This window comes from Amphiura filiformis, chromosome 9 (assembly GCF_039555335.1).
Source record: "Amphiura filiformis chromosome 9, Afil_fr2py, whole genome shotgun sequence".
Taxonomy (NCBI): domain Eukaryota; kingdom Metazoa; phylum Echinodermata; class Ophiuroidea; order Amphilepidida; family Amphiuridae; genus Amphiura; species Amphiura filiformis.
The window spans coordinates 42,329,761-42,401,849 of record NC_092636.1 but is presented as its reverse complement, the minus strand read 5'-3'; the positions used below and the strand labels follow the sequence as shown (position 1 = coordinate 42,401,849).

The 72,089-nt window shown below is 38.2% G+C and overlaps 1 protein-coding gene across 1 annotated transcript; it reads left to right on the top strand.

Moving 5' to 3' along the window:
- The first annotated feature begins 12,217 nt into the window (after positions 1–12,217).
- On the top strand, positions 12,218–56,753 carry LOC140160334 (uncharacterized). Its single transcript, XM_072183586.1, has 4 exons — positions 12,218–12,346; positions 30,155–30,194; positions 52,639–53,367; positions 54,346–56,753. The coding sequence occupies exons 1-4, from the start codon at positions 12,332–12,334 to the stop codon at positions 54,978–54,980; spliced, it is 1,419 nt and encodes a 472-aa protein (XP_072039687.1). The 5' UTR covers positions 12,218–12,331; the 3' UTR covers positions 54,981–56,753.
- The last annotated feature ends 15,336 nt before the right edge of the window (positions 56,754–72,089 follow it).

Genomic DNA, 72,089 nt, shown 5'->3' with positions numbered 1-72,089 from the left:
CACTTTGAATATGGCATAAAAAGGTTTGACATGCCAAATATAGTGGAAAACGACACATTGTTTGTCAGTATAGCCTATCCACTTCATAAAATATAGATTTTCATGTTTTTGTCAATATGGCGCTGGTGGCCATCTTGGATTTAGCAGTCAAGGTGACCCAAACTCTTTGAATATGATCTTAAATGGTTTTGCATGCCACACTTAGTCGAAAACGACACATTGTTTGTTATTATAGCCTATCAACTTCATGATATATAGATTTTCATGTTTTTGTCAATATGGTGCTGGCGGCCATCTTGGATTTAACAAGAATATAACAAAAAAGATTTGGCATGCCAAAAATAGTTGAAAACGACACATTGTTTGTTATTATAGCCTACCCACTTCATGATAATCGATTTTCATGTTTTTCAATATGGAGCTGGAGGCCATCTTGGATTTAGGGGTCAAGGTGACCTCTAAACACTTTGAATAGTTAGAAACGGTACATTATTTGTCGTTATAGCCTGTCCAGGTCATAGATTTTCATGTTTTTCAATATGTCACCGGCGGCCATTTTGAAAAATATAAATAGATTTTCCCGACATTTTTGGAAGGGACATAGGAGCCATTTTTTTTATATGCCCATCTAGTCAAATCCACAGAGAAACAAAGGTATGCTATGAATGGTCACGGATCGTAAGAAAATGATTCTACTATAATAGAGATGTTTTGCACACATGCACAACATGCTCTACCTTGTGTGGAGGTTAAAATCGGCATTAGGGGCGCACCACTTGATATCAAGGTGGGCTGGTTAGTTTCTGAAGAAAAAGATTTGCCTTGTCATCTGAGCAAAATAAAAAAGCTCCACCTCAGACCAATAAAAAAAATTGCTCCACCTCGGACTAGGCCCAACAGATTTGGTGTCAAGGGTAACGCTTTCAGCTTTCAAATTGCAATTTGTCTTGCGCTTCGCACGAATTTGTTCATCATATTTAATATTTTAGCTTCAAACTGGGTAAATATTTGGTGTTTGTGCGCATTTGTTTGTGAAAAGTTATTCTGTGAGCCAAAACACTTTATTTTTCACCAAAGTCCACCCCAATATCAAAAAGAAATCTACAAGTCACACGGATGCAGTGGCGTAGCTGCCGGGGGGGCAGAAATTGCCAATTTGGGCCACCTACCATAGTGTAAGGAAAGATGAGGGATAATGAGGGAGCGAGGGAGGAAAAATAGAGGAGAAGAGGAGAGGAGGGGGGTGGGGGAGAATCCATACTACAGTATATGCAGTTCCATACAATTATTATCAATAAGCTTCAATATACATGTAGCGGCCTGTATCCCAGGATCGTTTTTACCTCTCGAAGGCAAAGCAATAGGCGCTGAAACAGTGGCGCAGCTTCAAGGAGGAGGGGACAGGGAGGGCGCAATTACCCCCAGGTAAAAATTGCCTATTTGGGCCCGCCCCCTAGTGCAAGGAAAAAAGAGAAAGGAAGGAGAGAGAGGGGAAGGGGAGAGGGATAGAGAGCGTGAATCCATACGATACAATTTTATTGTTAATAATACCCGCAGATCCCAGGATTGTTTTTGACTTCTCGAAGGCAAAGAAATAGAAAGCTGTTAAAATGCTAATTACACAAAAAACACATGATTATAGGAGCCTTAAATTAACTAGTAAAAATAAAACAATAAAAGGGCCAACCTAAAAGAAAAGTCGAGAAAGGTGGGCAAGCCGGGTGGGAAAAAAGGCTGTGTATGTGTGTGACACGTTTCTTCTATTGCTTGCCCAAACGAAAATTGACAGTATCAACACACAATTGGCCGATTTAGTCATTTACCATTGAGCTACAAACGCAGGGCTGGATTGACCATTTGGCCAGAGGGGCCTGGGCCCAGGGCCCCAAAATTGACTAATGTATGTTCCTTTTTATCCCGAAAACACCATGCTTTGCGCGCACTTTAACCATGAAATAGTAAAAATTCATTTCAATTCAGGGTGGGGTATGAACGTTTAGACAGTATTTATTGTGGTACATTAGAGCACATCAGACATATATCAAATTGCATTCTGAATACGAAGAATGTCCTTCTGATATCAAATAATTTAGATTTTTTGAAATTCGCAATGAAATACACATTTTATGGCAAATCATTAAAATTGATATTTTTGATATTTAACAGTACTCAAGTAAACTTTATAAATCTGATGATTTATAATTGAAGTGGATGTAGGTGGGATGAAAAGCCGACGATCAATTGAAAATCTTAACCTTTCATATTGAAGATCTGGATTTTTTCCCCAAAACACCAAAAAAAATAAGGTCTTTTTGGGAAAAAAATCCATATTAATAATTTGTCATAAAATTTGTATTATATCGTGAATTTCAAAAAATGAAAATTATTTGATATCAGAAAGACATTCTGCGTATTCAGAATGCAATTCGATATGTCTCATGTGCTCTCATGTCCCACAAAAAATACTATCGAAACGCCTAAAACGCTCATTCCAGATCCCAAATTCGTAATAAAAAAAGCAAATTTTTCGCGGAGCGCGCAAAAGTAATAACTCAGTCTACCATTTTTGGTAGTCTACCACTCTTGAGCGACTGTATTGCAAAATCTAAACTTATTTCCTTTGATATTTTTACTCTGAAAGTATAATTTTTTCGATGGGGGTGCACCCACACCTATACCGCCATTTTTGTTTGATGGATTTGGGCCAACATCCCATACAGGCTTGCAAAATCCCAGCTACGGATGGCAGCCATGTGGATATGTCATCATGCAGTTGTTATTGTTAACTACATGTATGCACACAACACAGGGGCACTCACAATAGGCAATCGAACCCTACTGGTAGCGCTGTATCGTAGCTATTGGGGATGAACTAGTTAGTACCATATATCAAAAAGTATAAAAGCTATGATTTTAGTACTTTCTCTCTGTTTCAATTACTTATTCTTTTCCAAATATCTGAATCTTCAACCCGGTACAAGCTTTAATAACGGGGGAACATACATTTTTATTAAAAAGAAATCCTACCATCTATCCAAACTCCCCGTGTTATTCCAATGCACATTTTACTTCACCGGGCAGCCATTTTTTGATCGTATTTTGAAGATTGGCGTCATAAAACCGTCATAGGTACAAATTTAGTATTTTCTGTCAATCAATTATGGCTTATTCTCTACATGTCAATCTTTAAATAATTGGCATAGTCCTTATAATAACGGTACTCCGCCTTGATGAGTAAATGACAGCAAACAGCTGCAAACCAGTGAAAAATATCCCAAAACTCGGTCAGTGGGGCTCCGTTCGTACATGTCAATAGAGTCATTATCGATTGGATTAATCGTCCGTAGCGGACAATTCGGTCGCTCATTGGATCAATATTATCAGGTGGTAATAAATTTGCATTGGACAATAGATTACTATATAATGGTTTAGTACTGCATCGGTTTGATCTTCAATAAGCGGGTTTATGGCTGGAAAGGTCACGGTGAATTCGCCGTGGACGTAAGTGCACTATGTTTCTTCCGTGAGAAATCCTTACACGAGTCTATGTTTTTAATAAAACAATCCCAAGACATGAATCTCCTTCGAAAAATTTTCACGCGCGAAACGGTTATAGACCATCAAAATTTTGTTTTAGCAACACAACAAATTTAGAAATGTTTGTGAAGATTTCATGATTACGTGTTCAACCAATGGCGACGTCAAGAATGGCGATATAGCGTCCAATTCCATCGGGCATCAGAACAGGTGTTGGCGGATGCGATATCGCCATTTTGTGACGTCGCCATTGGATTAACACATAATCGTGAAATCTTCACAAACAATTCTAAATTTGTTATGTGGTGTCAACGCAAAATTATCGTACTCTAAAACCATTGGGGTACGACAATGTACTCCACTCTATGTTCTTTTTCAATTTATAACTGCTAACCGTCTGTTTTGAATGGGGCTGTCAGCCTTGTATAGGGTGCACAACTTATAAGTTCCCCCCTACATATTTTTTTAAATAAATCCAAAACTATTTGACAAAATGCAAACCTGTAAAATGATATGGGTAGCCTTATTTGTTTTACACATGTGGACCAAATTTTAGCGTCACATGTCATTGCGTTCAGTCACAATGGTTCATTATGTAAAAAAGGAGACCGTTTTAAACAGTGTTAAAGTTGCATCTGAGTCCATAGGACTCAATTCTCAAACAATACAGTAGGCCAGGGATATTCATGTGTTTGTAAAAGAAAACGTAATCTTTGGTATTCTTCTTCTTCTTCTTAAAAAGTAAAGCAGATGTTTTATTCTTTTCTTTTTAATGATAAATGTCTGAGATGGAAGGGAAATGTACTGCAGTGAGAATAGACCACATCGCCAGTAGTTCATCACATGTGAAAAGTCACATTTTAATAATGCCGCGTTTGCCCGAATTTCTGCTGGATGAAAATGTACCGGTGAAAGAAATTGCTCGTCGTATGGGCCAGCAAAATCTCCTGACATGAACCCCATTGAGCATCTTTGGGACCATGTTAAAAATGAGGTTGACCACCTTATCAATGAAAACACAACACTGCAAGAGCTAACCCGAGCAATCCAACATGTATGGAACAACATGGACCAGCATCGGGTCCGGAATTTAATAAACAGCATGCGGCGATGTTGCAATGCACTTGTCAACAGTGCAGGATGACACATCCCCTACTAAACATCTAGACTTTAAGTTTTATTTCCATTACAAACACATGGACAGGCCTAACATACTGTATTGTTTGACCATTGACTCCTATGGACTCAGGTGCAACTTTTAAAACTTGCTCTTTTTTTACCTAATGAACCATTGTGGCCAAACGCAATGATGTGTGACACTACAAATTGGCCCAGATTTGTAAAACAAATAAGGTTACTCATAACTTTTTACAATTTTACATTTCGTTAAATAATTATCGATTTATTTTAAAAAGCATTAGGGGGAACTTATAAGTTGTGCACTGTATATTTACGCCAGCCTCGAACGTCACATGTCGCGTGTCCTATACCGCCTGCATCAGAAAGAGAATGTAAATACTGCCACCAACGAACCCTAGTTGACATGATTTTAAAATAGATGAGGTTTCTATATTCTCTCAATACTCACAAAAATATATTGCATGATTTGGGGAATTTATGCTGCCACGTAGGTCTGTGCAATTTGTTCGCCTAAACTCGAGACGATAGATCATATGTTACAATAACTAAACAATTGCCGATTTCTTTACAATTTGACAGCTTTAACATCAGAGCATACCGTTCAGAAACGTTTGTAGCCTAATCATGGCATCTGCAGCGGTAAGTATTAAACAATATGTCACTCTTTTCAGGTATTTACTACAAATATTATGACGTCTAATTTTTTATGGAGAATGGATTGATGGTCCGATTTCATTACATATTTAGTCATTGGTTTATTGACCTTTGAAGGAGCCCAAAAGGGTTTATTAGTTTTGGTTGGGTAAGGTGTCCCACGGAATCCCTTTTAGATTCCTTTTTTGATATGCGAGTCATAAAAATGCATTTAAAAGCCACCGATAATTCTGTGTAAATCCCGTAGTGCGACAGCTACTGCACCAGAGATTCATCCGGCTTGTTGAGAGTCAATATATTTTTGTATCCAGACTTCACATTTTATATATGTGTAGCTCAGTGGTTAAAGGGTTCGCCCGACAAGCAAATTTTAAAGTCTGGGGTTCAAGTCCCCATACAGGCAGGTATGACCTGAATTTTTTTTTTAAATCTCTGGTCATGGTTTATATGCCTATGCATGTTATGTTTGTTTCCAGGGGCGTAGCCAGCTTTCCATTATCATAATCTATATATCATTGAAAACTAACACTTTGATGTTTTCCATAAGTTCATTCTACAAATCATATACTTTGAAAACTTACTTGATTTATTTTTAATGAAGAAGGAGGCGGCCTATATGCTTCACCCTAGCAGGGCGTAAGACAATGCGAAACACAAATTAATATATGCGAGGATCGGAAATAAACGATGCAAGCTCGAGAAATTATAATTTAAATGGCGTGATTGGGGCTCGAGCAAACTGGCATATGAAAATATTGAGAGAGAATATTTTCATATGCCAGTTTGCTCGAGCCCCAATCACGCCATTTGATTTATTTTGTTAATGAGTTATGTACGTTTTACAAAAGGTTTGTTGTTTCAGGCCTCTCAAAAGCTCGAAGACGTGTACACGTACAGTCTCTTTAAAAACAAAACTGGTATATGTATTGTATGCTACAACTCCATTTTTTCGTCTGTGACCCCGAAAGTTTATTTTGCCCCCCCCACCCTCAAGAATGCTGGCTACGCCTCTGCTCGTGGTCACTACAAAAGTGTGTGGCGCTAATGTGCAGACTCGTCTATTTGGGACCATCCTCCCAATAGCCAACACTGACCAAACCGTCGCAATCGCTGATCATACAACGTTAACTTTGATCATGCAACCAACACATTCAGGGACCCCCCAAATCGTTGTTATCGCTGTTTTTTCTCTCATTCTACACCTGATGAAAATAACATGGGTGACTTGTCCTTTTGTCTGTGTCATTGTTGTTTTGTGGTGTTTGTGTTCATTTTGTTTTGTTCCACAAACCGCGACGCCTCTCGAATAGCGAGCGGAGCGAGCACCGAGCGTAGCCCCGTTCCACAAACCGCGACGCCTCTCGAATAGCGAGCGGAGCGAGCACAACTATCGGCTACTATCCTACAGTTGGAAAATCATCATACAAGTATCAGAGTACAGCACAGAGGCCAGTGCTAGTTTTGTCCTTTTTGCTGTTAAGAAAAATATATAATAAAATCAGCTATCTTTTATCTTGTGAAATTTGTTAATAAATCATAGACAGATGTCGAAAGATTTTTTCGAAATTCAAACCGCCGAGTATGGGTGAATATACTAAACAAGTTGCCAGGCTAGTTTTACCAACATTAAAGTATTAGTGAGAATCATTTTCTTACGATCCGTGACCATTCATAGCATACCTTTGTTTCTCTGTGGATTTGACTAGATGGACATATTTTAAGCAATTTATTGCTCATTTTCAAAATGGCCGCCGGCGACATATTGAAAAACATGAAAATCTATATACCATGACCTGTATCTGATTTCCAAGCCAAAGGCTATTTGGCTGTCTGGGATTGACGTTATTAACGTATATAACCGCTCTCTTGTATCCTCATCTGCAATGCAGATAGTGTGTGCGTTGAACTTTTTCCATGCATCTTGTGTCGAAAGCAACAAAAGTGTTTTTTGTCCCGGTTACCAGACTTTTGTGGACCTTTCATGCACCATACTCACAATGCCTTATCATGCAGAACACCTATACTTGAACGAAGTTTCTTGGGAGGAGGTCTTGAGAAAGATGATTACTGACCTGGCATCCCTGCCTTTTTTCTGGTTTCTCAGATTTGTGCTTACGTTTTGTGGCTTGGGAGTGAGCGCATGTGTTAGACATCGTGGTACTACAAGTAGCATGCATATAATCACCCTTTATGTCATTTATCCCATTCCACTGTTGTATTGACATGTTGAAATTTATCAAGGCCCCTCCATTGTAAAGATTTGTCCTTGATGTTCTCCCATTTCTCTGCGGATACTTTACCTAAACTGTCTTTTACAGGGCAATGATCTTTACTCAGCATGCATTCTAGTTTATCAGTCTCTTGGTTGCTCTGTAGCTCTTCAGTGTCTGTTCTGTTCTCCATCACGTGCTCTTAACATGCAAATTTCCTGAAAGAATAAAAGTAAAACTTTCAGAATCCATAGTATACGTAATTGAGTAAAAATAAATATTGGCCTCATGTGTGGCACATCTTAAATATCGATATTCATGTTTTTCAACATGGCTCCGGCAGCCATCTTGGATTTAGGGGTCATGATGACCCCCAAACACTTTGAATATGGCATAAAAAGGTTTGACATGCCAAATATAGTGGAAAACGACACATTGTTTGTCAGTATAGCCTATCCACTTCATAAAATATAGATTTTCATGTTTTTGTCAATATGGCGCTGGTGGCCATCTTGGATTTAGCAGTCAAGGTGACCCAAACTCTTTGAATATGATCTTAAATGGTTTTGCATGCCACACTTAGTCGAAAACGACACATTGTTTGTTATTATAGCCTATCAACTTCATGATATATAGATTTTCATGTTTTTGTCAATATGGTGCTGGCGGCCATCTTGGATTTAACAAGAATATAACAAAAAAAGATTTGGCATGCCAAAATAGTTGAAAACGACACATTGTTTGTTATTATAGCCTACCCACTTCATGATAATCGATTTTCATGTTTTTCAATATGGAGCTGGAGGCCATCTTGGATTTAGGGGTCAAGGTGACCTCTAAACACTTTGAATAGTTAGAAACGGTACATTATTTGTCGTTATAGCCTGTCCAGGTCATGGTATATAGATTTTCATGTTTTTCAATATGTCACCGGCGGCCATTTTGAAAAATATAAATAGATTTTCCCGACATTTTTGGAAGGGACATAGGAGCCATTTTTTTTATATGCCCATCTAGTCAAATCCACAGAGAAACAAAGGTATGCTATGAATGGTCACGGATCGTAAGAAAATGATTCTACTATAATAGAGATGTTTTGCACACATGCACAACATGCTCTACCTTGTGTGGAGGGCAAAATCGGCATTAGGGGCGCACCACTTGATATCAAGGTGGGCTGGTTAGTTTCTGAAGAAAAAGATTTGCCTTGTCATCTGAGCAAAAATAAAAAAGCTCCACCTCAGACCAATAAAAAAAATTGCTCCACCTCGGACTAGGCCCAACAGATTTGGTGTCAAGGGTAACGCTTTCAGCTTTCAAATTGCAATTTGTCTTGCGCTTCGCATGAATTTGTTCATCATATTTAATATTTTAGCTTCAAACTGGTAAATATTTGGTGTTTGTGCGCATTTGTTTGTGAAAAGTTATTCTGTGAGCCAAAACACTTTATTTTTCACCAAAGTCCACCCCAATATCAAAAAGAAATCTACAAGTCACACGGATGCAGTGGCGTAGCTGCCGGGGGGGGGGGCAGAAATTGCCAATTTGGGCCCCCTACCATAGTGTAAGGAAAGATGAGGGATAATGAGGGAGAGAGGGAGGAAAAATAGAGGAGAGGAGGGGGGTGGGGGAGAATCCATACTACAGTATATGCAGTTCCATACAATTATTATCAATAAGCTTCAATATACATGAAGCGGCCCGTATCCCAGGATCGTTTTTACCTCTCGAAGGCAAAGCAATAGGCGCTGAAACAGTGGCGCAGCTTCAAGGAGGAGGGGACAGGGAGGGCGCAATTACCCCCAGGTAAAAATTGCCTATTTGGGCCCGCCCCCTAGTGCAAGGAAAAAAAGAGAAAGGAAGGAGAGGGGAAGGGGAGAGGGATAGAGAGCGTGAATCCATACGATACAATTTTATTGTTAATAATACCCGCAGATCCCAGGATTGTTTTTGACTTCTCGAAGGCAAAGAAATAGAAAAGCTGTTAAAATGCTAATTACACAAAAAACACATGATTATAGGAGCCTTAAATTAACTAGTAAAAATAAAACAATAAAAGGGCCAACCTAAAAGAAAAGTCGAGAAAGGTGGGCAAGCCGGGTGAGAAAAAAGGCTGTGTATGTGTGTGACACGTTTCTTCTATTGCTTGCCCAAACGAAAATTGACAGTATCAACACACAATTGGCCGATTTAGTCATTTACCATTGAGCTACAAACGCAGGGCTGGATTGACCATTTGGCCAGAGGGGCCTGGGCCCAGGGCCCCAAAATTGACTAATGTATGTTCCTTTTTATCCCGAAAACACCATGCTTTGCGCGCACTTTAACCATGAAATAGTAAAAATTCATTTCAATTCAGGGTGGGGTATGAACGTTTAGACAGTATTTATTGTGGTACATTAGAGCACATCAGACATATATCAAATTGCATTCTGAATACGAAGAATGTCCTTCTGATATCAAATAATTTAGATTTTTTGAAATTCGCAATGAAATACACATTTTATGGCAAATCATTAAAAATTGATATTTTTGATATTTAACAGTACTCGAAGTAAACTTTATAAATCTGATGATTTATAATTGAAGTGGATGTAGGTGGGATGAAAAGCCGACGATCAATTGAAAATCTTAACCTTTCATATTGAAGATCTGGATTTTTTCCCCAAAACACCAAAAAAAATAAGGTCTTTTTGGGAAAAAATATATATCTTAAATATGAAAGGTCAACATTTTCAATTGATCTTCGGCTTTTCCTCCCAGCTACATACACTTTAAGAATATATCATTAGATGTATAAAATTTACTTCGAGGACTGTTATATATCAAAAATGTGAAAAATATCAAATTTTAATAATTTGTCATAAAATTTGTATTATATCGTGAATTTCAAAAATGAAAATTATTTGATATCAGAAAGACATTCTGCGTATTCAGAATGCAATTCGATATGTCTGATGTGCTCTCATGTCCCACAAAAAATACTATCGAAACGCCTAAAACGCTCATTCCAGATCCCAAATTCGTAATAAAAAAAAGCAAATTTTTCTCGCGGAGCGCGCAAAAAGTAATAACTCAGTCTACCATTTTTGGTAGTCTACCACTCTTGAGCGACTGTATTGCAAAATCTAAACTTATTTCCTTTGATATTTAAGTATAATTTTTTCGATGGGGGTGCACCCACACCTATACCGCCATTTTTGTTTGATGGATTTGGGCCAACATCCCATACAGGCTTGCAAAATCCCAGCTACGGATGGCAGCCATGTGGATATGTCATCATGCAGTTGTTATTGTTAACTACATGTATGCACACAACACAGGGGCACTCACAATAGGCAATTGAACCCTACTGGTAGCGCTGTATCGTAGCTATTGGGGATGAACTAGTTAGTACCATATATCAAAAAGTATAAAAGCTATGATTTTAGTACTTTCTCTCTGTTTCAATTACTTATTCTTTTCCAAATATCTGAATCTTCAACCCGGTACAAGCTTTAATAACGGGGGAACATACATTTTTATTAAAAAGAAATCCTACCATCTATCCAAACTCGCCGTGTTATTCCAATGCACATTTTACTTCACCGGGCAGCCATTTTTGATCGTATTTTGAAGATTGGCGTCATAAAACCGTCATAGGTACAAATTTAGTACTTTCTGTCAATCAATTATGGCTTATTCTCTACATGTCAATCTTTAAATAATTGGCATAGTCCTTATAATAACGGTACTCCGCCTTGATGAGTAAATGACAGCAACAGCTGCAAACCAGTGAAAAATATCCCAAAACTCGGTCAGTGGGGCTCCGTTCGTACATGTCAATAGAGTCATTATCGATTGGATTAGTCGTCCGTAGCGGACAATTCGGTCGCTCATTGGATCAATATTATCAGGTGGTAATACATTTGCATTGGACAATAGATTACTATATAATGGTTTAGTACTGCATCGGTTTAATCTTCAATAAGCGGGTTTATGGCTGGAAAGGTCACGGTGAATTCGCCGTGGACGTAAGTGCACTATGTTTCTTCCGTGAGAAATCCTTACACGAGTCTATGTTTTTAATAAAACAATCCCAAGACATGAATCTCCTTCGAAACATTTTCACGCGCGAAACGGTTATAGACCATCAAAATTTAGTTTTAGCAACACAACAAATTTAGAAATGTTTGTGAAGATTTCATGATTACGTGTTCAACCAATGGCGACGTCAAGAATGGCGATATAGCGTCCAATTCCATCGGGCATCAGAACAGGTGGTGGCGGATGCGATATCGCCATTTTGTGACGTCGCCATTGGATTAACACATAATCGTGAAATCTTCACAAACAATTCTAAATTTGTTATGTGGTGTCAACGCAAAATTATCGTACTCTAAAACCATTGGGGTACGACAATGTACTCCACTCTATGTTCTTTTTCAATTTATAACTGCTAACCGTCTGTTTTGAATGGGGCTGTCAGCCTTGTATTTACGCCAGCCTCGAACGTCACATGTCGCGTGTCCTATACCGCCTGCATCAGAAAGAGAATGTAAATACTGCCACCAACGAACCCTAGTTGACATGATTTTAAAATAGATGAGGTTTCTATATTCTCTCAATACTCACAAAAATATATTGCATGATTTGGGGAATTTATGCTGCCACGTAGGTCTGTGCAATTTGTTCGCCTAAACTCGAGACGATAGATCATATGTTACGATAACTAAACAATTGCCGATTTCTTTACAATTTGAAAGCTTTAACATCAGAGCATACCGTTTAGAAACGTTTGTAGCCTAATCATGGCATCTGCAGCGGTAAGTATTAAACAATATGTCACTCTTTTCAGGTATTTACTACAAATATTATGACGTCTAATTTTTTATGGAGAATGGATTGGATGGTCCGATTTCATTACATATTTAGTCATTGGTTTATTGACCTTTGAAGGAGCCCAAAAGGGTTTATTAGTTTTGGTTGGGTAAGGTGTCCCACGGAATCCCTTTTAGATTCCTTTTTGATATGCGAGTCATAAAAATGCATTTAAAAGCCACCGATAATTCTGTGTAAATCCCGTAGTGCGACAGCTACTGCACCAGAGATTCATCCGGCTTGTTGAGAGTCAATATATTTTTGTATCCAGACTTCACATTTTATATATGTGTAGCTCAGTGGTTAAAGGGTTCGCCCGACAAGCAAATTTTAAAGTCTGGGGTTCAAGTCCCCATACAGGCAGGTATGACCTGATTTTTTTTTTAAATCTCTGGTCATGGTTTATATGCCTATGCATGTTATGTTTGTTTCCAGGGGCGTAGCCAGCTTTCTTGGTGTGGGAGGGGGAATAAAGTTTTAGGGGCAAACACGAAGAAAAATTGCATTTGCGTCATACATACATATACCAGTTTTGTTTTTTAAAGAGACTTTACATGTCTTCGAGCTTCAACAAAAGGCTTTATTAGGAGGATGTGCGCGCATAGCGCGGAAAATTTTTGTATTTTACACTTTTTTGCCCATGATTTGGATGAAAATGGCTTTCTTGTGACAATGTGCATTTTGTACAATACAATTTGTTTTTTACAATAATTTGGCCCATGATCGGGGTGAATTTTGGTGAAAAAGGGGTTCCTTGCCCCTTTTCTTTTCTTTTGCCATATAGACTTTCTCTTTCATTAATTTTTGTCAGGGGCACTCTGTCTATTGGCTTAATTATGCATTAATAAAGGAGGCAATTCAGTTGTATGTTGTCTGTCATATCGTCATTATGAGGCCCAAGGATGGGCGGTACTTTTATTAATTCCATACTAAACTATATATGATCCTCTATAAACATCTCTCTTTCTTTATTTAAACAAGAATGTTAGTGTCCATTGTTAATTCCATGAATGTTTACTTGACTTGGGAGAAGATTTCAAAAGTCTACGATCATAATTAGATAATTTGGAAAGTTTAAATTTTGGTTGCTCAGTAAGAATGGCCTAAGAAAAAACCTATTAACACAAGTGCCTAAAATTAAAAGTTGCTGTGCTGTCTTCTCTTCCTCTCCTCTGTAAAATGTGAAGAAAATCGCTGGTATTATTGTCCAGATGCACCATTGACGAAAATATCCAAACTTTTTCTTACTGATCTGACAATTTCTTAACTTTATAATTGAAAATGGCTTTTGTAGTTAAACTGTTCTGTGAACAAGTAAAAGCTTTTGAGGAAAATTCAGTCTTGACAAGTGAGTTCCAGTTTTCTCCGCAGATCTTCATGTCGTTTTGATCTGCCTAAAATCTCGATGATACACAAAGTTGGGTGCCTTTACTGCCTGCCTTACATCGTGAACACACCGATGGCATCACATCTGCGAACTGTTGTTACGAAAATCAAAACGACTGGTAAACATTTCTACTAAATGACCTCAAAAGGTCAAATCTTCTCAGTTCGTCTGTGAAAAATAAAATGACGGCATTGAAAGGGTGACGGTCACCCTTACGAGTGAAAATACAGCTTATTTAGCCAGTATCAACCATACTGCAGTTCCTGTCCGTTTTCCTATACACAATACACAGTGCTCTCACCATTGACGCGTGACCTGTACAAATGATGTATGTTGGGAGAATGGACACTTGCCTAGTTAACATCACTGTGTGAAAAATAACCAGCCAATATTTTATTTATTCTCCAAAACTTCTAGCAAATATATTTCTCTAACATGACCTAAAATTACAGCTAGGTTAGATGTTCAGAAATGGTCGCACTTTTGTAAAATATGAGTGAGGGCAAGGCATAGCTAGCCAACTCCCCGTGTTAATTGAATGGAGATTTGACCGAAAATATTGGTATCGGACCGCTCACTTCTGAAGGATGCCACAAAAAACGGTAAAAGCTACATTTAAATTATTCTAAATAGGTTCTAGAAAATAAAGTTTTGTAACATGTCCTAAATTTTTAGCTAATTTAGATGTTTGGAGAGGGTCGCACTTTTGTGTTTTAGGAAGGATATGTAAACGACAGATAACACCAAAAATATGAAGAAATTATTTCCAAACCGTGTTATGTCAACAATCATTATGTTGCTCATTTTGAAGGATGCTGGTTAACAAAAAGCAGGTCTTTGTCTCATTTCGTGAACAAAAGTACACATACCATTGTTTCCTTTCGTTTCCTTTATAATCGGTTACCCAACTGAAGCTATAATACGCAAACTTTATTGCGATATCGCACATGAAAACAGTCACATGTGCACAGCCAGAGAAGATCCGATTTAATCAGTTGAGCTGTTTCAATGAGTGTTATCTTGGTTTAATAGCTGTTAATGGGGTTAAGTCCTGCAAAGGTCGAGATGAATTATACTGTAGACATGACTGCATCATGCATGGGGTCCTCGGTTTGAATATTTTCCTAACATATTGGACTAACTCCACAGCTATATGGTTTTTCACAATATAACAGTAATGAAAAAAAACCTGAAATTGTTCGTCATTTTCGGCACAAAAATTGGCAAAAATGACGTCACGGACATAAACAACAATCTCCTAATTAGCATATGGTCGCCATTCCACCAGCTAGCTCGTCCTGTGATTGGTCCTTTAGTTATCTAGTTTTATATCTATATCGCTGGCCATTATGACACTCAAGGATGGGCGGTACTTTTATTAATACGATACTCAACTATTAGGACTGGGCAATATCTGATCCCTCCCCCCACCCCGCTGGCTATACGCTACTGTATGTTTCTAATGTAATTTCATGTTCCCTGTTTATTGATATATTCTGAATTACGATTAGGGCCTAAGCATCGTTAAAATGATCTCGTGCGCTAGTTTGTAATGTTATAATATTATAGGCAGGCGAGTAAGCATCATTAATTGATATGATCTCGAACGTTGCAGTGTTGTGTGTAGTTAGTACTGTTTACCCTGATTGATCATTATCCATAAGTACCAGACTTGAGCCCTGATCTATCAGGGGCCATCTGTGTAGCTCAGTGGTTAGAGCGTTCGTCCGACAAGCGAAAGTTCTGGGGTTCAAGTGCCCACACATGCAGGTATGGCCGGAGATTTTTCTCTGGTCTATTTGCCTATACATGTTATGTTTCCATTGTAAATTGTTTATACTTCATACTTTACTTTGAATTTGGTAGTGGCATCGGTGCTTAAAGCCGCAAGTGTTCTGACAAATTTCCTTGGGAGAGGTTAGCACCCGCATCACTTTCAGCAAAATACGAGGTTCAATCTCACTACCACAGCTATATGGTTTTTCACAATATAACAGTAATGAAAAAAACCCTGAAATTGTTCGTCATTTTTCGGCACAAAAAATTTTGGCAAAAAATGACGTCACGGACATAAACAACAATCTCCTAATTAGCATATGGTCGCCATTCCACCAGCTAGCTCGTCCTGTGATTGGTCCTTTAGTTATCTAGTTTTATATCTATATCGCTGGCCATTATGACACTCAAGGATGGGCGGTACTTTTATTAATACGATACTCAACTATTAGGACTGGGCAATATCTGATCCCCTCCCCCACACCCCGCTGGCTATACGCTACTGTATGTTTCTAATGTAATTTCATGTTCCCTGTTTATTGATATATTCTGAATTACGATTAGGGCCTAAGCATCGTTAAAATGATCTCGTGCGCTAGTTTGTAATGTTATAATATTAGGCAGGCGAGTAAGCATCATTAATTGATATGATCTCGAACGTTGCAGTGTTGTGTGTAGTTAGTACTGTTTACCCTGATTGATCATTATCCATAAGTACCAGACTTGAGCCCTGATCTATCAGGGGCCATCTGTGTAGCTCAGTGGTTAGAGCGTTCGTCCGACAAGCGAAAGTTCTGGGGTTCAAGTGCCCACACATGCAGGTATGGCCGGAGATTTTTCTCTGGTCTATTTGCCTATACATGTTATGTTTCCATTGTAAATTGTTTATACTTCATACTTTACTTTGAATTTGGTAGTGGCATCGGTGCTTAAAGCCGCAAGTGTTCTGACAAATTTCCCTTGGAGAGGTTAGCACCCGCATCACTTTCAGCAAAATACGAGGTTCAATCTCACTACCACAGCTATATGGTTTTTCACAATATAACAGTAATGAAAAAAACCCTGAAATTGTTCGTCATTTTTCGGCACAAAAATTTTGGCAAAAATGACGTCACGGACATAAACAACAATCTCCTAATTAGCATATGGTCGCCATTCCACCAGCTAGCTCGTCCTGTGATTGGTCCTTTAGTTATCTAGTTTTATATCTATATCGCTGGCCATTATGACACTCAAGGATGGGCGGTACTTTTATTAATACGATACTCAACTATTAGGACTGGGCAATATCTGATCCCCTCCCCCCCCCCCCCACCCCGCTGGCTATACGCTACTGTATGTTTCTAATGTAATTTCATGTTCCCTGTTTATTGATATATTCTGAATTACGATTAGGGCCTAAGCATCGTTAAAATGATCTCGTGCGCTAGTTTGTAATGTTATAATATTAGGCAGGCGAGTAAGCATCATTAATTGATATGATCTCGAACGTTGCAGTGTTGTGTGTAGTTAGTACTGTTTACCCTGATTGATCATTATCCATAAGTACCAGACTTGAGCCCTGATCTATCAGGGGCCATCTGTGTAGCTCAGTGGTTAGAGCGTTCGTCCGACAAGCGAAAGTTCTGGGGTTCAAGTGCCCACACATGCAGGTATGGCCGGAGATTTTTCTCTGGTCTATTTGCCTATACATGTTATGTTTCCATTGTAAATTGTTTATACTTCATACTTTACTTTGAATTTGGTAGTGGCATCGGTGCTTAAAGCCGCAAGTGTTCTGACAAATTTCCCTTGGAGAGGTTAGCACCCGCATCACTTTCAGCAAAATACGAGGTTCAATCTCACTACCAAACTTGATGTGAAATAAATTAGACCAAAAATGATGGTACTTAATTAGGCAATTGGCATTGAACATTATGTTAGTATAAAACATTATTCATGAAATGATATATCCTCCGAGACCTCCACAATATGCAGCGAAATTTACACGTACCACCAAGCTTGTGGTGAGAGAAAGTATAATGTGTGCGCTTGCAGGTAAGGTGGTCATGTGGTGGCTCAGGGATGACATGAGGGGTGAGTGGTGCGTGCGGGGGGTGTGGGGGTGTGGAATTATTAAATTTCAGGAAAAATAATATCTCATATCTCATTTTTTTTGTCTAAGTGAATCTTACAGCCCCTACATTTCTTCAAACCTCCCGGCATTAAAGCCATATTGTACCATTTATTGAGGAGGTAGCCTGGAATATTTTTAGAATTCTGTTATTGTACAATAATGCAATGTACTTTATTAAACTAACATACCCAGTGGCGTAACTAGGGTTGGTAGCGTCCAGGGCAAGAAACAAAATTGGAGCCCCTACCCCTACCCCCCACCCCCCGGGTAATTCTTGAAACAATTGCGCGCATGGAGCGTAGTAAATTTTGGACAGATAAGGCCTACCACTAATTACTTTTGGTTACTAGAAGTTGAATATCGGTCTTAAAATGTTTTTTCACTTGATTTTGTGCTGCAATTGCCGCGAAGCGCGCGAAAATTTTGACTTTCATCGCTTGGAGGGGCGCAGAATCGATTGCTGAATTGGTCAATTTGGCGCCCCCTAGTTGTGGCGCCCAGGGCATGTTGCCCCCCCGCCATTGAACATACCCTGCAAAAATCTAGACTTTAGGTGATAACGAAACATCCAACATATAGCAAACTATTCTATTATTATTGTTTTTCATGTTGACCCACGTAGAGCCTAAGCTAAATTTTTTTGAATCCTTATGACTAGATGAATAACTGTGGAGTAGAAGTTGATTTCCGAGCGTGCACGTGATACCACTTCCAATTAACTACAATTTATATAATTTATTTATTTGAAATTTAACCCTTGTTTGACCTTTTCCTGTCAACCTTACCACCAAGCATAATAAGGTTTACTTTTAGTATAATGGTCATGAGATGTCTCTGAAATGCATAACATTGAAACAAATTCTGTTGCAATTAGCGGTGGCCCTTATTAATGTGTTGAAATTGGAAGCCACATTACGACGTAATTTGCCAAGTGTTGGCAGATCATGTGTTGAAATTACAGCGAATAGTTGTTAAGTACGATAATATGTGTTGTATTTGAAAGTTGTTGTATTTGAAAGTATAAAAAATGTGTTAGAATGACTGTGCAAACATTGTGCTGGAAGTGGATACATAGAAATAATTGTGTAAATGGTGGTTGCCCTAATTGATAACCGATATACGGTTATCACATGGGCTTTCAAATACATATCGATTGAAGTAATTCATGGAGGGGTCAAGGTCATTCATCCCAAATGGAAATAGCATACAATTCGGACCATCCTTCTTTAAGCAACAATGACTATAATTTCGGGGAACCCCCAAACCGTCGCAATCCCTGATCATGCAACCAACAAATTCAATGAATCCCCAAATCGTTGCTGTCACTGATCATGCAGTCATAGAGTGTACAATTTTTATTGTCTATGACGCAATAATAAAACTCAAACCGCCAAGCCCAGCTGCCGAGATATTTGATCATGGGGAATATACAAAACAGGTTGACAGGCTATTTATTTATTTTTTAGTTTTAGGTTTTTTTTTTTAGTTAATTGTAACTTTTTTGAGCTGTTTATTTAGTTACGTTGCTGGAGCATAGTTTTTGGAGCAATCTTTACCATAATACGATGATACACTGGTTCCACCCTAGCCCTGTGTTTGTAAAAGTCTTTTCTTCAAATTTCTTCCAGATGGGCACTGGCTTATATCATGTAGTAAGAATTAAGATTGTAGCATTAGCTATTCATAACTACATTATTACAGATATGAGCAAAGAGATATTGCCTTTGCTAGAGGTAGGAGTAAACATGAGTGTGAAAGCGTGTGTAGTGTTGGGGGACATGGAAATTATAAAACAGCAAGACTGGGAACTTGAAAATGTCAAATAAAAAGTAAAAATGTCCGATTGTCCAGCCTTCGTATTGTCGCATTGAACATTTTCGCTATAGGATATAAATACTGGCGCCAACGATCCCTAGTTGACATGATTAATAGATGACGTTTATATGTTTCGACAAAAATATTATTGCATGATTTGGGGAATTTATGTTGCCACGTACGGTATGCTTGTACATTGATAGATTGTAGGTTACGATATAATCTAAACAATTTTGAATTTCTTTACAATTTGAAAGCTTTGGAAACCGTTTTCACACGTTTGTAATCGTCAAATTGTGGCAATTGCAAGTAAACACTATCACACTTTTCGGATATTTACTACTTAACTAGAATGTCATCTGATTCTTAAGATATTTAAGATATATGTGATGCGATCAAGCAAAATCAGTCGGAACTCGGAAATATTAAATTTTCAGTTTTTTATAGGATAGTAAAACGCATTTACAAAGCTGCATTTTGCAGAAAACCCCATTAAAATTGAACAACCAGTTCCAAAGATATTACCAATAACAGAGTTTCCAAAACAATAGAAAACAAAAGGAAATGTTACCTTTTTTTAGCTATATCTCAAAATCAATATTCCCGAGTTCCGACTGATTTTGCTTGATCGCATCACATATTATCATCTTATGATATTTACACAAAAAATATTCAATATAGAATTGCAACACTGTAACGAGATCGCGACGGTTTGCCTACACACAAGCAAGGGAATGCGAAAACTGCAATCAACGATCCCTAGTTGACATGGTTAATAGATGACGTTAAGTGTATATCCAACAATTATTGCATGACTTGGGGACTTACGCCGCCACACTTTATGTAAGACGACAGAGCTTAATTTACGCGGGACGACAACTGACCAATTTCGAATTTCTTTGAAAGCTTTACAAGCAGAGGAATTAAACCGTTCTCAAACGTTTGTATTCATGGCAACTGCAGCGGTAAGTTAATGTCACCCTTTTCGGGTATTTACTACTAGTATTATGGCGTCTGATTCTTAAAGAGAATATAGGAGAATGGATTGGATGGTCCAATTTCATCACAGTATTTACACATTGTTTGATTGACCTTTGAACCCTACTGAATCCCTTTTAGATATCGTTTGATAATTATGAGAGTCATAAGTGCATTTGAAAGCCACATAGAGAATATTGTTGGAAGCAAGTGACATGTTGATTCATAAAAAGTTGGCCAACATAGGTGTTTTCTATGGGCCCGGTCAATGGATCATGGGAAATGACTTCTGGGTGGAAGCTGAACTAAATCAATCCTCTAGGGACTCCCAGCATATGGTCATTGGTTATACGGGGTCAAATTTCAAAACCCCACCAAAGTATTCCTCTTGTCATAAAGTGACCTGTGACGTACGGTTCTTGAGTTATAAATATCAAAGGTCAAATAATCTATCAAAGTAAATGACAAGGTCATTATACTCTTTTTTCCAAAGAAAAAGGGAAAACCATGCCATATCCTCTCTGACACTAATAGTCTGGAGACCGGTCTTAGGAGACCGGTCTGCGCGATGGGTGGTAGGGTAGACAATTGTCTTTACTGCAGTGGTTCTGTCAGTGGCGTAGCATCATAGGGCACTGAAAATCAGGGGCGTAGCAAGCGGGTGGACGGGCTGGACGAAATCCATGGGCCCCGAGGGTTCAGGGGCCCGAGCAAAAGCAAACATGAAATAAGGGGTTCAGCTTGAAGTTAAAGCCATATTCATTCATTCATTCATATTTTATTTTCATCAATCATCAAAATGCATGTAATACATAAAAGCCAACAAAGTAATACAAAATATATAAAGCTAGAATATTAAATACAATCAGGAATCAATAGTATAATCAAGCTTACGATTAAATCAATATAATGTAAGTCAATACAGTAATATAATAATGCATGCTTAAGCAGACTACATTTTAAATGACAGTAATGATAATAATAATAATAATAATGATGATAATAATAATAATAACACAAATAATAATAATAATGATAATACAATATAGTACTGCATGATTAATTATTAAGCAAGATTAAGCAAGCATTAGATTATACAAAATATATGAATGATCATTGATATAATGAATAGTCAATGAATTTGCTGAGGAAGACGCCCTCACTGAATTTTTAAAATTTCTTTTTTACACGATTAAATTGTACTTTATTAAACCAATATACCCTGCAAAAATCAAGACTCTAGGTGCTGTAGTTTTGTCAAAATCCGAGATTTTGAATAAAACGCCGGAACCGGCGCTTTATTATTACGATGGAATTATTAGTCGAACGCATATACGATGTTCATAACACACAGTACGTACACGGCGTGCGGGACGGTGATATACACAACAAAGGGTCGTACCAACATGACCGAAGGAGTGGTACGTATTGGCAAGGGGGTGACACTAAATTCACGGTTGTTCTATTAGCAACGCAAAACCTATGAAAAATTCCGCTGGTTTACTAACTAGAAATGAGGCCAGTTATCGATCCGTTATGAATAATTCATGTTCGACCCGTTGGATCATGTTAATTGATATTGGCAAATAACAACGTTGTTAGTTTTGCGAACTTTGCCTGTTCAATGAGAGTATAGCGAGCCCCAATACATCTGGGCACAAACCACGCGAAAACGATCCAGTTTAATGAAATGGCGGACGGGTCTTCCCATCAGGCACCAGTGATATGTTTTTTCAAAGAAAGTCTACTAATTTGATATGAAATGACATTTTGCAATAGCAAAGGCAAAATTAGGACTTGCTGTCAATAATATGAAGGAAATATGTGACAGAGGCAAGGTGTGAAATACAAGTAGTATTTGAAGTTACAATAACCTTTGATACCCGACACGACCTTCCATCATGGCGCCTTATTCGTCTTATGTATTTCTATTATGCTCTCAAGTAAAATAAAATACCAATCTGCACTAAGCAGACAGAATGTTACTTGGCTCCCAGCATGAATTATTGACTTTATACGGAGGTAAAGAAATGCACAGTGTATGCAGTGGCGTAACCAGTGGGGGGCCGGGGGGGCAAGCTGCCCCCCGACACACAAAAACTGGGGAGAAGAGCAAAAAATTGGGTAGGGGGGAAGGAGAGAAAAAGAGGGAAAAAAAAAGGGAAGGAGAAGAGAAAAAAAGGGGGAAAAGAGGAAGAAGAGAAAGGGAAAGAAGAAAGAAAAGAGGGAAGAGAAAGGGAAGGAGAAGAGAAAAGGAAAGAAAGAGGAAGAAGATCTATACTACTTTCATTGTGAAATTTTGTACTCTGAACACTGGATTTTAGCTTCTAATATGCCAAAAACCATGAGCTTTGCCCTAAGGGCCCTAAGGCGGGCCCCTGGACCCCACTCGTTTATCACTTCGCGGCAAGCCGCTCGCGATGCGCACAAAAATAATACAACTTTTGGTCAAAAATTGGGAAATTTTTCAATCTTGCCCCCCCCCGGAAGGTCAGGTCTGGTTACGCCCCTGAGTGTATGTGCAAGCCGTGGAACAATACTCCAAATATTTACGGTAAATCTGAATAGTGGTCACATGTTGACATATCATGTGTTCGGGAAATCACGTGGCAACATTTTAAGATTTCAGGCTTGTTTACAAGTTAATTGCCATTTGTACTCTTTATTATTTATCTTTGTTAATTAACATATATTTTAAATGCTGATAAATCGTGGTTGGCTGCCCATGATATCTGTTAAATTCAATGTTTTATGAATATAATTCTACCACGCAGAGGGGGTCACGCAGCATAATTTCACACCACCTGACTTAGCTAGATTTCGAAGCTCTGCTCTTCAAATTCATGTAAATTTCAAAGTTTATACACTTAATATATTTAATATAATACTAATTGTTTGTTATAACCAACTGGTACACGAAATATACTAGCTTATTACCGTCCCGGCATATGCAGCCATTCTCCGTCTGGATAACATGACTGTCGCCCTCAATACGTCTGGGCACAAATTTAAATAACAATACGCTATTTACATATCAATGCGGCCTCATGCTAATTAAAGCTGCCGCTTCCAGGAGTTCTTCTATGGTATTGGCGACATGTGCGCTGGTAGTAAATTTCAATTTTCTTTGTACCCCGTAGTTGTTCGGCTCAAAAATAAAAGGGGATATATCTGACAGTAAAAGCTAACATTTTATGGCAAAGAAATGCTAATCTATTTTGTTTGAAAATGTTATAATATGGCTTTAAGATGGATGAAAGCAGAGCCTTCATGGCTGAAATTGTAACACTTACCATACTTTCACTTTATTATACATACTGCCGTTACTGTCCGTTTTCCTATACACAATACACAGAGCTCTCACGCGTGACGTCCACAAATAGTGTATGTTAGAAGTATACGCAATTGCCTAGTTAACGTCACTGTGTGAAAAATAACCGGCCAATATTTAAAGTATTCTCTGAAATTCTAGAAAATATTGTTTTGTAACATGTCCTAAATTTTTAGCTAATTTAGGTGTTTGGAAATATTCCCACTTTTGTGTTTTAGGAAGGATATATGTAAACGACAGATAACACCAAAAAATATGAAGAAATTATTTCCAAACCGTGTTAAGTCTGCAAACCACTATGCTTCTCATTTTCAAGAACTCTGGTTAACAATAAGCAGAGTATTGTCTCATTTCGTAAACAAAAGCCAACACAGAATTGTTACCTAGCGTTACCTTTATAATCGTTCACCCAACTGAAACTATAATACCGACACATGTGTTGTGTGGATTTAACCAGAGAAGATCTGATTTAATCAGTTGAGCTGTTTTCAATGAGTGTTATCTTGGTTTAATAGCTTTTAATGGGGTATAAGTCCTGCAAAGGTCGTGGTGAATTCTACTGTAGACATGACTGCATCATGATGTAAGTGCAGTGTTTTGTCAACACTATAGCGGTATAGTGGTTTGTCCTAGGCCTATTGTACCAGATCTTTATGGGCCCCTGTAAGATTCGCCATAAGGCAGTTTAATAAAATTATACGTCTTCAAATTTAACATTTCCATTTTTGTGGTATTCACAGGCGTAGTACTATAAACAATCTCGACAGAATGTGGGTTAAACATGTTAAAAGGCTTAATGTATTCAAGTTTGACATTAATTTGTTGTTATTAAGGGATCTGGAATGAACGTTTTAAGCGTTTCGACAGTATTTTTTGTGGGACATGAGAGCACATCAGACATATTGAATTGCATTCTGAATACGAAGAATGTCTTTCTGATATCAAACAATTTTCATTTTTGAAATTCACGATGTAATACAAATTTTATGACAAATTTTCAGCGTGAAGCTGACAGGCTGCGTCAGAAACATGAACTGTCGGAATTCCAGAATTTTGACAAATTCCAAGTTTTTGACAGACTGCGTAAAAAACCTGGAATTGTCAAAATTCCAGAATTTCGACAATTCTAAGATTCTGATGCAGCTTTACGCGGAGCTGAAGAATTGTTACAACAGGCAGCTGTAGCGTCCCCAAATAATTCTAGTTCATTAATAGTACTTTTTACTATGTATATACGACATTTAGGTAATAGCTAGGTATCAGGGAAGAATATATCAATATCCATTGGACTAAACGGGCATTAACTACCATTGTTATGTTGCCATGGTAACGAAACATTGTATGTAGTGCAAAATATTTATTATCTGAATTATTATAACACGACCAACATTTTGAGACCATTTTCATCAACATTGAATAATTTTTCTGTGTCTGATCCCATAGAACCCCTTTCCAACCTGTGACCTTTTCACCAATAACTCCAGACTAATTAGTCGTAGGTAGATCAAACTGTATTTTCTGAATCCGTGAAGAATAATTTATAATAGGTCTAAAGCAAATCGGAACCAATTTGAATTTTGCCCCTGCGCAAACTTTGACCCAGAATACCTTGGAACGCCCAAGTGGGCATCTGTAGATTCTTAGTCTATACACCTGAGACAACAACATAAAAGCAAAAAATGTTAATCATACCAAAATATCAAAATGGTGGCTATTTTGAAAATAAAGATGGCCGGACTCTGCCACACCTCAGATTTGTCCACCAAGACTTTTTTCTTGCTCTTGGGGATCTATATAAGGTATCTAAATAGGGGGATGTTTTAATCATTAACTAGAGCGGTTACCGCACCAAAGCAGAACCATGGTGGGGCTTCGGCAGTATTATTGTGATATACATTGTCACCCGGGGGTTCATACCTTCTTTGGATATATGAAAATGACCCAAAATAGGAATATTGACCCAAGTCTTATAAGGAGTGTCACCCCCGGTGTCGAAAGTATATTTATTATTATATTCTGTACTTTTTTCTCTTTCATTTGACACTACTCAGGGGCCATACTTTCTTTTGAGACTTGACAACCCCGATTGGGAAATTATTTCAATTATATTCTTTGCTTTCTTTGACACCACTCAGGGGGTCATACCTTCTTGGCATTTCAAGATATGAAAAGGACACAAAATAGGAATATTCACCCAGGGCTTATTATGAGTGCCACCCCGGGTGGGAAAATATTTTATGAGGAGTGTGACCCCGGTGAGGAAATTATTTTTATTATATTCTTTACTTTGTTCTCTTTCATTTAACACCACTTGGGGTACATACCTTCTTGGCATTTTGATATATAAAAAGGACCCATATGAATATTGACCCAAGGCTTATTTATGAGTGCCAAAATATTTGTTTTATATTCTCTATATTTTTTTCACTTTCATTTGACACCACTCGGGGGGGTCATACCTTAGTGGCATTTCAAGATACGCACATTTTAGACCAAAAGGTTAGTCAGTCTGTAAGTAAGGAGTGTCTGAAGAACAGTACAAATGTACACTGGAAGTGATGAAAATTATGCACATAGCAGACAAACAAAACTAAACGGACAAAAAACAACAACCGACGTTTCGCTCGTCTGCTCTTCTTCAGTGGCAGACAAAAACATTTAAAAGTAAACAACAAGAACTACATGCTGTAGTTTAAAAACAAATTCAAGTCAAAAATTGAAGGCAAGTTCAAATTGAACTCACCAGTAAACAAGACAGCAAACTCAGAGCAAAATAAGTTGTGTCGTTACTCAATAAGAAGTAGTGAATTTGCAGGTTTTGCAGGCTTAGCACTTCTGTGGGCCTTGGAACTGGTCATTTTTGGCCATCGAACTTTGCCTACTCCTACATTTGCTGTGTTTGTTCCCCCTACATACTGTCTAATCTGTACCTTGCTCTTTTTCTTTCCTGTTGTTCATATCCAAGGTATCCTCTTGTATCATTTATTGATCCTTGATGTGTTTTGTGTCCTCGTCCGTTGGATTAACCATTACCCGCCTTTACATGATTATTCGTTTCCTACGTGATATTATTCTTATTATTAACTAGATTTCGCGGTTCTGGGGTTGGGTGGTTCTCGTGATAGGACTTTCTCTAATTACGCAACACCCGTTACCCATAGGCCTACCTGCCCTGACCTTTTAAACTAACTATGATATACGTCTCTCAATGATCATGACTCAATTTGACACAATAGCTGTGACGCTTACTTGGCCGTAATCTGGAAACCCATCATTCGCCTCTTCCAAGCCCTGTCCTGCTACCACATTATGAGCCCCCCCCCAAAAAAAATACCCCGGAAATAGTCATGTTCTGAGTGGCCTCTGCACGTGTGTGTTGAAAATAGGCCTATATTGAGTCGATCAGATGCACCTGCACGATTAGCCACACTGTAATGCTTTCTGATGCTCGCACCGCGCCCGTCGGTACTCTGCGAACTACGCGTTAGCGCACCGCACGGACGCTCGCGATGCGCACCGCGAGCACGCGTTAGTGCGCCGCTCGCACGCGATATCGCGCGGACAGGGGGACGGACGGACGGACGGACACGCCGTGATTAGTATTAAAGGGGGGTAACCCTATTGGTTTTGGATATGGATTGTCTTTAAAATTACATAATAATATCAAATATCGCCTCCTTTATGCTGCTTTGTGAAAAAACGAGAGCATTTTCAGCGTAAATGTGAATAAATAGCCAAATTTGCAATCCAATACCTTGGTATACGTGAATTGCATTCTGGGCAGGCAATGACGAATGCTGACATGCTGTACAATGCCCGGCCCGTATTGAACGGAAAATGTTTTTTTTCGTACCGTTTCAGAAAAAAAGGAAACAAAATATATTTCCCCTTGCAATATGTACATTACAAATGAATATAAAAACAGTTTGGGTAAAATGGAGAGGAAAAACAACCCCCCGAGACCGGGTTTTGAACCGGGTACCTCTCGGTAAAAACAAACGCGCTAGTCAATTGAGCTATTTAGCACACCACGCTTACCGCTGCCGTTTTCATAACTATATACGGCGCACCGTCTTGCGGTGACTGATATTTCGTTCATAATTCCCTCCCAGAATTCCAAAGTATTTACCATTGTTTACAAACTGGTATACCTGTAAAAACCGCTGTGATTCATGATTTCTCCGGAAATACATCGACTTGGAGCGTCAAATTTCAGGATAGTAATGAGAAAAATAGTATCTATTATGTGATACCAAAACCTCATCAACAATGAAAAAATCGGGGATGATGCTGTCGATCGGGTTACGGACCTTTAAGATGCTTAGGTACAAAAATATATTTGGTAACATATTTACAATTTTAAATTACAAGTTGAGTTTACGATATGTTCTGTATAGTAGTTAATTGATGGAATATGATGGTGATTGTTGAGGTACTATATAAGCTACTTGATAGAATTAGACCGTCTGATCAAGTATTCGCCTCCGCCCTCAGTGAGATTTAGCGTGCTCCACATAGTGCGGAGGAGACTACTAAAGCTTGTTGACGAACATGTATGTGTTAGTAATGGCGGTCTTATCCAAAGTCAGGATTGTTTGTAAAAAATGAAAAAAATAGGACGCAATTTCAACAAAAAATCAAAAGGTTTGGAACGAACAGGTGCATATCTCTTTTAAGACCAACCCAACTTTAGATCCAAAACAGAGGAAGGGAAGGATTTAAATCACCCTATGATGTTGATACCTAGAGAGTCCAATTGCTTCTTAAATCAAGAAAATGGTGCGTCACAGGTATTTTCTGAATCCTTCTTGCCATAAGATTTTAGCAATTTTACAATTTTACCCCTGTATCTGGTTGTATCCCTTTAAATTGACAAATCCCCCCCCCCCCATTTCACTTTTTATATCCAGTGGATGACTAGGTATTTTAAGTGTGAACTTGGAATGATGTTACTTTATCTACTGAATATCAGGAAGTTATTTGCGATGAAACAATGACATGGCTAGAGCCACCTGGGCCGTTTTTAGTACAATCAATGATTCACCGCGATTATACTTAACGCTACTAAAGTTGATTAAATGTGACCGTACACCACGAATGAGCCGTAAATGTCCTCAATTGTATTCTGAGTTACAGTGTAAAATGGGCATGAAGGTCGTATTCATAGGTACCTCAATTTGGTGCTACGTGTACCTCATTTAACCAAATCATTATGTTTAATATTATTATACAATATATGAGAAACGTCTCTTCGTTTTGTCATGTCCTTAAAGGAAGTCTTCGGCAATCACAGCATTGTGTCTTATATGTTAGGATAATTACTCATATTGACCATTAAAACAGCCGTGTCTCAACAGGCGATACTCAGAATTCCTCAATTTCATCTATTTCACATTCAGTGGCGTACCGGTCGTGGAGGCAGCTGGGGCGATTATTATCCCCCTAAACAACAAAGAAGTTTTCCTTCTTATTATTGGACAATTATGGAAAGGACATTTGGACTAGGTCTAGCAGTAGCTATGGTGATATGTGATTCTTTGCCAAAAACATTTTTGCGGTTTTCTGGAGCACATGCATGCATGATAAGGTTCAATCTGAAAAGGAAGCCTACCATTTACCAAAGCAACAAAACCAACAATGCGTTATCAGAACTTAAAATCTTAAGATAGATTATAAAAATCATTTTACATAGGCGTACATCCTAGTTAAAGCCATATTGTAACATTTCCATAAAATAATAGATTAGTATTTCTTTTCCATAAAATGTTAGCTTTTACTGTCAGATACGTCGCCATTTAATTTTGAGCCGAACAACTGAGAAAATTGAAATTTACTACCAAACGCCAATGACGCCAATGCGTATCACTCTGTCGGTCGTGCTACGGTACATTCCTTTGATGTGTGTATGACCGTCCCGCACGCCATGTACGTATTGTAATATTAACACCGCGTACGCGTTCGACTTATATTTCCATCGTAATAATAAACGGTCTTATTCCGACGGTTTATTCAAAATCTAGGATTTTGACAAAGCTACAGCACCTAAGGCATTGATTTTTGCAGTATATAGTGTACTACAATACATTAAAATCGTGTAAAAAAACTAAATTTTGAAAAAATATTGAAGGCGTCCTCCTCAGCAAATATTACAATATGGCTTTAAAGAAAAATAAATTGTATTTTTAACTACTGTATTGCATATCTTACTGTATAAGACGGACAATCGTATTTCCCAACTTCTACGTCTTTACATGTACGCTTATTTCATTATTCAAAAAATCCAGCATACTATGATTATACCTCACACCCCTTTCGTCCGGCTATTAATGAATATCATTTCAACATTTCAGGTCGCGATAACTTCTAGTCAAGGTTCAGGAGGTCCTGGAGGTGAGTAGTGAAGCGGTTTAACTATATACCTACTCTGTGCATACATTTGTGGCATCCAATTGCCAAAATGACTAGATAATTGATATTGACATGTAGACATATTATCGTCATTATGTCAACAATATTTACGGAGCTTTCTAACTGCCAAATACTTGTCAAGATTTATATGTCTACATGTCAAAATAAATTATCTAGTCCGTACATACATACTTTTGGGGTTATTTTTTTACCCCAAATGTGAGTTGAACGTTTTGCATCAGCCAAGGTCAATCCATTTATGCATGTTGCAGCAGTACTACTTTTAAGTTACAAATTAAAAATTTGTGCTAAAAGTATGATTTTTGAAGGTATTTTGAAAATGACCGCAAATTGCCCCTAAATGATCTGGTCCGGATCTGGTTACGTATCAGTGTCGACATGGATAGTGAAGCAGCAACATTTTGAAAGCATTTGGCTATATACTTGAAGTAAATGACTTATGACACCATAATGTCCATTGGGTGGCAGCTGACCCCATGTAGTTGATCATACGACCTTTGTGGCACTACCCAATGGTTCTAGTGACCAACTTTGATATGAAATTGGATCGATTGACTCCATATTTTAGTTTTCAAAATAATGTATCTTAAAACTCATAGCGAGATGAAAATTAGGCATAAAGCATCCAATTTTATCATTGTTATGTTTTGGATCCAATATTTTCACACATTTGGATAATCAATCCATAATAAGAAGGAAAACTAGTCCTTATTTGCAGAGGACTTAAAATAAAGAAATTGTAAAAAAATCGCCCAATTGGGCAGAAAATGTGTAAAAAGCGAAAGTCCAAGTCACAAGCTTTAATTGAATGTAGGTTGCACTGTCGTAGCACTTAAAATAAAGAAATTGTAAAAAGTCCCCTCCCAGGGGATCCGTCTCTCTTACTCTCCATAGGTTGCTGTTGTCAGTCTATCTTACTCACAGTGAGGCTATGCAATATGATTAGGGGGAAACTATTCCAGAGGGTGTACCTAAACTTACAGTCCTTATTTTGCTGAGGACTTAAAGAAATTATAAAAAGTCGCCCAATTGTGCGAAAAATGTGTAAAAAGTGAAAGTCCAAGTCACAAGCTTTAATCTAATGTAGGTTGCACTCTCGATCGTAGCACTTAAAATAAAGAAATTTTAAAAAGTCCCCTCCCAGGGGAGGCGTCTCTCCTACTCTCCACAGGTTGCTGTCGTCAATCTCTCTCATTCACAGTGAGGCTATGCAATATGATTAGGGGAAAACTATTCCAGAGGGAGTATGTAAATTACATGGAACAGCCATTTCAGAGGGAGTATGTAAATTAAACGGAACAGTCTATTTTGGGGCCATTTCAGAGGGAGCAGGTAAATTAACTGGAATAGCCAATGGATATGTAATTTAACTGAAACAGCCTGAACGCTTCACGCTGGTATTTCCAATTATTATATTATCATACGGATCTGTCTGTTTAGTCAGCTATGTGGGTGTTAGTTACAATATAATTCTCAGGTGCTATCTGTGTACAAATTCTGAGCCCGGAAGCTGCTTTATTTGATGAGAAACGGCCGGCCCTTTGTTTTAACATTTAGGGCCCCCTGGGCCCATTATATTTGACTTATGAGTTACATGTACATATGTTGCATTATAATTCTCTAGTGCTATCAGGCGACTCAAGCTGGGCACTGTAGCTTCTTTATTTATTGAGTAACGGCCGGCCCTATGTTTTAGCGTTTGGGGCGCTGGGGCCCATATTATGTGATATATGGGGCTCATATGTACATATAACAATGTAATTCTCAGGTGCAATCTGTGTACAAACTCTGAGCCCTAAAGCTGGTTTATATGATGAGAAACGGCTGGCCCTTTGTTTTAACATTTGGGGCCTGGGGCCCATTGTATTTGACTTATGAGGCTCATGTACATATGTTTAAGTATAATTCTCTAGTTCTATCATTAGACTAAAGCTGAGTGTTGTAGCTCCTTTATTTATTGAGTAACGGCCGGTCCTATGTTTTATGGTTTGGGGCCCTGATGCCCATATTGTCTGACACATGGGACTCCTATATAACAATATAATGCTGAAGACCGTTTAGTGTACCAAATCTGAACCCTGTAGCTACTTTATTTGCTGAGAAACGGCATGGGGCCCATGTTGTGTGACACATGGGGCTCATATATACATATAACAATATAATGCTTAAGGCTACATCCTCTTTTTGGTTGCAATTTTTGGTGAGTCAAAACCCACTTTGACTAGACTGGACTATGGGTGTTAGTAACAATATAGTTCTCAGGTGAAATCTGTGTACAAACTGCCTTGAAGCTGCTTTATTTGATGAGAAACGGCCGGCCCTTTGTTTTAACATTTGGGGCCCTGGGTCCATAATATTGACTTATAAGGCTCGTGTACATTATTATTATTAACGTGTAGGCCTACATACACGGATGGAGGCTTATTTCCTGTGCAGGTCTTAGGGGTGGTGCAATACTTATGTGTACCCCGTGGTTTAATTATAGGGGACAAGCCAAAAGGGCTCGACTATGCCATATCTCCGCCAAAGTTGGTCACTAGAACAATTGGGTAGCGCCAAAAAAGTGGTATGACCAACTACACGGGGTCAACTGCCATCCAATGGACATTGTGGTGGCATAAGTCAGTTAAGAGTTAGTAAAGTCATTTAGGAGTATGTAGCCAAATGCTTTCAATAGGTCCAATGGCTAGTTGGCTAGGTCACATGACCAACTTGACTACTTGAGATCATTATGGCAAATTAATGCGCTGCAGCTTTTTTTCTATGGCCTGTTTTGTCAGCGTTTCTGCCAATGTACAGCAGTTGTTAAGAACCTGTTTTATCGATTTTCTGCTTTTTCTGAGTCATCGTAGCCATGTGCGTTGGTCAGTTTATCCAAAGTTGGTCACTACGACCATTGGGCGGTGTCAAAAGTGTCGCATGTCTTAATCGGGGTCAAAGGCTATATGGTCATAAGTATAATTTTTATAATAAAATGCTACTATTCCCACATATACATAGCACAATTACGTCGCTTGCATAGATACAAGGTTAGAAAAGGTTGCCAGAAAACGCTTAAATGTTGGTTTATATAAAGGGTATATAAAGGGTATAAAACGTTTTCATAACATTCAAAAACATTTTATGATAACTTACTGCAAATATTCTAACATAATGTTGACAAAATATTTGGAAAAAGTATTTGCAAAACATATTTTACAATAACATTTAAAAAATATTATTGCATATTTTTGCAGTGTGTTTTCATACAAAACATTTTCATGACCTTTATTATAACTCGACATTTAAGGCCAGAGTAATGGAAGACACATTCGTCCACGCCCGAATTTGAGATTTCGTGATATTTATCAACACTAAGATGTATTCTTTCAATTGAAACTGATAAATACAATTTACTCGTATTTTTGCTTGATTTATTTCATTATTTTAAACTCTAAAAAGTCACATGGCTCAAGACAGCTTAGTAAATTGGCGGGAAATATTGAGTCAGAAATGCGCGAATGCGAAATATTGTGATTACTCGCGCGATTCACGTCGCGTGGCGAGGCGCAACTCTGCGCGTATGTCCAACGCAGTATAGGCGCATTCGGTATGTTGTTAAGGGTACATAACACAAAATAGCTTTCCATAGACTTTACGTGCAAAATAGGGGTCACGTTTTAGGCCATAAGTCGAGTTACGTCTTACTTTGAAATATATAATTATTTGATATCATCTTAATCAGAAAAAAAATCTGCATAACATATCTGAAAATGACACAACATTTTAGGTCTACTATTTGAGGAAAATAGCGCTATATAAAAAGGCCCGATTTTCCTGTGTTTACGTCCGACTGCTAACCGCGTTTTGACCTCGTGTGTTCATGCGCTCATCATCGTAAACATCACTCAAATTTTCGCGTTTTCTGTTCAAATTAGTAGAGATCACATTCACAAGTTCTTTTGGAACACTAAACTTGTTAATATTGTACCGATTTTGCACAATTTTTATGCAAAGTTGGGACTATAGGCGTGATAAACTTTTGCCGGAAACCGCTTCACAGGCGGATTTAGTGGTATGAACCCTTAACGCTAGCAAAATGTGGTGTAAACAAATTTTGCAGTCAAAATGCCACTTAGATTTTTTAATTATTTTGAATTTTCGCGCACTGAACGCATAATACTATAGATTCATTGGTGCAAGAAGATGCATATTTAGACCATGCACCAGATACAGCTTTTACAAGCGTGAAAGTCTTACCGTTTTAAAATATAAGGACGTTTTGTGCATAATTTTGACATTTTTTTACTAAACAGAGTTCACTTTTGACAATAATACACAATTTTTATGACAAAATATGCAAGCAAAAGGTAAACTTTTTGCATTATCGTTTAGAGTACATCAAAGTCTAGGGAAGGTTTTCTCATTTTTTCAAAATATTTGTTTTAAACCAAAACATACACCATTGTGTGCAATTTTTAGCTTAATAGAGTGACAAAGTTGCTTTTTTCACATATTTCGAAAAAAGAGACGAATTTCAAAAAATAAAAAAACCTTCCCTAAGTTCATGTCTCTTCTTCATGAAAAGCTAACTGATTTTTTTTTACTCCGAACGGATTTTTTTTCTAAGTTGTCACAAAAAAATTGGGGTAAAAAGGTGAATTTTTGTGATTTTTTCAAAAACTCGAGATTTTTTAACAAGTCGGACGTCACCATGGAATTCCTTCACTCATTTCCTTTCCAAAAATGTAGAATTTTATATACTTTGGACATACAATTCAGAAATAATGATGCTCGAAAAGGTCCATGTTCTCTCCCATTACTCTGCCCTTAACCCAAAATAGAAGCTGTATAAAAACGTATATATACAAAATTTTGGTCAGATGTCATTTCTTGTATGGGCCAAATACATTTATTCTGCCACAAATTAAATTTGATGAAATCATAAGAATTATTGCGCCAATTACAAAGACCAATGGAAATCTGCATGACAGGCGTTTTGCGGGAAAAGATCATGGCCACTTGTAAAGGGATCTAATAACAAACGATATCAGAATGTTAAAAAAAATTGAAAAATTGCTTCAATTTGTATCACAATGGTCTCAAATTATTCCTAAACAACATGACAATCAAAACAAAGATGGGTTTCATATTTTTTCAGTGTTTCATTCTGAAGGTTATATAAGAAAATAGATAAATGAGCATGAAACTCTATTGGTGAATGAATACAACTCTATTTACCTCTTACGCTGTATGGAATGACCGAAAACTTAGATGAGGTGTCAGATCACTATAAAAGTACTATATAAATAATAATAATAATAATAATAATAATAATAATAATAATAATAATAATCTTACTACTATCTTGCAAAAACAGTGAAAATATGGGTAAAAACATAGACATACCACCTAGACCTGTAACTGCCCATCCCTAACCATGGCAGTAGGTGAAGCCACGTATCCAAGGTGATTTTGGTCGGGTGGTCGGACGCGGAGAAATAAGCGTTCATGTCTGGAACGAAAAACGCGATCGTTTGCGTGATTGCTGCGCCGTTATCGCCCGCGTCAAATGCAACATGTTCTGTAGACGCAAACATGTCTGCTTGTTTGCGTCCGGGTTGCGTCCTTGTCAAAATCGTTGCTAAGCAGTGTTGACTTCACTACGCAAACCAAAGTTATAGGTCTAGGTACTTGTTTGTCTGGGGGTAAAAACGGGTTTTTTGTTATGAAAATCGGTTGTCAGCCTACGTGTCACTGCAGCTGGCCGGCAGCGCGTCGGCGCCTCATGCGTAATGCGCACTACGCCAATGGGCGCATAAACGGCGCAGAGCCACGCGACTGCGAGCCAGAGACCAGTGGATATGATATTGATAATACGGAAAGAAGGAAAAATAAAGGACAAAAAGGTACATGGACGGGTCACGGGATTATGATAACGGGTGAACACGTCCGCAGACACGCTATCAGAGGACGTAATAAATACGGGAAAAAGATGTTTGTTGTATAAACAACATGAAGCGGTACTATAAAGAAAAATTAAATTAAAATGAGGACAAAAAAGTACGAGTTATAATAGGCCAACGGGTTAAAGTAACTAAATGAAATGAAACGGGAACGAAACAAAGAAGGAAAGAAACTAATCAGGAAATGTAAGAAAAAAGAAGCTAAAATAATGAGAACAGAATTAAATAAAAAACATGGAAACGGGAAATCACAAGCAGCAAATAAACAAAGAAGCTAAAGGAAATGTAAGAAAGAACATATTTAGAAAATAATGGGAACGAGGTTAAATAAATAAATAACATGGAAACGGAAAATCACAAGCTAAATCAAAAGAAACTAAAAAAGAAAGTGTAAGAAGAGACAGGTTTAGAAAAATAAAATGTACCTTTTCAATGATTCTACCTGTTCAGTAATTATTCCTGTTATGGTGAACGCTCCCGTCTTACTATAAATAGGGGAATGTTGTATCTATCTATCTATCTATCTATCTATCTATCTATCTATCTATCTATCTATCTATCTATCTATCTATCTATGCCCATAAAGGCTCCGTCAGTTTCGATCCAAATGTCGCCAAATTCATACGGGAGATCGAGGAATATACGGGGACGTGTTTAAACTTTATTTGGTTGAAAACGGTCAAGAATTGGCTGCAAAAACAGTGAAAATATGGGTAAAAACGGGGTTTTTGTTATGAAAATCGGTTACCAGCCTACGCGTCATTGCAGCTGGCCGGCAGCGCGTCGGCGTCGCGTGCGTAATTCGCATTACGCCAATGCGCGCGTAAACGGCGCAGAGCCACACGATTTGCGAGCCAGAGACCAGTGGACATGATAATAGGGAAAGAAGGAAAAATAATAAAGGACAAAAAGGTACATGGATGGGTCACGGGATGAAGCGGTACTATAAAGAAAAATTAAATTAAAATGAGGACAAAAAGGTACGAGTAATTAGACCAACAGGTTAAAGTAACTAAAAAAAAAAAAAACGAAACAAAGAAGGAAAGAAACTATTCAGGAAAAAAAAAAAAAAAAGAAGCTAAAATAATGAGAACAGAATTAAATAAAAAAAACATGGAAACAAGCAGCAAATAAAAAAGATGCTAAAAGGGAAATGTAAGAAAGAACAGATTTAGAAAATAATGGGAACTGGGTTAAATAAATAAATAACATGGAAACTGAAAATCACAATTAAGCAGAGGAAACTAGAAAAGAAAATGTTAGAAGAGACAGATTTAGATAAATAAAAATGTACCTTTTCAATGATTCTACCTGTTCAGTAATTTTTCCTGTTATAGTGAACGCTCCCATTTACTCATCGAGCGGGGACCCGCGCAAAGCGCGGGTATCCCGGTAGTAATAATAATAATAATAATAATGATAATAATAATAATAATAATAAGCAGGGTAATTCTCACTGGATCTGTTTTAAAATGCGCCAAAAAGTATCCGAACACAATATCTATTACTAATTATCTTACTACTAGCGGGACACCCGCGCTACGCGCGGGTCCCCGCTAGATGAGTAAATGGGAGCGTTCACTAAAACAGGAGGAATTACTGAACAGGTAGAATCATTGAAAAGGTAAATTTTATTTATCTGAACCTGACCCTCTTTAAGCCTACGTTTCCATTTTAACTTCTTTCTTTCTTTTTAGTTTTTTCTACATGGGCCAATTTTGTTCCATTTAAAAAAAAAATTCTGCTGCTATGCTTCCGATTTTCCGTTACCATGTTTTTTTATTTATTCAACCCCGTTCCCGTTATTTTCTAAATCTGTCCTTTCTTACATTTCGTCGGTCGCATCACATACTGGTCTATCTTGAAAAACACGCATTTCGAGAAAATCGCAATTGAAAATCTTCGTATGAAGTTAACCTTTCTATAATTTAATTAGACTATGGATTTTCATGAATGTGGGTTTAAATTAAAGCATATACTTAACAGATTTATTTAAGTGGAATCTTTAATTATATTTACGTACGCAATATTGCTTAAAACTACACTAAAGTTGTAGTTCAGTATGTGAAATAGTTAATTTCCCGATATCGTATTTAAAGTGCGTTTCATACTGGTCTATCTTGGGGGCGATTTCGCGAACAATCATGACAAAGACGTGACTTTAGACGCATCACATACTGGTCTATCTCGAGATAAACCAGTATGTAATGCACTTTCAATACGATATCGGGAAATTAACGATTTCACATACAGAACTACAACTTACGTGTAGTTTTAAGCAATATTACATACGTAAATATAATTAAAGATTCCACTTAAATAAATCTGTTAAGTATATGCTTTAATTTAAAACCACTTTCATAAAAATCCATAGTCTAATTAAATTATAGAAAGGTAAACTTAATACGAAGATTTTCAATTGCGATTTTCTAGAAATGCGTGTTTTTTCGTGATAGATCAGTATGTGAAAATACGTATTTTGAAAAAATCATTGATAGTTTAAATTTAACATTTTATAACTAATTATCTAGGAAAAATTGAGGTCTGTAATTTGTTGTATTGGAAGAGCTCCGTAAAAAAGAACTATATACCAATTTTCTCAAAAAAGTCAAAAATTCAAGATAGACCAGTATGTGACGCACCCGACGATTTCCATTTTAGCTTCTATTTTATTTGCTGCATAGCTTGTGATTTCCCGTTTTCATGTTATTTATTTAATTCTGTCCTCAGTTTAATAGCTTTTTTATTTAAACTTTCTGATTTTATTATAGCTTTTTTCCCTTACATTTCCTGAAGAGTTTCTTTCTTTCCTTCTTTAGCCTATTTTATTCCCGGTTTCATTTTGTGACTTAGTATAACCCACATACTCGTACAGCCTGTTTGTCCTCATTTTGTTTTCTTTTTTATTTATAGTAGGCCTACCTCTTCATGTTGTTTGTACTTTTTAACACACATCTGTTTCCCGTATTTATTACGCTATCGCCCGTAATATCATTCATTACGTGACTCTGCGTCGTTTACGCGTGCCATGGCGTAGTGCTGCGTTACCCGCGCGGTATCGCTGCGCTACGCGAGCGGCTTGGCATTAGATACGCCCGTGCGACGCGCAGTCCTAGCTTAGTAACTGACTCCTCTTTTTGTTTACCTTGGATAGCAACGGACCACATTTTCACTGATTTTGAGGCCAATTCTTGACCGTTTTCAACCAAATAAAGTTTAAACACGTTCCCGTATATTCATCGATCTCCCGTATGAATTTGGCGACATTTGGATCGAAACTGACGGAGCCTTTATAGGCATACATAGATACATAGATACATAGATAGATAGATAGATACAACATTTCCCTATTTATAGTAAGACTAGCGGGACACCCGCGCTACGCGCGGGTCCCCGCTAGGTGATTAAATGGGAGCGTTCACTAAAACGGGAGGAATTACTGAACAGGTAGAATCATTGAAAAGGTAAATTTCATTTATCTGAGTCTGACCCTCGTTAAGCTTAAGTTTCCATTTTAGCTTCTTTCTTTCTTTTTAGTTTCTTCTACATGGGCCAATTTTGTTCCATTTTTTAAAAACATTTTGCTGCTAAGCTTGCGAATTTCCGTTACCATGTTTTTTATTTACTCAATCCCGTTCCCGTTATTTTCAAAATCTGTCCTTTCTTACATTTCCCTGTTGGCTTCATTTTTTATTTGCTGCTTAGCTTGTGATTTCCCGTTTTCATGTTATTTATTTAGTTCTGTTCTCAGTTTAATAGCTTTTTTATTTAAATCATCTAATTTTATTAGATTTTATTATTCTTTCCTTCTTTGGCCTATTTTATTCCCGTTTTCATTTTCTTACTGTGACTAACTATAGGCTAACCCACATACTCGTAGGCCTACCTGTTTGTCCTCATTTTGTTTTCTTTTTTAATTACAGTAGGCCTACCTCTTCATGTTGTGTGTACTTTTTAACACACATCTTTTCCCCGTATTTATTACGCCTACGGTCGGTCGTTCACCCGTATTATCATTCATTACGCGACTCTGCGTCGTTTACGCGCGACATGGCGTAGTGCTGCGCTATCGCTGCGCTACGCGAGCGGCTTGGCATTAGATACGCCCGTACGACGCGCATGGCTAGCTTAACAACTGACTCCCTTTTTTGTTTGCCCAGCATAGCAACGGACCACATTTTCACTGATTTTGAGGCCAATTCTTGACCGTTTTCAACCAAATTAATAACAGGACATTCCCGTATATTCTCCGTGTTGATCATTCAGCCATGCAAATCCCCTTGGTGCAGAGTTCAGCACAGTGAGTTGCAAGATGGTCAGTTCCATTCCTTGTCCCAATACGCCTTGCAGTTGACAAGCATAGGCCTACTTTGTGACTTTTGGAAAGGGCACTTTTTGTCTTCAATTTAGGCTCATTCAGCCCTGAAGTCATGGAAATCTCTCATTTTCACACAGCACTTAGTAAACAGTCATATAATTATTTCAAAGTTAGTATTGTTGGTACAAAACGAAACCTGACGATGTTATGACGACATGTTCAGAGGGGGACTTATTTCTTTTGAGGTGTTTATATAGCATCTATTATAATACTGCTCGGTGCGATTTTTCTGGTGTTCAATATCATTCGATAAAATATAATGATGAAATGCAGCTGCTGACATTCAAATGCGCTATATTATAGAAAAAATGCTAAATGTTATTCCAGTTATGGTTCTTATTTCACACATGTTAAGTTCTGCTACATATATTATAAATAGGCTTGAATAATAAAATCTATTATTGAAATTCAATATTTTACGTTAAATCAATGCAAAATATACAAGTACAAATGGTAGAATGGTATGGCCAAATCGGTTCTTTATTTCCTTACATGGAACTGCAATAATTGTTTCAACTGCAGCGTTGGGGAGTAGGCCTGTTATAGCAAAAATTTGCAACTCCGACTTTGCTTCTGCGCAATCAAAAGTGCAAAACAACCAAATACAAACATATAATAATTTAATAATGACTAGCGGGATACCCGCGCTTCGCGCGGGTCCCCGCCAGATGAGTAAATGGGAGCGTTCACTATAACAGGAAGAATTACTGGACAGGTAAAATCATCGAAAAGATACATTTTGATTTTCCGTTTCCATGTTATTTATTTATTTAAACCCGTTCCCATTTTTTTCTAAATCTGTTATTTGTTACATTTCCCTTTTAGCTTCATTTTTTATTTGCTGCTTGTGATTTCCCGTTTCCATGTTTTTTTATTTAATTCTGTTATCATTATTATAGCTTCTTTTTTTCTTACATTTCCTGATTAGTTTCTTTCCTTCTTTGTTTCGTTCCCGTTTCAATTAATTTAACCCTTTGGCCTAATTACTCGTACCTCTTTTGTCATTTTAATTTCATTTTTCTTTAAAGTAAAGGTCTACCGCTTCATTTTGTTTATACAACACACATATTTTTTTTTTTATACGTCCTCTCAGAGCGTGTATGCGGACGTGTTCATCTTTATCATAATCCCGTGACCCGTCCATGTACCTTTTTGTCCTTTCATTTTTATTTATTTTTCCTTCTTTCTGTATTATCATGTCCACTGGTCTCTGGCTCGCAAGTCGCGTGGCTCTGCTGGTAACTGAATTTCATAACAAAAACCCCGTTTTTACCCATATTTTCACTGTTTTTGCAGCCAATTCTTGACCGATTTCAACCAAATAAAGTCGAGGCAATTTCCCGTATATTCCTCGATCTCCCGTATGAATTTGGCGACATGTGGATCGAAACTGACGGAGCCTTTTACATAAACCACATACACACATACAACATTCCCCTATTTACGCGCGTATTGGCGTAGTGCGCATTACGCTCGCGCGCAGACGCGCTGCCTGCCAGCTGCAGTGACGCGCAGGCTGGTAACTGATTTTCATAACAAAACCCCGTTTTTACCCATATTTTCACTGTTTTTGCAGCCAATTCTTGACCGATTTCAACCAAATAAAGTCGAGGCAATTTCCTGTATATTCCTCGATCTCCCGTATGAATTTGGCGACATGTGGATCGAAACTGACGGAGCCTTTTACATAAACCACATACACACATACAACATTCCCCTATTTATAGTAAGACTAGCGGGACACCCGCGCTACGCGCGGGTCCCCGCTAGATGAGTAAATGGGAGCGTTCACTAAAACAGGAGGAATTACTGAATAGAATCATTGAAAAGGTAAATTTTATTTATCTGAACCTGACCCTCTTTAAGCCTACATTTCCATTTTAACTTCTTTCTTTCTTTTTAGTTTTTTTCTACATGGGCCAATTTTGTTACATTTAAAAAAAATCTGCTGCTAAGCTTCCGATTTTCCGTTACCATGTTTTTTTATTTATTCAACCCCGTTCCCGTTATTTTCTAAATCTCTCCTTTCTTACATTTCCATTTTAGCTTCTATTTTATTTGCTGCATAGCTTGTGATTTCCCGTTTTCATGTTATTTATTTAATTCTGTCCTCAGTTTAATAGCTTTTTTATTTAAACTTCCTGATTTTATTATAGCTTTTTTTCCCCTTACATTTCCGGAAGAGTTTCTTTCTTTCCTTCTTTAGCCTATTTTATTCCCGGTTTCATTTTGTGACTAAGTAGAACCCACATACTCGTACAGCCTGTTTGTCCTCATTTTGTTTTCTTTTTTATTTATAGTAGGCCTACCTCTTCATGTTGTTTGTACTTTTAACACATTGTTTCCCGTATTTATTACGCTACGGTCGTTCACCCGTAATATCATTCATTACGTGACTCTGCGTCGTTTACGCGTGCCATGGCGTAGTGCTGCGTTACCCGCGCGGTATCGCTGCGCTACGTGAGCGGCTTGGCATTAGATACGCCCGTGCGACGCGCAGGCCTAGCTTAGTAACTGACTGCTTTTTTTGTTTACCTTGGATAGCAACGGACCACATTTTCACTGATTTTGAGGCCAATTCTTGACCGTTTTCAACCAAATAAAGTTTAAACACGTTCCCGTATATTCATTAATCTCCCGTATGAATTTGGCGACATTTGGATCGAAACTGACGGAGCCTTTATAGCATACATAGATACATACAACATTCCCCTATTTATAGTAAGACTAGCGGGACACCGCGCTACGCGCGGTCCCCGCTAGATGAGTAAATGGGAGCGTTCACTATAACAGGAAGAATTACTGAACAGGTAGAATCATCGAAAAGATACATTTTATTTATATTATAAATCTGTCTCTTCTTACATTTCCTTTTCCTTTCTTCTACGACGTACATGGGGCTATTTTGTTCCCATTAAAAAAAACAATTTGCTGCCTAGCTTGTGATTTTCCGTTTCCATGTTATTTATTTATTTAAGCCCGTTCCCATTTTTTTTCTAAATCTGTTATTTGTTACATTCTGATTTATTTGCTTCTTTTTTTTCTTACATTTCCCGATTAGTTTCTTTCCTTCTTTGTTTCGTTCCTGTTTCATCTAGTTACTTTAACCCGTTGGCCTATTACTCGTACCTGTACCTCTTTTGTCATGTTAATTTCATTTTTCTTTATAGTAGGTCTACCGCTTCATTTTGTTTATACAACACACATATTTTTCCCGTATCCTTCTTTCTGTATTATCATGTCCACTGGTCTCTGGCTCGCAAGTCGCGTGGCTCTGCGCCGTTTACTCGCGCATTGGCGTAGTGCGCATTACGCTCGCACGCCGGCGCGCTGCCTGCCAGCTGCATTGACGCGCAGACTGACAACTGATTTTCATAACAAAAACCCCGTTTTACCCATATTTTCACTGTTTTTGCAGCCAATTCTTGACCGATTTCAACCAAATAAAGTCGAGGCAATTTCCCGTATATTCCTCGATCTCCCGTATGAATTTGGCGACATTTGGATCGAAACTGACGGAGCCTTTTACATAAACCACATAGATACATACATACATACATACAACATTCCCCTATTTATAGTAAGATAATGATAACAACAACAATAATCTTACTATAAATAGGGGAATGTTGTATGTATCTATGTATCTATGTATGTATCTATGTATCATGTATAAAGGCTTCGTCAGTTTCGATCCAAATGTCGCCAAATGCATACGGGAGATCGAGGAACTTACCGAGACGGTTATGCGAAAATTTGGTTGGAAACGGTCAAGATTTGGCTGCAAAAAATATGGGTAAAACGGGGTTTTTGTTATGAAAATCGGTTACCAGCTACGCGTCACTGCAGCTGGCCGGCAGTGCGTCGGCGCCGCGTGCGTAATGCGAATTACGCCAATGCGCGCGTAAACGGCGCAGAGCCACGCGACTTGCGAGCCAGAGACCATGATAATACGGAAAGAAGGAAAAATAAAGGACAAAAAGGTACATGGACGGGTTAAATTAACTAAATGAAACGGGAACGAAACAAAGAAGGAAAGAAACTAATCAGGAAATGTAAGGGAAAAAAAAGAAGCTCAAATAATGGGAACAGAATTAAATAAAAACATGGAAACGGGAAATCACAAGCAGCAAATAAAAAAAAAAGCTAAAAGGGAAATGTAAGAAAGAACAGATTTAGTAAATAATGGGAACGGTGTTAAATAAATAAATAAATAACATGGAAACGAAAAATCACAAGCTAAGCAGAAGAAACTAAAAAAGAAAATGTAAGAAGAGACAGATTTAGATAAATAAAATGTACCTTTTCAAATGATTCTACCTGTTCAGTAATTCTTCCTGTTATAGTGAACGCTCCCATTTACTCTAGCGGGGACCCGCGCGAAGCGCGGGTATCCCGCTAGTCTTACTATAAATAGGGGAATGTTGTATGTATCTGAGTCCATCAAAGGCTCCGTCAGTTTCGATCTAAATGTCGCCAAATTCATACGGGAGTTCGAGGAATATACCGAGACGGTAATGCGAAAATTTGGTTGGAAACGGGCAAGAATTGGCTGCAAAAACAGTGAAAATATGGGTAAAAACGGGGTTTTTGTTATGAAAATCGGTTACCAGCCTACGCGTCACTGCAGCTGGCCGGCAGCGCGTCGGCGCCGCGTGCGTAATGCGCATTACGCCAATGCTCGCGTAAACGGCGCAGAGGCACACGACTTGCGAGCCAGAAACCAGTGGACACGATAATACGGAAAGAAGGAAAAATAAAGGACAAAAAGGTACATGGACGGGTCACGGGATACCGGGTGAATACGTCCGCAGACACGCTATGAGAGGACGTAATAAATACGGGAAAAAGATGTGTGTTGTATAAACAACATGAAGCGGTACTATAAAGAAATTAAATTAAAATGAGGACAAAAGGGTACGAGTAATTAGGCCAACAGATTTAGATAAATAAAAATGTGCCTTTTCAATGATTCTGTCTGTTCAGTAATTCTTCCTGTTATAGTGAACGCTCCCATTTACTCATCTAGCGGGGACCCGCGCGAAGCGCGGGTATCCCGCTAGTCTTACTATAAACATGATAAATAGGCTAATGTTGTATGTGTGTGTGTACGTGCGTTTTCACCTACGAACGAGGACACCCACTTGACATTTCACTTATAAACTGCAGACACACACAAAAACGAGGACGTCCTCGTTTTTTTAACGCTTGCAGAGGGCGCTATACAGCTCAAAATTGCATAGGGGGTAGGTCCCCCAATGCCGGTAATATGTCGAGGTCCTCGGTTAGTCGATTAATTGTCATGTTTTCACACAAAAGTCCACGGTTAGAATGTGAAAATTCAAATGTATAAGGTCCTCGGTTTTACTGTTAAAAGTTAGGTGTCCTCGTTTGGCGGTGGATACGAGTATATGTGGGTGTGTATATATGTATGTATGTATGTGGTTTATGTAAAAGGCTCCGTCAGTTTCGATCCAAATGTCGCCAAATTCATACGGGAGATCGAGGAATATACGGGAAATTGCCTCGACTTTATTTGGTTGAAATCGGTCAAGAATTGGCTGCAAAAACAGTGAAAATATGGGTAAAAACGGGGGTTTTGTTATGAAAATCAGTTGCCAGCCTGCGCGTCACTGCAGCTGGCAGGAAGCGCGTCGGCGCGCGAGCGTAATGCGCACTACGCCAATGCGCGCGTAAACGGCGCAGAGCCACGCGACTTGCGAGCCAGAGACCAGTGGACATGATAATACAGAAAGAAGGAAAAATAAATATAAATTAAAGGACAAAAAGGTACATGGACGGGTCACGGGATTATGATAAAGATGAACACGTCTATGGCAAGTATATTGCACAATAGAACAGAAAAACCTGGTTTTTCTTTTTTAAATCTGGTTTTTCAATCGAAAAACCTGGTTTTCAATCGAAAAACCTGGTTTTCGATCGAAAACCAGGTTTTTCAAATCGAAAACCAGGTTTATCAATTCGATTGTCAGAGTTTTTGATAAACTTGGTTTTTCGGCTGATAAACCAGGTTTATCAAAAACTATGACAATCCAATTTGAAAAACTTGGTTTTTTTGATAAACCTGGTTTTTCAATCGAAAAACCAGGTTTTTCGAATTTGATTGTCATAGTTTTTGAGAAACCAGGTTTATCGGCCGAGAAACCTGGTTTTTCACTGATAAACTTGGTTTTTCAATTCGATTGTCATAGTTTTTATTGATAAACCTGGTTTTTCAATCAAAAAACCAGGTTTTTCGAATTCGATTGTCATAGTTTTTGAAAAACCAGGTTTATCGACCGAGAAACCTGGTTTTTCGCCGATAAACTTGGTTTTTCAATTCGATTGTCATAGTTTTTTTTTGATAAACCTGGTTTTTCAATCTAAAAACCAGGTTTTTCGAATTTGATTGTCATAGTTTTTGATAAACCAAGTTTATCGACCGAGAAACCTGGTTTTTCCCTGATAAACTTGGTTTTCCAATTCGATTGTCATAGTTTTTTTTGATAAACCTGGTTTTCAATCGAAAAACCAGGTTTTTCAAATTCGATTGTCATAGTTTTTGAAAAACTAGGTTTATCGACCGAGAAACCTGGTTTTCGCCGATAAACTTGGTTTTTCAATTCGATTGTCATAGTTTTTTGATAAACCTGGTTTTCAATCGAAAACCAGGTTTTCAATTCGATTGTCATAGTTTTTGATTAACCTGGTTTATCAAAAAAAAAACTATGACAATCGAATACTATACGCTTGCACTCCCCGATTGCACTTAGGCTAGATCCTCCAGGCCTCGAATACCGGTACTCACGCACGGCCGCTTCACTGTGTTGTATTGAGGACTGGAGCAGGGCCTGGACTGGAGCAAACAACGTTCGAAAATATGAATATTGAGTAGATTTTGATTACCTCATTGATTTCAGAGACGGGGAATATAAAAACAACAGACGCTTATGAAGCCGAGTGGATTTGCTGATTTATTGTGGTTTGTACGCTACATAGGCCTACAAGGAGCTTGAAAACAAACTGTCGAGTACCACAAGTTCGTACTCGCATCGATTCCCCCTGGTACTGTACACTCCATGCCAGCAAATTTTCAGCAATTTTCCGTCCGCCATTTAGTGATAAATCATGATGTGCTTACAGGTTTTTAACATGATATTGGTAGGATGGATGTGGAATCTTCAAGGGTTATATGTAAGAGCACCTTTACCAAATCGGCAGGAGCGATGAAATACCAGATTCAGGCGTGCTTGTCTTTATAAAATGGGGACGGAAAAAGAAGAAAAGAGAAAAGAAGGAAGGAGAGGAGAAAGAGAAGGGAAGGGAGAAGGAGAGGGAAAAAAGGGAAGGAAAAGGGAAAGAGAAGGGAAAGGAGGGAGGGAAAGGGAAAGAAAGAGGGAGGGAGAAGAAAAAGGGGGAGAAGGGAGATTTAACCCAAAAATTTCGGCTCACGCGCTACGCGCGATCGTTATTTACCAAAACAAATAGACACGCGATATTGCGATAAAAAGGAATAGGGACGATAACGACGTTTTAGGGACGATAAAGACGTTTGCCCCCTCGGACTGACAATGCTGGCTACGCGCCTGTTTGTGTATCTATAGACCTTTTTCCCTCTATCCCACAATGCACTATTCCAGGGGGGTATGACGTAGCTCATTAACCTCATAGATCGTGTGCATCCGATGGTCTTTGCCAGGCCTTTGCAATTATTTTGTCTTAATACGGGCATACTGATTCCATATATGCGGATTATCGTAAAGGCCATCGATGTTACTAATTATGCAATTATTGAACACACGAGTGATGCAGTTACGGAGCGATGCAGAACATCTGTGTAAGAGATTTATGTTTACGTCTTATTTTCATCTCCGAAAAAAAGTGAAACGGACGCCGACAAAATATCACTGCGTGTCCCGTCATTAGTTTTTCACCATTAGGTCTATAAAATGTATACAAAGTTGGGTTTCAATAGCAGGAAACTTTTTTGGGTGAGGACACCATGTCCATAAGGCATAGAAATGTTGTTTTTGCCCCCCGAAAGGTATTAGTGATCGCGCGCCATTATCGTGATTATTGGCGATTCCTTTTTTGTGATGAAGGCACCAGCCGAAATGTCCGTATTCCAGAATGTAATGAACATAACTCTGTACTCCCCCGGGGAGATGATGTATTTTGCGACACTCATACCCCCCTGGAATAGTGCATGATGGGAAAGAGGGAAAAAGGTCTATACAGCACCCAAACCGGCTTCACAGATTCGGCGAGCAGGGCGCTCTATCCTTTCTACCTCGTTGATCACACCATGCCCGCGCGCCATGAAGTGTGTCGCCATTATTAATGGTTTGGAAATTCCGGTTTTTCGAGGAGCATTCGATTTTTGATAAACCTGGTTTTTCGAATTCGATTGTCACAGTTTTTGAAAAACCAGGTTTATCGACCGAGAAACCTGGTTTTTCGAATTCGATTGTCGTAGTTTTTGAAAAACCAGGTTTATCGACCGAGAAACCTGGTTTTCGTCGATAAACTTGGTTTTCAAATCGATTGTCATATTTTGTTTGATAAACCTGGTTTTTCAATCAAAAAACCAGGTTTTTCAAATTCGATTGTCATAGTTTTTGATAAACCAGGTTTATCGACCGAGAAACCAGGTTTTTCGAAAAACTAAGACAATCGAATTCAAAAAACCTGGTTTTTCGTTTGAAAAACCAGGTTTATCAGTGAAAAACCAAGTTTATCGGCAAAAAACCAGGTTTCTCGCCCGAAAAACCTGGTTTTTCACCGAAAAACCAGGTTTCTCGATCGAAAAACCAGGTTTTTTGATCGAAAAACCAGGTTTATCTACGAAAAACCAGGTTTTTCTGTTCTATTGTGCAATATACTTGCCATACACGTCCGCATACACGCTATGAGAATACGGGAAAAATATGTGTGTTGTATAAACAAAATGAAGCGGTAGACCTACTATAAAGAAAACGGGAACGAAACAAAGAAGGAAAGAAACTAATCAGGAAATGTAAGGAAAAAAAAAGAAGCTATAATAATGACCCCTGATAACACAATGTCGTCGGCCCGACGTTGGCGACTGGTCGGCGAAGTCGGCAAGGGGTCGGGGTCCTGCTGAAGTAGTCGGGCGGACATCGGCCCTACGTCACTAAGTGAACGTCGGCCTGCTGCTTTGGGGCGACGTCGGGTTGAGGTCGGCCCTACGTCACTAAGTGAATGTCGGCCCGCTGACTTTGGGGCGACGTCGGGTTGAGGTCGGTGAAATTCATCAAATCTTTGATGTTGGGCCAATGTTATTAATCCATCCATTGACCAAATATTTTATTTTTACATGTATATTACTTTATAAAGAAAACAAATCAACAAATTTAGTAAATGTTATCAATATTTACAGTAAATTTGATCAAAATATTGCTTATATTAACTTAAAACACTTCATCAAATATAGAAACCTCGGTAGCTCAATCGGTAGAGCACCAGATTTATAAACCGCAGGTCCCTGGTTCGAATCCCGGTAGGTCCATTAAGGTAAGTGACTTGTGTAAATTAAGCCAGGAAATTTGTGTTCGTTTTAAAATAGGTAGGTAAGTGTAAGACTCGGTGTAAGCAGAGTATACGCTACTAAATAATATTTTTGATTTTTTTTCCCATGATTTTTCGTCTCATTGGGCTAACTTGCCAATCGTTGGATCGACGTTGGATAATGGTTGGTCCAACGTAGTTCCAAGGTCGGGCCGACGTTGTTGAAGTCGGGTTAGGGTCGGCACCGGCTTTTAAGCAGTCGGCATTACGTCGGCCGGTGGTCGAACCGAAGTCGGGCCGACCTCGTCGGCAGGACATATACCCAATGAGCAGCCGACATCTGAGCCGACGTTCAGCCACCGTCCATGGCGACCAATACCCGACGTCGGGCCAACATCTTTGTGTTATCGGTACATAATTAAATAAAAAACATGGAAACCGGAAATCACAAGCAGCAAATAAAATATGAAGCTGAAAGGGAAATGTAACAAATAACAGATTTAGACAAAAATGGGAACGGGTTTAAATAAATAAATAACATGGAAACGGAAAATCAAAATGTATCTTTTCGATGATTCTACCTGTTCAGTAATTCTTCCTGTTATAGTGAACGCTCCCATTTACTCATCTAGCGGGGACCCGCGCGAAGCGCGGGTATCCCGCTAGTATTTATAATTATTATATATCTTACTATAAATAGGGGAATGTTGTATCTATGTGAGTCCATCAAAGGCTCCGTCAGTTTCGATCCAAATGTCGCGAAATTCATACGGGAGATTGAGGAATATACCGAGACTCAAGTGAAGAAATTTGGTTGAAAACGGTCAAGAATTGGCTTCAAAATCAGTGAAAATGTGGTCCGTTGCTATCCTAGGTAAACAAAAAAGGAGACAGTTGCTAAGCTAGCCATGCAGGTCGTACGGGCGTATCTAATGCCAAGCCGCTTGCGTAGCGCAGCGATACCGCGCGGGTAACGCAGCACTACGCCATTGCGCGCGTAAACGACGCAGAGTCACGTAATGAATGATAATCGGGTGAACGACCGTAAATACGGGAAAAAGATGTGTGTTAAAAAGTACAAACAACATGAAAAGGTAGGCCTACTATAAATAAAAAAGAACTTGAACAAAATGAGGACAAACAGGTACGAGTATGTGGGTTATATAATAGTTAGTCACAGTAAGAAACTGAAAACGGAATAAAATAGGCTAAAGAAGGAAAGAAAGAAACTAATCAGGAAATGTAAGAAAAAAAAGCTATAATAAGATCAGATAATTTAAATAAAAAAGCTATTAAACTGAAGAAAGAATTAAATAAATAACATGCAAACGGGAAATCACAACCTAAGCCGCAAAAAAAAAAAAAAAAAAGCTAAAAGGGAAATGTAAGAAAGGACAGATTTAGAAAATAACGGGAACGGGATTGAATAAATAAAAAAACATGGTAACGGAAAATCACAAGCTTTAGCAGCAAAAATTTTAAAAAATGGAACAAAATTGGCCCACGTATAGAAGAAACTAAAAAGAAAGAAAGAAGCTAAAATGGAAACGTAGGCTTAAAATGATTCTACTTGTTCAGTAATTCCTCCTGTTTTAGTGAACGCTCCCATTTACTCACCTAGCGGGGACCCGCGCGTAGCGCGGGTGTCCCGCTAGTTTATTATAATTATTTTATTGGGCTAGATGGTTTTGCCAGTCAAAAGTGTTTTTCTTCGCTTATTATCATTCTATAGGTGGTACAAAATGAGATTAGGGGGTGTAGAATCGTCACCCATGGGCAATGTAAGATTTCCAAGGTGGTCCAAATTCTTTTAACTCGATTTATCGTTTCGGAGTTATAACCCAAAAGGTCAAAGGTTAAATTTGAATAGCCACAGGGGCTAAAAGAGATCAAATGCTTCAATTTTGATGGAAATTGTCAAAAACTGTTGGCACGGTTATTCAATCTAACAAAGAATAGTTATGTAACCATTCAGATATTAGTATTAGTAGGTCAACATCAGTTAGTATGACTCCATTAGCTATAACCTATTTTGATGCGTTACATCAAACTATTCTTTATTAGAGTTATTGAACAGAAAGAACCATTTGAGACCATTTTCATCAAAATTTGATTTTTTTTTCATAATTCTTATGTCAAGAGGACAAAATTTGACAAGTTTTGAATTTTGACCCCTGTATAAACTAATTGACTTTGGATACCCTGAATTGCCCAATTTTATACACCCCTCGGAATCTGATTTTGTACCACCCATAATCCACAAACAAAAACACTTATGACACTTAACTGCCCAAACCAACTATACCTTGGTCTGCCACCGAACTAGTAATTGAATATCAGAAAATCGCCTTGATGGAGGAAATATCTAAATTTTGTCATTCAAATGAGTATAGCTTAGTGAAATGAAATTCTCCATCTATCCACTTCTTTATTAGATTTAGTGTATTTAAGTTATGGGTTTTGTTTAAGTGTTATGATTTCTTTGGCGCAGTATATATCCGCCTTATGAGTTATTTGAGCCCACTTTAAACTGGTTGTCTTTTATATTTCTTAGGATACAACACTTTGCGTTTTGTGATGGTTGGAATGACTGGTACAGGTAAAAGTGCCCTGGGCAACAGCATATTGGCTTGGGGTATTTTAATGATCGGCCAGTTGTGGACAAAGCTGACGAAGCCATTCAGAAGTAAGACCAGTACAGAATCCGTCACCGTCAACTGCAAAAAACAGGAAGCGGTGGTTCTTGGTCGAAACGTTTCTATTGTTGATACGCCTGGATTCCTAGACACAGAAACGACCTCCAAAGAAACAATAAAAGAGTTAACCAAATCTGTTCTCATGGTTGCACCAGGCCCTCATGCAATTCTGCTCGTTATTAAAGTGGGGCGTTTTACACCAGAAGTCGTCAACGGGATTGATCTGATGAAGAAGATTTTCGGGGATAAATCCGTCGACTATTTGATCATAGTGTTCACACACATTGATAGCCTTGATGATGAGGAGACCCTGGAAGAGTTTGTGGATTCAATGAAAGGTAGTCCTCGACAGCTTGTGGACGAATGTAAACATCGATACGTTGGATTCAACAATAAGTTTGCGCCAACCTCAGACGAAAATCGACAACAGGTACAAGAGCTTTTCAAATTCGTAGACGGAATACGAGCAGATAATGTACATAGTTGCTATACTAACGATCTTCTTGAAGAAGCTCAGAAAATCATGAATGACCAACAGGATGCAGAGGAGGTAGCTTCGAGTCCAGCAGTTCAGGGAATCGTGGAAAGTAAGTATTGGTTTTAAATTAATGAGTTAATGTGTTACTTTGACTTGATATCATCGGTAGCCCCAGTATAGCATGGGCAGCAATGTAAATTCGTGCAGAATGTTTGTTAAGAGCCTAATTCTACTTGAATTTGTTTCTTTAGGGTGTCACATGTTCAAGCAATTAGGTGTGAAATCCAAGATAGCCCCAAAATACATAAATTACGCTATTTTCTGCAATAACTTCTGAATACTCCAACATCCAACATGGTCCAGATTAATGCCAATAAGGTTAGGTGTTGGGCATGCTATTGGATCTTTCTTCTTCTGCGAACAAATTTCAAAATGCTTCTTCTCTTACATGTTACATGTTACAATGTCGTCACTTGCACATGCATTGTCTATATCCAGTGTCTATAGGGTGTTCACAGATTTGGTTATTAAGATAAAATGCAGCCGTAAGGTTCTGTATAGCGTTACTATGGCGTCAAAATAATACATAATGCTCAAGTTTTAGGAAAGATGTAGATATTGGTTCCAATTTGGAACGTCCAAAGATAGAGCTATACAGGTAGAATTAGCAAATAATAATAATGATATAATATTTGGGATTAGTCCTATTATAAAGTAAGAAAGGCAGCATCTGCATTTATTTGAAGCCGTTGCATTTGTAAAATCTTGAAACATATTGGCGTAACATGCCGAAACCTAAAATTGGGTTGGGCGCCACCCTAGACTTTAGCAAAAGCTGCTTTAATGATGCCTTAAAAAGCATCACTCAAACCCTTACTTTAACTATACAAACCCACCCAAGCCCAACTAACTTTAACCTAACCTAAAACCCTAACCTAAAAGGAAATTAGGAGAAAATTGTTTCACTTGAAAATCGGACCTTTATAAATGCATGAATGTGTTTAATAATGTTTTAATTACTTTTATACTTTTGTTGTTTTCGATATGATATTATTTTACATGTTTATTCTATCTTTTATCTGTACAGAAATCAAAAGTAGATGTTTTGCGTCAGATTCTACAGTCAAAGTTCAAAATTGTCACGGCCATATCACAGTAAAATGTCTAGAAGATTTGGCTGTGGGTGATCTTGTCCAGAGCTACGATCCACAGACCAGCTCTGTCACATACTCACCAGTCTACTACATCATCTACAAAGATGAAAATGACCGCAAATCGACGTTGCGCGAGTTGTTTTACCAGGGCAACGATGGCAAGGAGCGATCTTTACGTCTTCATGGCAAACACCTTCTTTACGCCACCATCAAACCATCGACATCCCTGGATTCAGGAACCCCTCCGTCAATCCCGATCATGTCAGAGATGATCAACATCGGCGACATCTTGTGGGTACTTGACGACGATATCGGTGAGCTTTGTCCTCGTCGGGTGTTTAAAATCGTCGACATCGTAGCCAATGTTCGTCATCCAATGACGATGAATCATACTATCATCGTTGATGGCGTGTTGGCGTCGGTTCATGCACACAACGAATGGCTTCTTAGGCAAGCAACGGCTCCGTTGCGTTTACTGCACAAAATCAGCCCAGCTATGAGCGATCTCTGGCTTTCCAAGAAAGCTGTTCAAGGCTGGGATTATGTGGAGCACTATTTCCTTGAATGAATTGGTAAAATGGTGACATTTTATAACACAATCTCTAAAATTGATTTATTTGGTGTGTTTTTATTTTTCCCAAGCACTACCAAAACATTGCCAAACAGCCTCTGTTGGTAAATCCAAGAATGACACAAATCATATAAAAATTGATGTTCTAAATCTGCCAAAAGTGAGTGAGGTATATTTGTTTTTATTTGCAACTCACATTGCGAACTCATTGAAAACTTTGTTGACAATCAAATATTATCGGGATCAGGAATATTGTATATCTTCTTTTGTCTCATCATATCATTATACCATTTCATGCCACATCATAACACTATATAATTATATATTGTGCTTTAGCCTTTAGTTGGTTAGAATTCTGCAATCTCATTTGTCAAACACCACTTGGATAGAAATCCGTATTACCCGCATACTCCTCATTAATATACTGTACAGGCAGGTAATATTTCCCGTATAACCCGCGTAGTCCTAACACGTCTCGCGCGATATCCTAAGTCTCTCGCGCGTACAACAAACCGTAAAAGAGGTCGCGAAGTTGCCATTGTACTGTAAATGTCTCTGTTTTCATTCAAATCTTACTATAAATAGGCGAATGTTGTATGTATGTGTGTATGTCCATGGAAAAGCTCCTTCAGTTTCGATCAAAATGTCGTCAAATTCATACGGGAGATCTTGGAATATACGGGAACGGGCTTGCCGCTCGCGTAAAAGTGAAAATGGATACAATACCGCCCGGGTAACGCAGCACTACGCCATGGCGCGCGTAAACGACGCAGAGCCACGTAATGATATACGGATGAACGACCGTAGACACGCTATGAAAGGACGTAATAAATGCGGGAAAAAGATGTGTTTGTTAAAAAGTATAAGCAACATGAAGCGGTACTATAAATTTAAAAAAAGAACAGAAAATGAGGACAAAAACGTACGGGTATGGATAGTTAGTTATGGAAAGACATGGAAACGGAAAATCGCAGCAAAAGCAGAAAAAAATACTGGAAGAAAATGTAGAAGAAACTAAAAATAAAGAAACTAAAAAGAAAGAAAGAAACTAAAAAGAAAATGTAGGCCTAAAGAGAGTCAGGCTTAGATAAATAAAATTTACCTTTTCAATGATTCTACCTGTTCAGTAATTCCTGTTTTGTTTAGTAAACGCTCCCATTTACTCATCTAGAGAGGACCTGCGCGAAGCGCGGGTGTCCCGCTAGTTGGTATAAACTGGAAAAAGTTGGAAAATTACATTGTACCGAAAGTTTCCATCGATTTACTACTTTATTTTGTCATTTCGGTTTAGTGTTTTTAAGATCATATTGCTTTTGTTTTAAGTGTACGGATACTTTGTGCGTAGTATAATGTATAGGCCTATAGTATTGATTAATAAATATTTACTATAAATAGGGGAATGTCGTATGTTTGTGAGCATTTCCACGCAAATGCTTCGTCAGTTTTGATCCAAATGTCGCCAAACTCATACGGGAGATAGACTGGCCCACAGTCTCGGTTCGGTTCCATCTCTGGATAATGTAACAATAAATAATTACATAATGCCCAATGAAAAAATGCCAAAGTCCCCCCCCATCCTTACTTTTCTCAATGCCAAAAACCCATTCCTCTCCATCCACAAATCGGCGCCACTGGTTACACACACAGTCAACCATGCAGCAATATAGAAACAAACTCGTATTATATTAGTGAACGCGAAAGTCCATTAAGGGGGGACTACACCCCTGTGGTAAATTTGTGACTACTTTTGCATTTTTCTCAAAAAATAATAACACACTGGTAACAAAAGTTATACATATTATTGTGGCAAGGAATCCAATTACTACACTGAAATTTCAGTGACTCAAGACAAGCGGTTCAGTATAGCCTATGTGATAGGAAACGAGGTACATCCTAGCGGTACCTTATTTCTTATCATAAATAACAAACCCCTTGTCTTGGGTCACTGAAATTCCAGTGTAGTAATTGGATTCCTTGCCCTAATATACATAACTTTTGTTAGCACTGTGTTATTAGTTTTTGAGAAAAATGCAAAAGTAGACACAGATTTATCGAGGGGTGTAGTAACCCCTTAAGCGCTGTATTGGGTTGAGTTTTAATGTTATATAATCTACAGTACTAGTCGTTATCCACGGACCCGAGGGAGGGTCTATACGGGAGATCGAGGAGTATACGGGAACGTGTTTAAAATTTAGTTGATTGAAAACGGTCAAGAATTGGCCTCCATATCTGTAAAAAAAGTGAGTTTTTCGGGCAATAGCGGTTGTTTGTTTACGGCCTATGCTAACCAACGCCACCACATATCTAGCATAAATGGCGCCGTCGTTAACGCGTCGGCGTACACGCCACTTGACTCGCACGCACGGGTGCACATAGCCAACATTCGTACGGGGTTATGGTTTAGGGTACGGGGTGGGATAACGGGATTAGGCCTACGAAGACTATATATATCATCAAGGGAGCAAAAAGAAAGAAAGAAAAAAGGGAAGAAAGAGCGATCGAGCTAAAAATATACGGAAAGAAAGAGATAAGAAAAGAAAAGAAAGGAGGACAAAAAGGTAGGCCTACTTTGCATGGATTGATTACGGGTACGGGTACACCCCAAGAGGGAAATGTATAAGAAAGGGCAGATTTAAAAAGTAATGGGAACGTGGTTAAATAAATCAATAACATGGAAACGGACAATTAAAGAAAGAAAAGAAAGAAAGAAGCGAAAAAGGAAATGCAAGAAGGGACAAGTCTAGAAAAAAAATACCTTTTCAATGAGTCAACCTGTTCAGTAATTCCTCATTTTTGAGTGACCGCTCCCATTTACTCGAAGCGCGGGTGTCCCGCTAGTAATAATAATTATGAAACACGTAGGACCCCAAAGTTACTTCAAAATCTAACCGAAGCAAACTTAGTTACAATGTATCTACATGTCGAGGGTTCAGAACCAGAAAGCCGTAACTCATTATGACCAGCTCTCACAAAATGAGCATAAAGTTGGCTCCTTGTTGTGGTTTTCAAAGATCAATATTTCCTCCACAATGTCTTTTGTTTTCTATTGAATTTTGTCATGATTAATGGACTGTATCTTCTATAGTGCCCCGGCGACTAAATGCTCATTTTGTGGGAGCAGGTGATTGTGAGTTGAGGCTTTCTGGCTCTATGTATTAGTAGTATGTTAAATATCAAAAATATCAATTTTTAATCATTTGCCATAAAATGTGAATTATATCGTGAATTTCGAAAAATCATTATAATTTGATATCACAAGGACATTCATCGTATTCAGAAGGCAATTCGATATGCCTGACGTGCTCTCATGTCCCACAAAAATACTGTCCAAACGTTCATACCCCACCCCTTAAGGCCTGTAAATACACTTGTGGTACTACTAGTGATCATAAAAATTATATCACACGGGACATAAAATGTGTTCCAGAAAGTATTTCCCTAACACATAAAACAAATTTGATCTTTCACATGACATTGATGCTTTAGATGCAAACAGTGTTAATGTTATTTATGATGAAGATTATTAGGATTATAATGTAAATATTGTAAATAATGAGTGATGACACTAATTGTGATAATGCTGTTGTTTAGGAACACTGTACATATAACTAGTGCTAGTAGTAAAAATGTTATGAAAAATGAAAGTTCTCAAGATGTTCACACCTAGGTGCAAAACAATGTAACTTTAATGATGACGAAATCAATAGTGTTTATATAGTCACTATATAAAGGGATGTACAAACAAGTGTAACGATAAAGGTACTGTAAATATATGTGTAATTAATTATGAAAACTTTAATAGATAATTCTAGTTTACGTGAAAATATTCATGCTAAAAATAGCTTATCTGTCTTGAATGAAAGTGTACTTATAAATGATATTTGTTGATTATAACAGCCAAAAAATCTGCAACAAAAGAAATTAATTCTGGAATACCACAAGGTTCAATCGTAAAACCTCTAGGTTTCATAATATAAACGGTTCCAAAAAAAGTAAGCCTTAGGGTGATGACACCCTAAGGAATTTGGTATAATCCTAAAACTCAAAGTTAATGACAAATTTAAACTTTCACTAAATCATGTGAATGCATTTATATTTTTGGGCGTTACTGTTGATCAAAATCTTATTTGGAAGAATCATATTGATGAAGTTGCAAAAAAATGTTCAAATAGCATTGGAATTATTTATAAGGTCAAAAGATATCTTACCAAAACAGCACTTTTAACCCTTATATACTGATCCTTGGACACATTAATAATGGTATTACTGCCTAGAGTAGTGCAGGCGGTGTTGGTAAAATATAAGCTTCATATGTTACAAAAACGTACTTTACGGTCAGTCTGTAAGAGTGAGTATCAAGCCACTGTTTTATCTAATCGTTATGAATTCGGTAGAGTGACAAATCGAGAATTTTGAGCAAATTGACTTTTTGTATGCTTATGATTATGTTTCAGGTTATCTTTTGTTTCCACCAAAAATTAATTGTGAATCTTACTCACCGACGTAGTTATTGAAATTTTGATTTGGACAAATGAATTCGGCAGAGAGACGAATCGTATAAATCATGTTGATCTATAGTATTGTATAGCGGGAAACCCCCAATTTTCTATATTACAAGTCCTATACTAATACATTTGATACCAACGTATAGCTGTAGGTATCTTCTATCCAGTGATACCAAAATAAGTACAGACATTCCCCACATTAAAATCCTGTGGTTTAATAATGTGATTGCGCGCCCGTGAAATTGGAAAATCATGCGCAAAATATAGGCCAATGTTGTTATTTTTGCTTTAAAATCCTGGAGTTATTGCTAAATAATACAGGGATGACTATTTATAACTTATATACCAAGTTAAGTCTACATAGCCTTGAGGACAACCAGTAATTTCTACACAAAAGCCCCAAATCAAGAATGCGTGTTATAGTCCTGGCCCTGTCCTACAGACCCGTATACATTTTTCAAAGAGGAAAGTTTGAAAGTTGATTCGAGTAGGGTATGCATAGGTCTTCCAAATTCTACTAGGTGGAAAATTTCAAACCCGGGCAAACTCTGTATATGGCCATTTTTCAAAATGGCCGCCAAAATGTACTTATGAACCAGGTAAAATGACAATAACTCTGAAACTACTTGACCTAGAGGGGTGATTGAGGTGTCTATCCCCACTAAATCAAGGCTATCTGGTTGAATGAAGGGGGTTTCATGGATGTCTGAGGTCCGGGACACCTGAAATCCAAGATGGCCGCCCGTAGCAACCATAATAATCATATTAGCCAGATGAAATGACAATAATTCGGAATCTACCTGACCTACAAGGGTCATTGAGGTGTATATCCCCACTAAATCAAGGCTGGCTGAGTGAATGAAGGGGGTTTCATGGATGTCAGAGGTCTGGGACACCTGAAATCCAAGATGGCCGCCCATAGCAACCATAAATCATCATAATTAGCAAGGTGAAATGACAATAATTCGGAATCTGCCTGACCTACAAGGGTCATTGAGGTGTCTATCCCCACTAATTCAAGGCTGGCTGAGTGAATGAATGGGGTTTCATTGATGTTTGAGGTCTGGGACACCTGAAATCCAAGATGGCCGCCCATAGCAACCATAAATCATCATATTAGCCAGGTGAAATGACAATAATTCGGAATCTGCTTGACCTACAAGGGTCATTGAGGTCTCTATCCCTACTAAATCAAGACTGTCTAATTGAATGAAGTGGGTGTCGTGGTTGTCTGATGTCTAGGACACCCACAATCTAAGATGGCCGCCCATAGTAACCATATAATATTCACATTAACCAGGTGAAATGACAATATCTCGGTAACTATTTAATCTAGAAGAGCAATTAAGGTGTGTAACTTCGCTAAATCAAGGATGTTTGATTAAATGAATGTGATAGCATGGTTTTCTGAAGTCGAAGTCACACCAAATCCAGATGGCAGTCATAACAACCCCTATAAACCAAATGAAATGTCATCAATTAGAACCTATGTAGGGCCTACCTATGAAAATCAAGGCTAGTTTCCATGGTTATATGAGGTCTTGGACACCTAAAATACAAGATATCTACCCATAGCAACCACATGCATATTTCCACAGTTATAACTCTTTCAAATGATTTGACTTGGGGTATAGGTACATGAAATGTTGCCCACTTAACCAATGTTACGTTATTGATTGTTAATTTTGTTTGTTAATGTTACAGGTGAGTAGAGATTGACAGACTTGACAGAGGAAAAGGAAGTACATCTCAGATCGATGGACTTAATCTCCTTATTCCCAAGCCTGCTCATGCTCCTACAGACCTTGAAAAATGTATCATTTGTCAAAAGAAGAGCAAGAAATCACAGTCACTTCAGAGTGGTGAAACTGGTAGGAAACGTGTACGAGAGGTAGCTGAACTCAAAGATGATGATGTTCACAAAAAGCTAAAGGTTCTTGGACCCGATCATACATTCAAGTATCATAACATGATTGCATGTTATGAAAGGTATATACAAATACACGAAACGTCCACATACCACCAGAGGAACCTCAGGTAGATGAGGGTCCTTAAGCTCACCTCATACCTCATCTACCTGAGGTTCCTCTGGTGGTATGGGGACTTTCGTGTATCTGTGTACCCGTTATAACATGCATTAGTGTTATGGTACTTGAATGTACAGTCAGGTCCAAGAACCTTTTGTAAACATCATCATCTTTGAGTTCAGCTACCCCCTGTACACGTTTCCTACCAGGTTCACCACTCTGAAGTGACTGGAGGAGCAGGGGCAGGCTTGGAAATGAGGAGATTAAGTCCCTTTATCTGAGATGTACTTTCTCCCTTTTCCTCTGTCGTGTCTGTCAATCTCTACTCACCTGTAACATTAACAAACAAAAGTTAACAATCAATAACGTAACATTGGTTAAGTGGGGGAACATTTCATGTACCCTCCAGTCAAATCATTTGCAAGAATTATAACTGTGGAAATATGCATGCATGTGGTTGCTAGGGTAGCCATATTGCATTTTAGGTGTCCAAGACCTCAGATAACCATGGAAAAATTTTTACTCAATCAACTAGCCTTGATTTTCTGAGGATAAGCACATTAATCCAGCCTCTAGGTCACATAGATTGTAATTGGTGACATTTCACTTGGTTAATAGTGGTTGATATGGCTGCCATCTGGATTTGGTGTGACTTCGACTTCAAAAAACAACAACATTCATTTAATCAAACAGCCTTGATTTAGCGAAGTTACACAACTAGATCAAATAATTACTGAGATATTATAGGCGGCCATCTTAGATTTGTGGATGTACGCCCTAGACATCAGACAACCATGACACCCTCTTCGTTCAATTAGACGTCCAGTCTTGATTTAGTAGGGATATAGACCTCAATGACCCTTGTAGGTTGTCATTTCATCGGGTTAATATGATGATTACGGTTGCTACGGGCAGCTATCTTGGATTTCAGGTATCCTAGACCTCAGACATCCATGAAACCCCCTTCATTCACTCAGCCAGCCTTGAATTAGTGGGGATAGACACCTCAATGACCCTTGTAGGTTAAGCAGATTCCGAATTATTGTCATTTCACCTGGCTAATATGATGATTTATGGTTGCTGCGGGCGGCCATCTTGGATTTCAGGTGTCCCAGACCTCCGACATCCATGAAACCCCCTTCATTCACTCAGCCAGCCTTGATTTAGTGGGGATAGACACCTCAATGACCCTTGTAGGTTAGGCAGATTCCGAATTATTGTCATTTCACCTGGCTAATATGATAATTTATGGTTGTTACGGGCGGCCATCTTGGATTTCAGGTGTCCTGGACCTCAGATATCCATGAAACCCCCTTCATTCAATCAGACAGTCTTGATTTAGTGGGGATAGACACCTCAATCACCCCTCTAGGTCAAGTAGTTTCAGAGTTATTGTCATTTTACCTTGTTCATAAGTACATTTTGGCGGCCATTTTGAAAAAAGGCCGTATACAGAGTTTGCCCGGGTTTGGAATTTTCCACCTAGTAGAATTCGGAAGACCTATGCATACCCTACTAGAATCAACTTTCAAACTTTCCTCTTTGAAAAATGTATACGGGTCTATAGGACAGGGCCTGGACTATTATGGTTTACACGTAGTTGAATGCGTATTCGACCTCTCTCTGCGCAGTGGTAGAGACATTTTGGATACAGCATAAAGCCGAATAGCTGTTAAAACGGGTTTTGAGGGATATATCAATTATTTCAGAACATGCAAGTATTGTCAATAATTCGTGTACATTCACTTCTATAATATACACTTCAAATGAGTGCTTACGAATGTTCTAATTTTTTAGAAGGAACAATGGAATGGTACCAAGATTTTCAAACGCCGTTTACTCAGAACAGCAATTTTGCGTATTCGGCACTCTGCCGTGTTCATAATGAAATATAGTCACCTCAAAGTTCTTGACTTATGTAAACTCAATATTGGCACATTCATGTCTAAATACTGCAATAACTTGTTGCCATCAGCATTCAACAATGTCAGAATATGTTTACCCTGTAATAATATATAATAATTTTATCGTACCTTTAATGATTAATAAAAAACGATTGAATGGTGATCTTGTGTTAACTCTCAAACTACTTCTATTATTCGTTGATTAGACCAATCTAAATAATAGCATAACGTAATTTTCAAAAGAGAGACTGTTTTTCATCGTCTCCTACGCATAGCAGTGTGAAGATTACTACACAAGGAAATTGTTTGCAAATTCACATGTATGACTAAATAAAACGGACAGGTTTTTTTGTATTTGTCAAAGGGAATTATGATAATCATGTTAACATGAAATAAGCAGATATAGTACACATCCTATGCTACACTATACAGTACAGTTTTTGTGATTAAAGGAACACTCCGGCAATCACAACATTATGCCTTATATGTTAGAAAAACAATTATCAAGCACGAATCATATGGTTTTATTTAAAACAAACTCATATCGACCTTCAAAACGAATACAAACAGTCGGCTCGCGATATTCAAAATTCCCGCGCCGAAATTGCATTTGGCAATGACGTCATGATTATTTGTGCTCAATGTTGTTATCAGCCTTCATTGTGTTTAATACTGGGACGTCATTGCCACAGGCAGTTTCGGAGCCCGTGAAATGAATGAGAGAGACGGCTGTTGTTAATTGTTTTTAAGGTCAATATAAATTTGTTTTAATTAAAACCACGTGATTCGTGCTTGACGCTAACACCCCAACGGTCAATACGCGTAGCGAGCAAGTAACAAAGATGGGGAATCCTGTTGATATTTGGCAATGGTACACTCATAGAAATGACTTGTTCGCCTTGTTCAACTTTGTTGGCATTACTTAAAAAGTTGATGTAAGTCGTTGCGTCAACTTTTTAAGTAATGCCAACTTCTGAATTCAAGTTCAGGGAACTTATTTGAGTTATTGTAACTCAACATGTAAGTTGATGTAACTCGTTCATATTAAGTTACTGGTACTTATTGTTTTGAGTTATTCCAATTTGGTACTTTGTTACTTAATTCACGTAATTGGATAATTTTCTGCACAATTAGCAGTATTCAAATATTTATTTTTGTAATCAGTGCAAAATTTTGTATACTATAGCACACCTCTATACTATAGCACACCTCAACGACTTACATCAACTTTAATACTGAGTAATGCCAACGAATAATTTCTATGAGTGTAGTAGAAATTCCCGGGATGACTTTGTCACCAAATAACAAAATAACGGGAGGGACATTTTCCCAAGCGGTTATACATGAAGATATATTTTAAAAGTATGAATTTCTGCAGTTGATTTTTATATTGGACTTTTATTATGACTTTGAGGGTCAATTTTTGGAAAAATTTAAGAAGTTATGACGTCACACCATTGTTTTAAGAATTATTGTTTGGTCCGGGGGACCCACGCTGATAAATATGAGCTACGCATCGGCTTTTAATAAACACGTGGAAAAAGGATCAGATTTTCGCCTTCGCACGTCGTTTTGGGAATTAGGGGTAAATTTTGCACTGTTTTCACATTAATGGTGTGTTTTGGGAACAAACGTTCATCGCCATTTAGGCTAGGGTAATGTTTATGAAGCTTCATAATAACAGTCCCATTTTTTATACAGATTTCACCCCAGGAGCGGCGTTCTACAATTCGCCTCATTATAATTTGTATATGCTACACCACAACACATTGTTACTTTGTATAATTATCGTCACTCTGCGGCGTAAAGCTAGTGTTGAGATACTTCGATACTTTAACACGTAAACACGAAAATGTCTCAAATAATTCCAAAAGTTTATGTATGTTATCAAGCAATGTTTTATCTCTCTAAATTCGTTGAGGTGCGACAGTGCACCTCATTGTAAGTACTGTTTTTTGAGTTTTTTGTATAAATAACGCACAATATGTTATGATATGTACTGACAATTCCCTGATGCTGAACAATATATATGCGTGGTATAGTGGTTTGTATAGTCGCCTGCGACGTAGGTGGACCCCAGTTTGATCCTCAATCCTGGCGAAGATACGTTTTTCTTCACATTCATTTTGAATCCAAAATTATTTATTTTCATGTAAAAATATTTATATTGAATGGGAAATATATATTGTGCATTTTTTTCTGTAACGGGGCCAATAGCTATAAACGCACCTCGGCTGTGGGAAAAATAATTGCGTCCAACGCTAACTCACCACTTCTCAAACTTCGCTGCAAAAATGCCTACCAAACCTAATACACTTGAACATAGGCGCCATGGCTACAGAGCTATGCGCTCTGTAGCCAGGCGCACCTACCCCTAACCCCAAACCACCCCATCTCACGTCACGACAGCCCCAAAAACCATTGCACATCTGGATAATTATTATTCTAACATATAAGGCATACTAAATGTTGTGATTGCCGAAGTGTTCCCTTAGGGTGCAAAATCAGCTTTAATATCATAAACTAATCTCAAAGAATAGTAAAAACTTGGGTGGCAAATATCAGACTTGTAGTGACTCGACTCGAAATGACTCGACCCGACTCGACTCGAGTTTTGGTGAATCGATTACTCGACTCGAGGCAAGGCGACTCGACGACTCGACTCGACTCGAGGGTTGATGACTCGACTCGACTCGAAATTAGATGACTCGAGGCTTGTGACTCGAGTCACTGTGGCTGAATCGACTTTTCAAAAATGACTCGAAAAAATAAATTATACCTTAATATTTCTAATAATACCTGCATGTTTTCTTCCACACATCTCAGTGTTTTGTGATTCTTATATTTTAAAAATTGGGCTTACTATCTGTCAACATCTTTATGATACCAGCTGGGAGCCTCTCTCACATCCCTGCATACTTAGTGTATTGTATAGTAGTCTAGCACCAACCCCGGCTGTTCCATCTTGCGCCCTCAGACACGAAGGGGACACTTACCGTTGTAAACTTGTAATCAATGGGGCCATGAGGGAAATGATCACCAAACATGTCATATAATAAATATACCTCTTTATGAAACAATTCAAAAAGTGTGTTTATTATCAGGGGAATACGCTCCTAATAAATTACAAAAGGAAACGCACATTAGTGTTTTTGTGTTTTCTATGGGGAGAAAATTGACTGGAACTGGAAGGTCCTGCACAATCCAATAGGGATGCCGTGAGCATGTCCCCTGAATACCATTTCTGAATGGTATGGTAATTTTCTATTACAGTCCTGGACAAAACTTTGGAATATTTTTTATTTTTTTGCATAACCCTGTTTTTAAGTGCAGATTTCTTACCATCAATGACCCGTAAGACATGCAAAATGGATCACGGGTGTCTGCCAAGGTCTTAGGTACCATTCCATATCACACAATACCTAATGTAGGACAAAGGCTTCTTATGCCTGACCAATAAACCATCGGCCATCGTTTTTGCAGTTATTTTAGCGCTATGATTCATAAGGTTACATTGACTTTTGCATTACGGTGTGAAGAAACCAGCTTTATTTTGTGCATCTGTCTGTTGTATACGATATTTCTGATCATAGGGTACGAGTTGAGCGCAGATTTATGCGCCAAAGTCATCGACTTACGTAATCGCGGCTACAAACAGAAGGATATAGGTGTCGCTTTAGGAATTACATAAGATGCCGTCTCTAAAATTTTGAAGAGACGTCCGAAGACCGGAACTACTACACCTAGACCAAGGTCAGGTCGGCCCCGAAAGACAACCGCCAGGGAAGACCGATCTCTCCTGAGACTTTGCCACAATGGCCGCACGGACTCTGCAACTCGGCTACGAACAGAATGGCTGGGGTCCATAAAAGCTCCTGTTACCAGGAAACTTGTGAACAATAGACTGGTTAGTGCAGGTTTTCGCGCAAAACGACCAATAAGAAAGCCGATACTTCTGCAAAGACATCGGCATGCGCGCTTGCTTTGGTCACAGAGACATAGGGATTTGATAGTAGGCCACTGACGTAATGTGATATTCAGTGAAGAGGCCCGGTTCCTCCTTTACAGACAAGATGACTGATTAAAGGTCCGAAGACAGGTTGGTCAAGCCCTGCTTGCGGATTGTATCCTTCCTAGAGTCCATGGAGATGGTGGTGGAATCACAGTATGGGGAACATTTCACAGTAGGTCGAAATCACAACTCTACATGCTAGAACTTAAAGGACACGTGAACCAGAACCAATACCTGTATGTTCTTGGTACAGTTATGCTTCCGTTTGCAAGAAGAGACTTCGGGAACAATTTCGTGATCCAAGATGACAACACCACGGCGCACATAACCCTACGCGTGAGGGAATTCCTTGAAAATGAGAATGTAGAACATCTGGACTGCTCGGCTTTGAGCCCGGATATGAGTCCAATAGAGAACTTATGGGCAGAAGTATCCCGCAGGATAGGTAACATGGACAGCCAACCAATCGCCCTGCAGGAACATAGACCCGCCCTCATTGCTTGCTGGCGAGCTATTCCACAAAGGACCTTGGCAAACCTGGACGAGGGAATGTCACGTCGCCTAAATGACCTTGAGCTGATAAGGGGTGGACACACCAAATATTGAGATGTGTTTTCTCAAGCAAGAGACTTACCTGAACAAATCACAGTGAGAGTTTAAGTTTTTGTTTAAACAATAAAGTTTTCTAGTGTCTTTAATTTCATTTTGTGATACAAAGAGACCGCCAAAAAGTGTTGCGATTGTGCGATCCTTCCATTGTAATGCGCTTCCTCAGGTAATTATTTATTTAATTGAAAAACTGTGTGATGTAAACATCAAATGACATTCATAACTTTCAATTAAATTCAACTGAGCACTACTCCAGAACAATAAATCTGTTCCTAATATGATTGAAAACTGCATTTGATACAAAATAAAAATATTCCAAACTTTTGTCCATGACTGTATTATGATTATTATTATCATTTGTATTATCATATTATTCATATTATTAATATCATTATTATTATATTTTTGTTTAATTACCCCCCCATTAAACTGTTGACTACATTGCCCTTCATGTACATGTTTGCTGCACTGCCTAGTGCCCCTTCCCTAGTCCCTGTGTGCATCTGTGAGTTACATGTGATGTCCCTAATGTGCCACACACACACCCCAACACCTCCACTTATAGAGTATTTTTAAATTGGGATCCCAAAAATTTGGCATGTGCAAGGGGGAGCAAAGATTTTTGGCGCGCCGAGAGGGAGGGGGGGGGCAAGCGATTTTTGGCGGGCCGGAGGGGGCCAAGCGATTTTTGGCGAGCCGTTTGGAAATGGGGGGGGCTCATATTTATTGCACAGCCCCTAAAGTGTACTGGTTATATTAATCATGCTTGATCTATGCATGTTTGTCAAAATTCTTTCATAAAATAACAAATCTAAACCGTCTACATGTATAGGACGCCCTGTATAATTAGTTACTATTGGGTAAAATATCATAAATATGCAAGGGTGAGTCGTAGGTCAACATATGTAATTGACTCAGTTGCTCTATATACAAATTTGTTGTACCGTTCATTGCCATTTCACATTATCGTTTCAACAAACAACAAAATATCATTTGTGATATTATTTATTTACAAATATCCCGTGATTTTGAATTATTAGTCAAATCCAGGGATCTAAATGAGTCCAAAGTCAATTTGTGACCGTTCTGACAAAACCAGGAACAAGTCGCATTTTGATATTTCATGCTTTGAATAAAAATGTAAGCACGAGATAATAAGCTTTAAAATGATAACATAATTATATACATAGCATCAATACTTTTCAAAATATGGATAATTTTGTAAATGATACCTTGATAATTATGTTTTCGAAATTGCTATTCTGATTAGTTTCCTGCCTTACATATGATTGAATAGTTCAACTGTTAATTATTGATTAAATAAACCACTTTTTAATAAGTACTTTCAAGGATCTGAAAGTCCGCTTTATCCCATGCACAGTCAAACAACATGAATTTAAGAATTAAGAATTCCAATTTTTATGGGAATGTCATCTTTAAAGGCATAATTCAAAAACATGTCTGGCGACTTATTCCGGGTTTTGTTGGAGCTGGTCACATTTGCAGCACTTTATGTCATGATATCAAAACTAAACAGACATGAGGTCACTGGAGTATTCATACATGCCCTCTTCTGCACACAGGTAAATGTCAATATTTCTATGCTCATTAATCAGTCTCCGTGGCGTTTATTTCACGTCTGTAACTTTTCGGTGACAGATAACCTGATAAGCTACATGCGATGTTGACGGAGATATTTGGACATTGAACACATTATTGTGGAGCAACTTCAGGGATAATGACCGCTACAAACTTTAAATTTGACGTAGAATATCAACATGTCTTTATTATTTAATATATTTCAATTCTATTTCCAGCCATGTTTAACTCCTAACGAATGTTTGATGACGTTAAATTGATAATACCGGTATATTTTTTGCAAAATATTTTGTCCAACCATTAAATAACAGTATATTAAAGTGTTTTACATCAAGTTTTCAATTTCTTCTTCATTTTTTTTTTTTTTGCTATCAGAAATAATAATTTGGCTAAGCACACTAAAAAATGGGAGCCTCTGATGATTTGATTTTGGGGTAAAGCCTTATATTTATCACTTTCAAGAATTACAATTTAGTTATTCTTTGGGTTCTCTTTTCATGTGTTGTGAATTATGTTGCAAGGTACGTATGTATGTTGCATGGTTTATGAAACTCTTGATTTGTAATTATATTTTATGAATACAGCTTTTAAAAAGTATGTCTGCTTTATAAATTTTATAAATTGCCTTTTTGAGTGCGTAGGGTTTGATGGTTTATTTTGTATATTTTCTTTTTCCCATCTAACCCAAGTACAGGGAATAAAATATGAAGAAAAAAAAATGTTTGAAACGTTATTAAAACATTACTACATGCGTTCCATTTTTGAACACCAGTATTCAATATAATCATTCAGAACACTTGTGACACGTCTGATCAATACTGTGTGTTCTACATTATACTAAAAGAACACTAATGTGCAAGGCTTATCATATTTTCAAAAACACTAGTGTTCTAAAGAGACAATTATGAACACCTCGGACGCGTCTGAGAAGCGTCATGTGTTCGGGAAAATTTGCAGTGTAAGTCTGCTGCCTGATCCATGTAAATACATGTAGTTTTTTGAGAAATTTACCTGTGTTCATGTGTATTCAGGTTTGGTTGAGTCTTTGAAGTTGTGTATTGGTGTTGGGGTGAGTCTGTGAAGTGTCAACTGTGTGGGGGTGTGTGTGTGGGGGGGGGGGCAGTGTGAGACAAAAAGGTGTTATTTTCCATGAAACTCTGCATGATCCTACATTGTGGTAGTGTACATGTACATGTATATTATGGGATTGGTTCAAAATTCTTACAATTCTGTTGGACTCTTTGATAAAAGCCATAGCGACATGGACTCAGAAGGGAGGCGAGGGCACTCAACTTTAAAAGTAACTGGTATTGTAGTGAGCTCCATTTCTTATAGTCAAACATACCTGATGACATCTTTTTTAAGTCGTACCTGATGAGCTCTTTTATTTTTAGGGCCGGCTACCCAACGACCCTCTAGCATTTTATCATCAAGTTGCCATAAAATAATGCAGAACTTTCAATTCGCTTATTTTAGGAAATTTGTAATTGTACATTAAATAAATCAGGAACAAAATAAAGAATTTTACTTCATTTTTTGTAAATTTTCTACCTGATGACCCCTTCATTCAAAATGTTATACCCAATAACCCCTTCTTAAAAATGTTTACCCAATGACCCCATTTTTCATTTGTTTACCCAATGACCCCCCCCCCCCACACACACACACACACACACACATGCACCCCCACACACTTTTTAGTGACTCGAAATGACTCGACAAAATATATCAGACTCGACTCGACTCGACTCGACAGAGTGGCCTTACTCGACTCGACTCGACTGACAACTTCAAATGACTCGACTCGACTCGGACTCGAAGGGCTTCATGACTCGACTCGAGACTCCAGGGCTCAATGACTCGACTCGAGACTCGAGGGCTCAATGACTCGACTAGAGACTCGAGGGCTCAATGACTCGACTCGAGACTCGAGGGCTCAATGACTCGACACGACTCGGACTCGACTTTCAGTGACTCGACTACAAGTCTGGCAAATATGCACCTTGCTCAGCAATGAGTTGTTGTCACACAGTGCTCAAATTTTAAAATTGCTCGGATCCTGTTATAAACCACGCCAAAGTATGATATGCTATGATTCTGAGATTATAAGCAGATTATAAGATTATTCTGAGTTATCAAGCAGAAAAGGTCGAATGTCGATGCAGAGGGTCAAAACCTAAAAACGCTGCGATTTTCATAAAAAGTGGACTATAATTGTATGATTTTTGATACCGATTTAAATAAAGAATATTTTGCATCATCTAGAATGTCTCGTTACATATAACTGAATCCGCATGTAAAATCGTCTACTTCTACAGCATAGCAGTACGACAGCAACTTAGCTCACTTCCGGTATTTTTTACCGGCGTGACCTTTGCTGTTACGTAACAAAATGTTGAAAATAAGACGGAAAAGACGGGGTTTTTTTTAAATACTTCAAAAATGGAATA

Coding starts and splice junctions, on each gene's coding strand:
- LOC140160334 (XM_072183586.1), top strand. Junction 30,195..52,638: donor AGGTTCAGGAGGTCCTGGAG/GTGAGTAGTGAA, acceptor TATATTTCTTAG/GATACAACACTTTGCGTTTT. Junction 53,368..54,345: donor AGTTCAGGGAATCGTGGAAA/GTAAGTATTGGT, acceptor TTATCTGTACAG/AAATCAAAAGTAGATGTTTT.